Genomic DNA, 58,138 nt, shown 5'->3' on the forward strand with positions numbered 1-58,138 from the left:
TCCAGCACCATTTGTTGAAAAGACTCAAATTCCACTGAACTGCTTTTGTGTCTTTGGATCTGTTCTGGACTCCACTCTGTCAGCTGACCCGTGTGTGTGCATCCTCAGCATAATTTATGACTTTAGTGGCTGTCTCTGTGAAAAAAAGTAACTCTGTCTGGAAGCAAAAACTACATTAGAAGTGCTCTAAATAAGATTCTTCCTGTTGTCAGGAGAGCAAAGCCACTGCCCTAAAGCAGAGGTGAGGCCTCAACAGCTCCCAGGCACAACCTTAACACACAATGGGGAAGGGAATTCATTTCAAGGGCCACAACATGAGACCAGCATAGCCATGAAAACTGCAATAATTTCACAACAGAATGAAATTCATAAAGAATTGCTCAGAAGCGTGTGATAAGTTACATAAATCACTGTTCCTTAAATTCTGACGGTTGACTAGAACAGAAATAGCTTCACGGTACAGTTCAAACAGGAGAAAGGTAGGTAGGGGTGGTTTCCACACCACACAGGGCCTGCAGGAAAGGGACACTCTTCCTCTAAATGGGAGATCCCGGGAGTGATGTGATAAACCATGGTGAGAGTCACAGAACTGTGCAAGCCGGAGTCGCGGCCTTTGCCCCACCACGGAGCCTGTGTCCATGAACGACGAGGCTCAAATGTCAGGCCGGGGCAACCGAGGCAGTTATCAGGGGACAAGAAAACGAGCGCATGGTGGAGGCAAAGGTCTGAAATCGCGCGGCAACTTCGAGTCAAGTGGGACAAACTGACTCAAAATACAGGTTCCAAAAACCACCACAGAGAGCTGCTCCTCGGCTCTGGAAAGGCTAAGTGACTAATGCCCACACTGAGCATCTGCTCCCAGAGACGACCCTGGTGACCTAAGGCCCAGCTCCTCCGAACCCGCGCCGAACCTCAGTGAGGAACTTTGTTGGTATCTTAGAGCACATTGACATGTTCCCTTAAAATCTGGTATTTCATCAACAATGCAGGCGCCAGCTTGGACTCATACACATTTCGATTAAACAAGATAATTTACACCCTGACCGTGCCAGGTAAGAGGTTTACTACAATCTTTAAACAGAGCCAGAGGCTACAGTCTGCTCCTACACAACACCATGTCTCTACAAGTTCGATGGGTTTTTACTTTCCATGTCTTCACTTGCCTAGTGCTAGAAAGCAGATAAAAACAGAAGGAACCCAGAAACACTATTGAATGAGACTCAAATATCTTGCAGTCATCATCGAGATGAGATGTTTATTAAACAGAAATGTTCTCCCCTGTAGAAAGCAGCACACATCAACACGCACCGATAACTGTCGCCAGCATTCCAGATCATCTTCCCTTCCATGGCCACAGTGCAGGGCAATGGACCACGCACACCTGCAGACCCACGGAAAGCGGGGTGACACGGCCGATTCTTGTAGCGAGCAGGCCAGGGTGCACTCAAAGAGCATCTCTTTCCAGAGGTCTGCCATGGAAAGTTACACATTTATTCCACGAGTTAATGGCACTGCACCGAACATTTCTGTAAGAGTCTCTAAGCAAGTATTTCCTTCTGCCTACAATGGCCCGACACAAACTGAAAAAGCTCTTGGAGCTGCCAAAGACTTCAATATCCCCTTAACTATTGTCATGCACATCCATGTGAAGAGACCACTAAACAGGCTTTGTGAGCACAACATGGCTGTTTATTTAACCTGGGTGCAGGCGGGCTGAGTCCAAAGAGTCAGCGAAGGGAGCTAAGTGTGGGGCCGTTTTATAGGATTTGGTTAGGTAAAGGAATATTACAGTCAAATGGGGGTTGTTCTCTGGCAGGCAGGAGTGGGGGTCACAAGGTGCTCAGTGGGGGAGCTTTTTGAGCCAGGATGAGCCTGGAAAAAGAATTTCACACACACAAAAAAAAACCATCGCTTAAGGCAAGGACTGGCCATTTTCACTTATTTCTGGTAGAATGTTATCAGTTAAGTCCAGGCAGGGCATTTGCACTTTTGTGATTCTTCAGTTACTTCAGGCCATCTGGGCGTATATACGTGCAAGTCACAGGGGACGCGATGGCTTGGCTTGGGCTCAGACGCCTGACAACTACAGTCTTTACTTTTAAGGTGTGGGGTAAGATCATATAATCCCCAACTAAGCTCCTGATGCTGTGTGTGGCATCCAGCAACAGCACGTTCCATTCCTGGATTACATTTGACTCAAGAGTCCACAGTGAGAACGATTTCTGGTGAATGAAACACCAGGCAGGAGGGTGATTCCGCTGGGCAGCTCTTCACACACAGGTGATTCCGCTGGGCAGCTCTTCACACACAGCCCAGGAGCTGAGGGGAGAGGAAGAGGCCCACACGCGTCCACCGTGCTCACGCCCCCTTGGAATGCACCCCACTCCTAGAGACCCGGACCCAAGGGAAATCTGACCTGAAAATGGGCAAACCCTCACTTTGCAGAGGGACAGGGACTCGGGGCCACAACTTGACCTCAGAGCAACACAAGTGCAGACAGCACCCCAGGACACCCTCTCCACCCAAATTCAAGGAGGAAAACCAACGCCCCGCCCCCTTGCGGAAACCCCCGGCTGCTGGAGAAGACGCCTGCCGGCGTGTGCAGCCTCTCCCGTCCCACGTTCCGGGCTCAGCACCTGTGCTTCAGCCCTGGCACTGCTCGCCACACCCACAGGTGTGCCAGGAGGGGCAGGTCCTAAGGTCTCCACTGCACCAAAGCCTGCAAGGCAAAGGGGCAGCTCCCTCCAGCAGGAGTCCAGAAGCACACACTGCACCAGCGTCAAGGCATGAGAATTCTCCCCTCGGTCTCCGAGTCTCCAGTCTGTTGCCCGCCACGGTCTTCTGCCAACGGTGAGGCCCAAGCTGGGCGGCACATTTGGTTCTCACCATTTCCCTTGTCAAATCAATACTGCAAACATATCCAATTCATCCTGTCACTAAAAATGAAATAATCCGCCATCTCCATCACAGATGATGCAATCAGGTTTTCATTACTTGGGTTTTTGTTTTGTTTAGTTTTTTGGTTTTTTTCTACTTTGAGATGGTGTTTCTGCTCTGTCGCCCAGGGTGGAGTGCAGTGGTGCGATCTTGGCTCCCTGCAACCTCTGCCTCCCGGGTACAAGTGATTCTCCTGCCTCAGCCTCCCAAGTAGCTGGGATTACAGGTGCCTGCCACCATGCCCGGCTAATTTTCATCTTTTCAGTACAGACGGGGTTTCACCATGTTCACCAGTCTGGTCTCGAACTCCTAACCTCAGGGGATCCACCTGCCTCCTTCTCTCAAAGTGCTGGAATTACAGGCATAAGCCACCACTCCCGACCATTACTGGTGTAATTTCTAAGCCACTCTCTCACACCCACTCCCTTTTTTTTTTTTTTTTTTTTAAGAACCAGCTTTATGCCTATATTTTTTCCAAGAGAACCAGTTACCCCATTTCAAGTACAAATAAGACACGGTGTTTAAAAACCAAAAATGCCCATTTGCACAGAAGTCTCCAAATACCCAGTCGATTTAAGCCTTGAGAATAAGATCAAGCTGTTGGCTGAATACAACTTCCCTTTCCATCTGTCTGCCTGTGAGTTAGACACAAGGATGAAGCCACGAGCTAGGGACATAAAGGCAGGAACCAAGGTAGCGGAGATTCCAAATAAAAGCTGGAAGACCAACACAAATGCACCACACCCTGCACACCCTCCTCTCCTTCCTTTTCAGAATTTCCAGAGGATGAAACAGGGACCTTCTCAGACGTCCCACGATGCAGGCGGCCAGAGGGGAAGGCGGCGGCAGCCTGAATGAGGCGACCGGGAAATCACATTCCACAAACAGAAATTCTCCATGTGCTTTACATCCTCTGTCTCTGAAGAACTATGCCAGGCTAACAGTCGCTAGAAAACCGCATTCAAGTGTCATTTCCCATTTCAAGCAAAGAAAACAGTGGTGGGGCATGAGGGAAAAACATAGCCATGTGTTCTGGGCTATTAAATAAGGTTTTTTCTGTTATAAACGTATAATTTTACATTCTCAGATTTCTGTATAATTGATATGCTTCCTAATTAGCAGACATAGTAATAAAAAGTGAATTCCAAGTGTAAGATCGGAGGAACCGTTCACATGGCTTCAGGTTCTGCTACTGTGTTTCAACTTAAGAAAATGGTTCTGTGTGTTGGTAACAAGGCCTGAGAGTCTGTGTGAGAGTCTGTGTGGCTGTAATCAGGGTTCGTGTTGGCTCCCTAGCAGAGGATGTTACACTGTTACATTATCTTCTACAAAAAATCCTGAAAAAATGAAGGCTGAATAGACATACACACCCACCCAAAATAATCCAAATGTCCACCGATATGAAAAACAGATGAATTACGGCTTCCATCGTGGAATATTCTTCAGCAGTGAAAACAAACTATAGCCACAGGTGCCAACTAGGATAAAGACCACCTTTTAAACACGCTTAAAGTGAACTGACTAGGCAGAATTCCTTGATTACAGGCATCTGCTCCAAAAGGGTACTGTTATTAATCCTGTGATGTAGAATGATAGTTAGCAACCCTGTTTCGGGGCACATCTAGAAAAAAGCAAAATAATGACTACACAATTTTAAATTCTTTGTAAATTATAACTATTACTACGAAAATTCTAAAAATGTGAAAATCTTCCCAACTGTTATTGGACACGCTTCAAAATAAATACCCTGGCATTGCTTGCCACACCCACAGTTGTGCCAAAATAAATGAAAATATAGCCCAAGGTAGTAGAACTGAAACCTGAAGATGTACGAGCCGTCCCTGTCTCGCTATCTATACATCGGGTAGAAATTTAAGAGCAGGTAGTGACACTGCAATGCAAGGCTCAAACCAACTGGGTATTTGGAAACTTCTATGCAAAGTGGCATTTTCGGTTTTTAAACACGGTGTTATTTGTACTTCAAACAGGTAACTGTTTGGTTCCCTTGGAAAAAATATAGCCATAAACCTGGTTTTTTTAAAAAAATACGGGAGTGGGTATGAGAGAGAGTAGCTTAGAAATTTTAAAAGTATCAGCAGGGAGCAGTGGCTCATGCCTGTCATCCCAGCACTTTGAGAGGCAGGCCCAAGGGGCCTTTGAGGACACCGGTCTCCTCTGCTGCCTGCCTGCTGGACTGACCCCCCAGGACATTCACTGGGTTTCCACCCCTGTCTCATTCAACATCCCAAGGGTGGTCTTCATCCTCGTCTGGGGCTCAGCTCTGCCCCAATTTCCTAAATCTCTGCCTTCAGAGCCTGAAAACACCCACGCCCAGGGTCACCCTAAGTCCAAGTTTACCCCAGAGAGTCCCAATTTTATGTTTTCCAGGCATCGCCTTAGTGATAATTTATCCTGTAAATTCCCACTGCCTTCACAACTCACCCCTGCTGTCTCCCAGCAGAACCCACTCAGATGCACATGCCCCAGACCCACACCCAGGTCTGTACATGCTGCCCTGCTCTACCCATGTGGGGACCACCTCTCTTTCTTGAGGAATCAGCTGGCGATCATCTCCTTGTGGAGGGCTGCCCTGACTTTCAACTCTCTCCAGCAAAGGCAGAAGCCATCCTCGGTACTTCCCCAAAACTCAGGCCAAGTATGAAGATGGCGCAGATGCTAGCTGTGCCTGGGATGCCATGGGCAGGGTCCCCAGATGCTCTGCACATGGCCCGGGGCACCGCCTGAACACAACAAGTGCTGAAGAAACAAAACTGACGTGCACTGACCTCTGATAGGGCCTCCTTCACCATCCACATCTGTCTCCCCTCTGGACAGTAAAATCCACAAGACACGGAGGGCTTGTCTCACTCATCTTCAAACTCCCAGGGTCACCCTGGTAGGTAAAGGGGACTCAAATGTCTTCTGAAGGAAGCGACTGGTTAGCTGCCAAGTTAAAGGGCCTCTGAAATTCAGAGCTCTGCATAGCAGTCCAGCACACTTTATTATGAATGACTCCAACCACAGCAGAAGTGGCCGTGGAACCAGTGCTAACCAATTCAGGGTTTGTTCACTGTTTCTCAGTTCATTATCACAACGCATTCTCACAGAGCAGCTGCGCACAGATCCTCAGACATCTACACAGAGTGGGACGATGGCGCCAAGTCACGTCAACGTCCTGTTGCAGACTGGGAGACAGCAGTCAGACACGGACCCAGGTAGAGCACAGACCTCGCGTTAAATCGGCTCCGTGTAAACAGCACTCCCTGCCAGGCCCTTTCCTATCTGCACAGCTTCTACAAATTCAACTCTCGCACCTGACACCTAAGAATACTGCACACCCCCATGTGAATCCCCTACTCACCTCCCAAAATGACCCGGCATGGCCGAGTACAAAAAATTTCAACATAAGGGAACTGGAGGGCATGTGGGGCTTTCTCGAGTCCCTGCTGCCTCCTGATGGGAGGGCCCAATGCTTCACACCCCTAGTGAAGGGCGGGTCTCTTCGGCCCCCAGGCTTTGACCTGGAGCTTAAATCAGCATTAACTAATTTCACCTTCCAGGACCAACTTCAAAGGCCTGCAAAGCCAGAGAAGGGAGAGGAGATGGAACACGCCCTCACCTCAGATCTGCTGCAAGCACACACTTCTCAGATGCGTCCCAAGGTGCACAGCGTGTCCGATGCCTGTTTCACATCCACCGACCTGCAGGTCTTCTATGTGGCATCAGCCTCCTGGGCACTGGGAACAAGAGGTATAATGGCAAGTCCCTTCTGCAGCAAAGCTGAGGCAAAGGGACCCAACACATTGGAACTGACCTTTTTCTGACAGTATCAAAACAGAAGGAAAATACTGTACAGTCAACTCCCCCTCACGCAGGTTTATTTACCTATGACTCAGAGGCCATGACAGAGAACTTCAGGTTCTTACCGATTCCTATTTTCCCCATCCAGGAAGCCTTTGTTTTTAATATCGTACGAACTTGCCATTTTGTAGGCCAAAAACAGCAAATATTGGCAGTTTCCTACAGTTCAACTGAATAAAATATGATCATGGCCTTTTGTGAAACCATGAAGAAAAGGTGGATATCTCAATATGTGTTTGTGTTTCCAGACTGGCTTTGTTCCTGAAGCGGTAACTCTGTTCACTCAGGATATTAGACACTGAAGAATATACATCAATATCCCACCAAGAAAACAAAAGGAATGAAATAATTTTGCATCCACCTTGAAACCTTTTTAGGACAAGGCAGGACACAAACTTCTAAAAAGCTGCAATTGTCCCTCTGTATACACAGGGACATGGATTCCAGAACACGCCCCGAGTTTACCCAAATCTACGTATCCACAGGAACCCACGGCCACCCTATGGAACCACATGTAGGAAACGTCGGCCCTCCACAAAGCCAGGTTTTTTCAGTAAGGGTTTGGTTGGAAAAAAAATTAACATAAGTGATCCTTCGAAGCTCAAAACCCATGTTGTTCAGGGTCAGCTGCATTTATTACTTGTGTCATATCTGAGGCCTGAAAGCCATCTTTCTCGATACCTTAATGTGACGGTTAACAAACTAACTGTTCCGATTAGAAAGAGGAAAAAGCTTATTTTTAAGCTGACAATGAGAGTGGATGCGGCTACGGTGAACGGAGAACAGACCTAAGCCAGCACCAAGGCTGGGGTGACTGCCTGTGCTCAGACCCACCAGGGCCTGTTCTTCCATCTCCCTCTGCTGAAAGGGATAACCTCCTTCTCCCCCACGACTAAAGGGCCTTTTTAAAATATTCACACGAGAAGTGCTATGAAAAGCTGAAAGGTCACAGATAACATTTTTAAAAATAAACATTAACGTAAGCATTTAATTTTCGTATAAGGAGTAAGGAAAGGATCCAGTTTCAGCTTTCTACTTATGGCTAGCCAATTTTCCCAGCACCATTTATTAAATAGGGAATCCTTTCCCCATTTCTTGTTTCTCTCAGGTTTGTCAAAGATCAGATGGCTGTAGATGTGTGGTATTATTTCTGAGGACTCTGTTCTGTTCCATTGGTCTATATCTCTGTTTTGGTACCAGTACCATGCTGTTTTGGTTACTGTAGCCTTGTAGTAGAGTTTGAAGTCAGGTAGCGTGATGCCTCCAGCTTTGTTCTTTTGACTTAGGATTGTCTTGGAGATGCGGGCTCTTTTTTGGTTCCATATGAACTTTAAAGCAGTTTTTTCATACGAAAATTAATTCAAGATGGATTAGAGACTTAAATGTTAGACCTAGTACCATAAAAATCCTAGAGGAAAACCTAGGTAGTACCATTCAGGACATAGGCATGGGCAAAGATTTCATGTCTAAAACACCAAAAGCAACGGCAGCAAAAGCCAAAATTGACAAATGGGATCTCATTAAACTAAAGAGCTTCTGCACAGCAAAAGAAACTACCATCAGAGTGAACAGGCAACCTACAGAATGGGAGAAAATTTTTGCAATCTACTCATCTGACAAAGGGCTAATATCCAGAACCTACAAAGAACTCAAATTTACAAGAAAAAAACAAACAACCCCATCAAAAAGTGGGCAAAGGATATGAACAGACATTTCTCAAAAGAAGACATTCATACAGCCAACAGACACATGAAAAAATGCTCATCATCACTGGCCATCAGAGAAATGCAAATCAAAACCACAATGAGATACCATCTCACACCAGTTAGAATGGCGATCATTAAAAAGTCAGGAAACAACAGGTGCTGGAGAGGATGTGGAGAAATAGGAACACTTTTATACTGTTGGTGGGATTGTAAACCAGTTCAACCATTATGGAAAACAGTATGGCGATTCCTCAAGGATCTAGAACTAGAAGTACCATATGACCCAGCCATCCCATTACTGGGTATATACCCAAAGGATTATAAATTATGCTGCTATAAAGACACATGCACACGTATGTTTATTGCGGCACTATTCACAATAGCAAAGACTTGGAATCAACCCAAATGTCCATCAGTGACAGACTGGATTAAGAAAATGTGGCACATATGCACCATGGAATACTATGCAGCCATCAAAAAGGATGAGTTTGTGTCCTTTGTAGGGACATGGATGCAGCTGGAAACCATCCTTCTTAGCAAACTATCACAAGAAGAGAAAACCAAACACCGCATGTTCTCACTCATAGGTGGGAACAGAACAATGAGATCACTTGGACTCGGGAAGGGGAACATCACACACCGGGGCCTATCATGGGGAGGGGGGAGGGGGGAGGGATTGCATTGGGAGTTATACCCGATGTAAATGACGAGTTGATGGGTGCTGACGAGTTGATGGGTGCAGCACACCAACAAGGCACAAGTATACATATGTAACAAACCTGCACGTTATGCACATGTACCCTAGAACTTAAAGTATAATAATAAATTAAAAAAAAAAAAACAAAAAAAAACGTAAGCATTTAACAAGCCCATTACGATTTAAAAGAAAAAAAAAAACGGTATTAAGTTCCTGGGTGCAGGGGCTCATGGCCGTAATCCCAGCACTTTGGGTGGCCGAGGTGGGCGCATCACCTGAGGTCAAGAGTTTAAGACCAGCCTGGCCAACATGGTGAAACCCCTTCTCTAACGAAAATACGAAAATTAGCCAGGCATGGTGGCGGAAGCCTGTAGCCCCAGTTACTTGGGAGGCTGAGGGAGGAGAATCACTTGAACCCGGGAGGGAGAGTTTGCAATGAGCCAAGATCGTGCCATTGCACGTCAGCCTGGGCGTTGAGTGTGAAACTCCATCCCAAAAAGAAAAAAAAATATAAAGTTTTCCTTCCAATGAACCTATCATTCAGCCACCGAGGTATCCTATAGCTACTTATTCAGCCATGAGATACACCACAGGCGATATAGGCGAACAGGACACAGTTCTTCCCTGAAAGAAGGCTGCACCCTCAACAGAAGGGAGGCACATACTCCGAATGGAATCGGCATAGGAAACAGATGCTGCTGCAGGTTGAACTGGCTGCACAGAGCACCCACTCAGGTGTCTGAGAAACAAGGAGCCGCTGGTGCCATCACCTTCCATACCTGAGCTGGGACAGTGGGGAGCCTCTCATCACCAGGGACAAAGAGCCCCAGAACCACACAACGAGCTTACAAACTCACCAAGGCGATGACTGAGCAATGTGTGTGGAGTGATGCGAACACGCAGATGTCAGGGCCACGCGCGGCATTGGTTTTGTGCATCAACCTGAGCATGCCCGGGGTGCCCAGATGGCTGGTTCTGCATTATTCCTGTGTGAGATGCATGTTTGCCTCTGGACTGAGTGGAGACCCATCCTCGCCGGTGTGGGGGGCACCACCCTATCCCCCCAGGGCCCGAGTAAAACAGCAAGGCGGGGAAAACTGGGTTCACTCCACCTCTCTGGCTGATGGGCCAGTGACATCTGTCTTCTGCAGCCCGTGCTCCTGGGTCTCAGCTCCTCAGACCCTGGTCGGATCTGCAACCTCCGCTTCTCAAGTCTTCAAGCCACACCCTCTCAGGACTATAGCTTGCAGGCTGTGGGTCCTGGGGCTTCTTGGACTCTGTAGCCCCTGCAGCAGGCCTCGCCCTGGAGACACACGCACACCCGGCTGGCTGTCTCTCTGGAAGCCCTGACTAAAAGTCGCCCCTAAAAGTGGTCTTCAGGGTTTCTTTCTAGCCCTAAGATCCCAGCGCCCCTCCTACAATTCTAGGCGGAAAGGTGAACGGAGACCAATGGACAGAGGTGTGTGCGAGGACACGCCAGGCAGCAGCACTGGGCAGGAGGGCACTAACGCTCACTAAGCAAAGAATCAATGCTGCTTGCCACAAAAATGAGAGCAGTAAAGATTTCTTCAAACAGAAATGAGTTTGTTTCATGATTTGCTCTTAATACATAAGAAAGCATAAAAGTAGGCCTATTAACAATTACGTAAGTCTTTACAGGCCCTTGAACTACTTCTGTCCCTTTGTGTTTTTATAGAAAATAAGCCTGAGGTTAAAGAGAATAACGTCACTGGCCACAGCTGGGGCCACGCGAGGACACAGCTTATACCCCTGAGGTCCCTGGGTGCCCCATATCCTTCCCTTGCTATTTATGGAAATATGGGAGAAACCAGGAGGTCTGAGCGTGGACATGGCCGTGCTCCCAGGGGCCGAGGAAAGCACCCATCTGTCCAGTCTTCCCTCCACCCCGCGGTTTCCTCTTACTCAGACTCTTGGGCTGACGTGGCTCATGCACTCAGCAGCGCCATCATTAAACGTTTAGCTTCGCATCACGAGGGCCTCCTCTGGCCTCCTCTGACCACTCCTCAACCTGCAGTCAGCACTAGTCTGCAGGACACGCGTGGACAAAGTTGATGGATCACGGCCCCCAACGAGGAAGGTGCCAGGCAAGGAGTCGGAGAGCCGGGGATGGAGCAGCCCTCACCCAGGGAGGCGAAGGCCAACAGCGGCCACCACCGAGGGCCTCCCTTCCCACCCTGAGGGCAGCTCACCCAGGGAAGCGAAGGCCGACACCGGCCACCACTGATGGCCTCGAGGGCTCTCCCCACCCAGAAGGCAGCTTCGATCACATTTCCCATAGCACCAAGAGACCTCTGTATTGAGCACAAACCTTTCCAACCTTCGAATCAATAAGGAATCACAACACAGACATTCCCTCAATCCAAATGGCCAGCCCACAAAACAGACACGCAATTATACACATTTTTTGTGGGAAAATCAGTCAGTCCCTGGGGCCTCGCGCCAGGGGTGGGGGAACATCATGGGGAGACGCCCCAGCCCCAGCCTGGTTCCTCCCTCTACAGCTCCTTTTCCCTCCTCTTCCCACCACCCCTTCCCACCCCCTCCTAGCCTCAGAGGCTCCTTCCTCAAATTCTTTCCCCTTGATGAAGTCATTCATGCCCAAAATACAAGGCAAAGTCATGGGGGCTCAAGAGAAAATCCATACCGTGGCTCGCGTTTTAGATTCTCTTAAGTTTGAGAATAACCAAGCAAGAATCTTTGGCATGTGAATGTGGTCTGAAGGCATCTGAGCACAATGCCCGGCGCTGGCCCGGAGTGGATCATGGGTGTCTCGGACATCTTCGCAACTCTACACCAATTATTTTGAAACACACCAGCAGAATAGAACCATGTGAATAGCTGCTTCTTAGTTAAAAGTAGGAAGAGACTCCAAAAGCTGCCCTCAAGGAACATCCTTCCCACCAGGAGTTTTCTGCATCGGGCCCTTCAGGCACAGGCAAGGCCCCCGGGCCCAACTCCCTCATCCCTGCGTCACAAAGCAGCAAAGACGGTGGGGAATAAAGCAAATGAAGGAGTCAGTCCCGCCCAAAACGGGCTCCAGAAGCCACAGCCACTCTCCCAGTGTGGGAGCCAAGTTCAGAGACCTGGAAACACCAGCGTTCCCAGGGAGGAGGGCAGAACAACAATGCCATTTCCCTCTAGTTTAGGGAGACACCACCCCACGTCCTCTAGCCTTGATAGAAGAGAGACTTCACATAAATGATTTCAATGACTCCACCACACACAGAAAGTGTGCTAGGGGCTAACACACCCATATAAATGCCTGGCAAAAACACACTAAATGAACACACAGATAAGCAAGGTTCTCCTGTTATCCACCAAATATTCAGAAACAAATCCAGTAAGCAATCTCTTTGCAATCAAAAGACCAATTCAGAGGTGCAGATTAAAAATAAACATACAACTGAACCCTTAATACACCAAGAACCAATTTCCACGGAAGTGTTATCACATCACCACCTCCCAGCTGAAGGAAGCAGCACTGGCCACTGACCAGCTGTTCACTCATGGGTCAGTGAACGAAAGGCAGTGCTGTCCAGGACAACGATGAGATGTTAACCTGAAAAGGGCAAAATTGCAGAGGCTGGAGGGACCTCCCAGGTAACCTGGCCCCCTCAGTGGACAGAGGACCCCCGTGGGGCCACAGAGCCCAGAGCTCCAGTGTGTTCGGGGAAAGCACTCAACTGCAAACCTGATGATGTCCGAATGCCTTCTGCCCTTCTGCGTCTCTGCCCCACTAACAGGGAATCCGTGAATGCTAAGGAAATGTAACTCATTTTACAATATATGTAGATTTTTAGCAAATTAAAGATAAACAGTGACAAACTTTGAGAATTAACCAAAATATAGTTCAGTGAATGCCCAAACTCATAGCTAGTCTCCAAGAGGTGATAAGCTGTGTGTGGTGGTTAACGCCTGTAAATCCCAGCAGTTGGGGAGGCTGAGGCAGGAGAATCACTTGAGCCTAGAAGGTTGGGGTTGCAGAGAGCTGTCATTGTACTACTGCACCCAGCCTGAGAAACAGAGTGAGACTGTCAAAAACAAACAAACAAAAACAAATTAAAGGAGTTCAAATGAACTCGCCCATACCCTTTAAATTTTCATTTGGGTACATGGGGTGATCTAGTTCCTTTTTCCCTTGCAATACATGAATAATCTAATAATTAAATATAATCTAACAATTATATGGGAAAATTTAATTATTTTCCCATTTCATTATTCCCTATCTCAGGGAAAAAGTTAAAAGTATTCCCTATTTCAGGGAAAAAGCTAAAAATCATTTTAAACCTTCCTTCCACAAAACAGTATACTCAGTCATCTCTATCTGCTTTATCATGTGGAATTCAGCTTCACATGCTTACAATGCAGTTTTTGTTAAACAGCGTTTCTGTAGACAGGCAAGAGAAAGAAACACTTGGTCTATGTAGAAGCAGCAGAAGACACGTTTTAACAGAAAAGGGAGAAGATACCACCGTGTGAATCTGGAAATTCTGTCCTCATCTTGTCCACACACACAGAAAACACCCAAGCACGTGCCTAGTGTCCAACAAGAGCACAGAAAGGATAGGGATCCCTCCAGTTGTTTAATGACCAGCCCCACTTGTCACCGCCACATAACAAAATCCGCACGGCAACTTCAGCACGTTTCATTCACGATTCCACGGAAATCAGGCTGAAGAACATACAGATGTTTTGCCCACATTTAAAAATCCAAGTGTGGGACTCATAGAAATAAAACACATTATGGGTTCACTTCACTTTTCCAAATTTTTACTTGGAGAAATCTATAAAGTTCTTGTCAGTTACATCCTTAAGGTTTTCAATAATTTTTCAATGCAAAGATCGGGCAAGACTTGTAAAGAGGTACACACATACGGCCCAGCGCGGTGGCTCACACCTATGATCCCAGCACTTTGGGAGGCCGAAGTGGACAGATCAAGAGATCAGGAAACCGAGACCATCCTGGCTAACACGGTGAAACCCCGTCTCTACTAAAAATACAAACAATTAGCCAGGCGTGGTGGCGGGTGCCTGTAGTCCCAGCTACTTGGGAGGCTGAGGCTGGAGAATTGCATGAACCCGGGAGGCAGAGCTTGCAGTGAGCTGAGATTGCACCACCGCACTCCAGCCTGGGTGACAGAGGGAAACTGTCTCAAAAAAAACAAAGGAGGTACACACATTCATGCCACATTCTTCTCTCAAAGAGACAGGCCCTTTCTTAAGATTCCAGAAGTAAATGTGGTTGTCACCCTGCTTTTGAGAGGATGGGCTGTGTTTTTTTTTTCTTTTTTTTTTTTTTGAGACAGAGTCTCACTCTGTCGCCCAGGCTGGAGTGCAGTGGCCGGATCTCAGCTCACTGCAAGCTCCGCCTCCCGGGCTTACGCCATTCTCCTGCCTCAGCCTCCCGAGTAGCTGGGACTACAGGCGCCCGCCACCTCGCCCGGCTAAACAGACTTTCCTCCATGCACCAAGGATGCACCATGGGGGCAGTGCTGCCCCCGCCTCCCCAGTCTCTGCTCAGGGTGGGGCAAGGGGAGCTCCGTTGTCTCCCGTATACACCGTCAACAGGCCAGGTGCTCAGAAGGAGGCTTCCAGGACTCGCTGTAGGCATTCGTCAGCAGGGCAGGCAGTGCCTCGTGCTGGTGGGCATCCAGCAGTAAGGGAGTCTTGCACTTCACTCCCTGGGCCCAGCCCCTGAAAGAGGGGAAAGAGACACCTGTATCGTAACTCATGTGTATTTATAGACACACAGAGACTCTGCAGTGCAAGGTGCAGAACTAGAAGGAATCATGGAAATAAGAGGGAAGACATTTGGTGACGACTGGCAGAGCCACCTCAAGCCTCAGCACTTCCTGCCGGAGCCCTCACTGACCAGACTCCTCCAGGGTCACTGCCACTGCCTTGCCCAGCTCATGACAGGGCAGACAGTGACAGAGCCTCAGAACAACCTCCCACTCTTTCCTCACCAGCCCAGGGTACGAGCTGTTCATGAGTGTCCCAAAGCCTGAATGCGGGAACACAGAGGTGACTGAGCAGAAAGGGGGACAGCCACAATGGCCGCGGGTGTGCAGACATTGCGGGGCACCCCAGCAGCCCTTTCCGTCTTAAAGAGGACGGCCACTGGTGTGCGGATGCTCCCGCGTGACCCAGCCGTCCTTTCCATCTTATAGGGGAATGGCCACGGGTGTGCAGATATTCCCAGGTGCTCCAGAGACCTTTTCACCTTGAGGAGATTTTCACAGTCTCATATCAGTCTCCAAACTATTCAGTGAGGTTGGAGGAGTATCACTGTGGACCAACACTGATTGGCACCAAGTAAGGGCAATTTTATAACCATGTCTCAACCATGAAACAATCAGGTCTTTGGCCATCTGGTCTAAGCTTTTTCTGTAACAAAGTTGGATAATTAAGTTGAACTTTGGTTTTCCAAAGCTTGTTACAGAAACCACATCTTCCTAGGTGTGGCTCTGTGGTGTCACGAGGGCTCTGGCGTGCTCTGAAATGAATTTGCCACTTCAGCCTACACTCTACTCCCTTGTTTGATTAAAGAAACCCAAAAAGCAGAATTTGTTTTGGCCAATCGCGTGCTGACCCATCATTGCATCATAGAAAGCAAAGTCATATAGATCAATTCATTATTACCACTCCAAAGGTTTAGTAAATCTCCAGATAATCAGGCAAACATTTTAAGAAGCTACATTAAGGTTTACAATACTCAAAATTTAAAACTACATCCATGCTTCAAAAAACCACCATTCCCATTTTAGATGGCCAAATGCATATGAGAAAGAAAGAAACGTGCTGAGCGCATTTTTTGGGTAATCTTATGGAGAAACTGCCACTTTAAAAATGGCTCTAGTCCCTGGCTCCAGATGGGTGTGGTGGGTTGCCTCACTCAATTTCAACTCCACCTGAAGCTGGGACACTAGAAATCCATTCCCACACTCCAGGGCACCAGAATTCCCACTTCTGGAAACAGCCAGGAATGCAGACCTGTAGCAGAGAATTCTTTCCTGCCCACCCTAACTGTCCTCTGTGGAAGGCGACAGTCAAAGACAAGTCCATCCCCCTAGGCGCAAATGCACCACGAAGAACCATTTCAAGGTGGGAAGTGATTGATCAGTGGGAACAGGCAGTTTAGCTAATCACTTATAAGGCAGAGAAGGGGGGTTTGAAGGCCTGTACCTGGTCTTGTCCTCGGTAAATGGTCATCCCACCAGCCAGCCTAAGCCACATGGGAACGGGCTTCTTGAAGTAAAAGTGGGGGCGCAGTTGTGGGGAAGGGGAATGTCTTAACCATCACTGTTTTGAAGGATCACAGGGCTCAGGCAATGTTCAGTATTATCACACACCAAGGTTTTTACAGTCTGAAGAAAACTACAGTCCTAAGGTGTCAGTTCTCAAAGTCCTTAAGTTCCTCCTGCTAAGATTCCCAGAGGGTCTCCACTTCTTGCACCGAACCCCAACTTGCACAGGCACCTGCGTCCTTCTCCTGCAGCAAATGCAGATAAGAAGCTGTGGCTCTGCTGCAGTAATGATGCCATGCAGCCCTAACACCCCAGCAGAGCAATGGCTCTGGCCTGAATGTCCCCAAAACCTCATGCTGAAACCATCTCCGAAGGGATACATTAAGAGGTGTGGCCTTTGGGAGGTCCTGCTCTCAGGACTAGGGTTGGTGTCCTTCTTGGGAGGCCTGGAGGAGCCCTCCTGCTCCTCCACCACGTGAGTTCTGACGAGATGACCGCTGCCACGCAAGACCCGGCGAGATGCTGCCGTCTGTGAGCCACAGGCCCTGGGGCACCAGATGTGCAGGTGCCTTGACCTTGGACTGCCTTGACCTTGGACTTTCCAGCTTCCAGAGCTGTGAGCAATAAATGTCTCTTTACAAATCACCCAATCGACAGCAGCCGGACAGAGACAGTAATGTCACAACATGAGTCACTTTCTCAGTGGGCCAGAGGACTCCCCATGAGCCACCACTGTAAAGCAAGAACTCCCTGGAGGATGGAAAGGGGTTCACAAGGAATTCTACCCAGCACCAGGGTGTCTGTCCTTTCTTGCAGGAAGACAGCTGAGCCATGGCAGGAAACTACAGGGTGGGTGGGGCTGGACAGTAATGTGTCACCTGCTCATCTAAGCCTCAGTCTCCTGCCTCTCATCACGACAGTGGGGGTAACACCCCCCTCACCTGAGCTGTTGGGGGAGGTAAGAGTGCTGGGTGATTAACAATTGTTAGTTCCACAGAAATAAGGCAAAGAATCTGCCCCATGTCTTATAAAACCAAATCAGCCCAGGAATTCCACATCACTACTAATTTGCATGGGAAAATACCAGATTCTCCTAAGTTCTGGCATGTCATTTGTATTAATAAAGTTTGCAGAGTTTTCACATACTAAGTATATAAAACAGGAAAATAAATCATGCAATTTGGAGGCTGAAGCAGGAGACTCACTTGAGCACAGGCGGCGGAGTTTGCAGTGAGCCGAGGCCTCGCCACTGTACTCCAGTCTGGGTGATAGAACGAGACTCCATCTCAAAAAATAAAAATAAAAAAAAGATTTTGCTTCTTCATACTAGTAAAGTGGGCAGACTCTACATGCCAACTCTTATTCAAAGGTCGCCTAACACTGACTCAGGAACTCTGGCCCTGATGTGCTTGGAGTTTTAATCCTAGCAGTGTTAAAGACCACTCCCCCAGGAGCTCTGAACAAGTACTCCAGGTATACGCTGAACAAGACCACACACTCTGACCGAAATCTAACTTCCCAGACCCAAACTACAGAACCACAGAAGACACTGCTTCTGTCCAACTTTTTGTTCTGCCATCGTTTGTGTCCATTATTTCCTACAAACCATCTCATTAGAATTTAGGGCACACAAAAGGCCAATACAACAGGGTTACTTTTCAAAGGTTTGGAGGTGAAGAACAGATACAATGCATTAGCTTCCTATTGCTGCTGCAACAAATTACCACAAATGCAAACCTCCTCTCAGCCCTGGGAGTCAGGAGTCCCAGGGCTGAAGTCAAGGGCTCAGTAGCTTGTATTCCTGCCTGGAGTCTCCCAATTCATAGAAGCCACCATGCAGCTTGGCTCACAGCCCCACACCCCTCCTACCACTGCCCCGGCCTCAGCCCTGCACCCCTCCGGACCCTGCCCCTGCCCCACACTCGCCCTCACCCCCACAGCCCTCTGGCCTCTATCTCGTCCTCAGGTCTCCTCCTCTGAGGCAGACCCTCGTACTGCCTTCTCAAAAGGCACATGTGAAGACACTGGACCCGCCTGGACAACCCAGGGTCCTCCGCCATCTCACTGTCCGTTACACTCACATCTGCAAAGCCTCTTTTGCCATGGAAACTTCATTATACTAACAATCATTTAACAAGTCCATTATAATGATGTGAAAATTGGCATTGTTTTCCTCCTAATGAACAGATCAGTCACCCATGTAACCTATAAATATTTGACTATTAAATATACAATACTGTAGGAGACAGAGATGAGGAAGACGGTTCCTCCCTGAAAGACGACTGGACCCTAGACGGAGGGATAAACATTCTGAACAGAATCAACATAACTCAACATTTGAGTCGGAGAGGTCAAGCAATAAGACGTTCAAAAAAGCAACCAGAAAGTATGTACTGTGCCTGTAGTTCACATCTGCGCCTGGCGTCATGAGCACGAGCATGCGGACACGCACACAGGGCCCAAGTGTAAGATCAAATATAAGGAGCTTTCCACTGTAGTATTTAACTAGATCTTATGACAAAATAGCCTCCTGATTTTTATCCAAAAAGTTCTCTGTAATTAAGGAAATTAATTTTCCCCTAAAAGGCATTTCTCTAGCTATCATTCCATATAAACTAAATGGGCATATTAAAGAAAAAAGACAAATGTTTGACTTCGGGGGTTTGCCTACGACTTGAATAAGCATGATTTTCTTCTGGCCAAGCAGGGAGCAGCTGGACCAGACTGGAGGGAAGGAAGAACAAATTTCCACTCTGACCTCAGTTGGGCACCAGAGTCTTCCCTGTCAGAATGTGGGTGTGGTGCTTCCCACACACCAGCCTCTGAGGAAACTCAGCCCAAGGGTGTGGGAAAAGGCTGTCTACTTCTGAAAAATCTACAAAGTGCAGACACATCAAAAGCTTCAGAAGACTGTAAAGGGCCAAGGAGACCACTACACCCTTGGAGTTTACAGAAAATGGTCAGCATCACACGTGCCTGAGGTCCAGGGTCAGCTCCCGGCTGCCGCGACGCCGTGAACGCAGCCCTGGCTTCCCCTCTGATGCAGAGAGCTGGTCACTCTGCCGGCAGCACTCAGAGCTCAGAACATTCTAGAGGAAAGCAACGTGTCCCTTTTAAAATGGGGAACCGGGGCAGCACGACTGAAGCTCTACGACTGTCTCAACTACTGGGTTTCGGGGTAGCATTAGGAAATCGTGAGAATCCAAATCTCAATTTCATACAGATTCCAGATTCACTGCAGGTTCCAGAATTTCCTGAGACATTCTTCCAATTTATCACTCAGGATTCCCTTGCCAAAGCTAATAAAGTCTACATTCCTTACGGAAAACCCACCATAAGCACCACCACAAATAAGATCAACTGACTGACGCCCGCCCTTCGCACCAAACATAGAAACTGTTACTCACACAAGACTGTGCTGGAGGCAGCTCTCAGCTGAAGCCGAATCCGTGAGACTTCATTATCCCCCATTTTGGATCGAGTGTGAAGACTGTCAGCAAACCAGGGCCCCAGTGTAAAGCAGAGAACAGATCCTCTGATGCCTGCCTGAACATTTCCTTCCCACCTCTGTCTTGGATATTGAACACCCTCAGAGCTACTGAGTCACCCACATTTGCAGGTCATTTATCCAGCCACCAGGATAACACAATTATGCGATAAAAATGCCTTCTCAGGGCTTTGTCATACTCAACAAAGAAGCTCAGAAGGCTAGGTAAGCGCAAGAAAGGGGGAAGCATCCTCCAAACAGACAAAAACCAAGGAAAACCGTGCAGAGACTCGAGAGAGAGAGCAGAAACACAGCCCGCTGTAGCCTTTCAGGTCCTGTTGGCCGCAGCTCTGCGTTAGGTGGCACCATTTCCACAGATGCATCCTGCTGGGCCCACTTGAAAGGTCCCGCTTGCGAGACACTCACCCCCACTTCCAGCTCCTGCAAGACCCGCTGCAGCCCCACTCCATCCTGGGGGCCGACTGTGCAAGTCTTCCCGGCGAGACCCCTCAGAGCCTACTCAGTGTCTGAGACTGGGAAGCACCAAGGATCCAGAAAGGCACAATCCCGTTCTCCTCGTGCTGCTTTCTGGGTTCCACGTTGTCTAACGAGTCCTGCATAAACCCCGGGCTGGGGAGCCAGCCAGGGCCCAGCAGCACCCAGCTCATGCGCTCCACTCACCCCACAGAGGACCACGGAGGCCCCAGCACGCTCTGTCCGCGGGGCAAGACACCAGAAACAGCCACAGTTCAGGGTTCTGCCACCCGCCCCGCTGCCGTCATTACCTCCTGGGATCTGAATTCTCATTGGTTGCAAAGGTGATCCCACAGCTCCGCTGCCTTAATTACCTGCTGGGATCTGAAATTGTATTGGTTGGAAAGGGGATCTCATTGCTCAAGCACTCCCTGCTGCCTCCTTGCAAACAACATAAAAAATCCAAAACCCCTCGTAAAGAACGTTTACTATAACCTCAAAACAAGACACATCCCGAGACCAAGGAAGATACACACGCACATCTGACACCCGGTGGACGTCAGTGACCGACGCCACGGCTTCCGTGTGGCGTGTGAAGCAGGAGGCCTGTCACGGTGACTCAGGCTGGGGTCTGAATGGGGGTCTTCCAAGCAACTAGGCAACCAGGACGCACACCCCAAAACCCAAGTCCCCGCACTCATGTACCTGGCAGAAATGCTGCGTGGCCATCGACACCAGTTGTGAACCAAGACCGATCTGTGTCCTGTGGCCCTCACAACGTCCGTACATGCCTGGGCCCAGCAGAGGCCCGCACGGCACCCTGCTCGCCTCCAGTGGGGCTCTCTCCTGCCAAAGGGGATGGCCCTGAAGTCCGTTGAGATTTCCAAAGCTCTACAAAGTCGTGCTTCCTCCTGCTTGTTCAGAAGGCCTAAAGCCGTGAAGACACCAGTGAGAATTGACCTAGCCTCTTAAGGCGGCTCAAATACCTAAACACAGGAACGCTGGACCTCTCTGCCCTCGAGAGCAGCCGATAACACACTGGGCTAAGCAGAAGGTACAGATGTCACATCCAGAAGCCAGTGGCGCTCAAGTTTGCATTCCAGGAGCCGCCCATGTGAGTCCCTCCAAGGCTTCCAAGTCCCACTTGATTGTTTTCATCGTATCTCTATAACATCAGAGACATTATATCTCACGGTATCTATGAGATCGTCTCCACTTTTATGAGCACATATGCTCCCTGACTTACCATGGGATGAAACTGTTCCAATAAACCCAGCGTAAGCTGAAAATATCCTAAATAGAAAGTGCATTTGACACCATAGTTTCAACTTACAACGGGTTCATCCAGAGGTAGCCCATCTTGGGCCAAACAATGCACTGAGTGTGACTAGTTCACACCATCACAAGGTTGAAAAAAAAAATCAGATATGTAACAATTGGGAGCCAGGGACCATCTGTATTGGGTCTCCTGTCTTCAGAGACAACAGAAACCTCTTCTTAGACAAGAATCACAATTTATAATCCTCAAAATGGTAAACTTAGTTTAACAATCTAGACGTTCAAACAAAGCCAAAGTAGGCCCACAAGGCCGTTTGTGCCCTTCACTAAGACGCACGACTCTGTAATAACCCTCACCACAGCCCCTCAGGGTGGGTCCCAGAGGCAGTTGAGGCTTGTGGCTACGGACACTAACGAAACCAAAATCAGAGTACGCAGGTGCAGTCAAGTCATATGACTTCTCCACTAGCATATGCACAAATGTTCATCAGCAAATCTCATCTTCGCTTTACCTCCCTCCCATGACCTAAAAAGGAGTCCACCACACACACCCATACACACACACACCACTTCAAAAATATAATTAGTACTTGCATTCAATTCTGAGCATTCGGAATAGACCTAATGGGTGATTAAATCTCTCCTCCAACCCATTGCTTAGTCTTCTTAGAGGATGAAGGATTTTGCATAACACAAGTCAACATATAAAACATCTGCTATAGAAACAGACTTTCAAGTGGTCCTCATTAGAGTGATTCGACTAATATACAAAGGACCCAACACACAGCACAGTGTATATTAGAAGAATGATTAATTTGTTCCCCTAAAAATCCTAATATCTACACAGAAAAAATACCCAATACACATTTTATCATTCTTTACCAGTATAGTCATACAAAGGAGTATCACAAAAGCAAAAGAACAGATTTGGTTTGACTCACAGTTCTAAGTTTAATATAAAATTGCTAAAACCACCAAGACAAACATGACTATGAAATATTTAACGATCTTCACCTAAATTCAAGTCACCATTCAACCACCAATACCTCTGCTCTCCTTACGGGAACTTTCCAAAAGTAAATTCTGGAATTAACAGGACAAAATTTTCTGGTGATAGAAATTAGGAAGAAATTGGTTGAAGGCCGTTCCTTGGCTGTCAAACTTTTTCTCAATAATATTTTGTAAAATAAAAGCGTCAAACAGATCTTTACATTAACTTACAATCTATCAAGCAATACTGGAGCAAGCTTTAAATATTAGCCACATTCTGTCAGGGCTGACTAACATTAAATCAGTATCAGTCTCATGTCTTGTAGGATCCACAGCTCATCTTCTTAAAACCACTTAAGATTTCATAATTAACTCAATTAAACAATGTAAGTCATCTCCTTGATCTTTGACATGAAGGGGTCATTTTCCCCCAAAATAGTACCTCTTTCCTTGACATGATTTAATCTGTGGTTAGAGTATTTAACAGGATTTCTTCCCTTCTTAGAAAATAAAATATACACCTTTCCAATATGAAAAACTCTAACTGATAATGCCATAGCTTACCCAGGTCAAAAGCATTTTTTTTTAAGTTAAAAAAAGAACCTAACTGCATCTTTGGACCTTATGTGAGGTAGTGTCCAGGGTCACTGGGACCCCTACTTGGCCAGTGTAGCTGGGTACCAATTAAAGACAGAAACCCAAGCATTCACTCAAAGACCCTTCCCAGCTGTTCATCCTAGTGGAAGAAGCCATGAGTACAAACGAATGCTGCATTCTACGGAGGGCTTTGGGGATAGGCTGCTTGAGAACATCAAAGTGGCTCACGTCCCCCGAGTATAAAGCCAGTGACTGCTCTCAGCTTCCATCCACAGTAGCCAAGGTCTGGAATCACCTGAGTGCCCGTCAACAGGGGATGAAGGGAACGTGGCCCGAACACACACAGGAGCAATACTCCACCACACAGCGGAGAGCCCTGTCATCCGCGGCAGCATGGATGGAGTTGGAGGACATTACGTTAAGCAAACGAGTCAAGCAAGGAAACGGAGCATGTTCTCACTCATAAGCAGGAGCTGAGAGCAGATCTCATGGAGGCCAAAAGTAGGTGGTCGACAGGGCCCAGCAGAGCCCACTCATAAGCAGGATGGGCAGAGGCTGGTAATGTGCACAAACACACAGCCTAATGGGAACACGAGACCTACTATTGATAAATCAGCAGGGGGATGGCAGTGGGTCATCTACTGTGTATTTCAAAACAGCTAGGAGAGAATAACTTAACATAACCAGCACAAGGAAAAGAAACTATTTAAAGTGAAAGACATCCCAAGTACACAGATTTCATCAATATAGGGGTGAATCAAGGTATCACATGCACTCTGAAAATATGTACATATATTATGTATCAACAGAAACAAAAACCAATGACAGAACCATTTGCGAAGCACGTGCAGGAGAAGAATGGGAAGCCTGACATGGTGTGGCTGTGTGTCCCCACCCAAATCTCATGCTGAACTCTAACCCTATGTTGGAGGTGAGCCCTGGTGGGAGGTGATTGACTCATGGGGGTGGTTTCTAATGGTTTAGCACAATCCCCCAAGTGCTGTCCTCATGATCGTTCTCCTGAGATCTGGTTGTTTGGAGGTGCATGGCACCTTCCCCTTCACTCTCTCTCCCCTTCCAGCCATGTGAAGACATGCCGGCCTCCCCTTCACCTTCCACTCTGATTGTAAGTTTCCCCAGATGTAGAAGCCTGTACAACCCACAGAACTGTATGCCGATTAAACATTTTTTTTCCTTATTACCCAGCCTCAGATAGTTCTTTATAGCAGTGGAACAACGGTACAGTCCTCAGGACCAGCAATGTTTTCCTTCTACCCAGCGGCCAACAAGGTCCTACACCGTAGCTGGTTTTCCAAAGCTTTGCCAGAATGCTGAAGCTGTTTTGGGGATACTAACTTTCCCCATCTCTGGCAAACCAGATGGGGCATCCTATTTGCCTCTTACCACCTTTCTCAGAGAAACCCCACCTCTGAAACAGCCTCCACCAGGGGCCTCCTTCAGCAGCAACAAAGCTGAGTGTTCCTTGCACTTCCCTTCTTCTGAACAAGTAAACATCTTAAGCTTGTTTTTCCATCTTCCCAGCTCATTGAAAAAATATCTTATGCTTTCTATTTTCCTAACACACACACATGGAAGAGAAGTGCCGTGAGGGCAGGGGCTCTTGTTTTCCCGGATCTGAGCCTGGCCCTCAAACACTAGCCGAATACTAACACGATATCCAGAGGCAGAAATGCAAATATCCATATGACTTCAAATACCCTAAGGACCTAACAGGCCGAGTGGCCCATGTAACTATGGTGTGCTGGGCCATTCAACTGGTGTCCAAATCCCTGTCCAAGTGAGCTCTTTAATTTCGAGACTTTTCAGACAGCTGTTTTGTTGTTGTTGTTCTGTTTTGTTTTTATTAAAGGGATATGTTACAATTATAATCAAGAATATCCCAGGCCGAGTGTGGTGGCTCGTGCCTGTAATCCCAGCACTTTGGGAGGCCAAGGTGAGCGAATCACCTGAGGTCAAGAGTTCAAGACCAGCCTGGCCAACATGTTGAAACCCCGTCTCTACTAATACAAAAATGAACCAGCCATGGTGGCAGGCACTTATAATCCCAGCTACTCAGGAGGCTGAGGCAGGAGAATGGCGTGAACCAAGAGGTGAGGCTGCAGTGAGCCAAGATCGTGCCACTGCATTCCAGCCTGGGCAACACAGCAAGACTGTCTCAAAAAAATAAAAATAAACCAATACTCCCAGTTAGTTCTTCACCAATGTCAGATACATCAGTTTCAAGAAAAATATGAAAGCATGTTTTTATATTTCAGTGTTGAATTTAACCATATCTTTTAAGAAGATATGAAGATAGAACTTCCTCAAGGATTGGGGGAGAGAAAAGCAGTTGAGAAAATCTTAAAACCTCAGGAGAAAAACAAGTATGGGTTAAGACCTCAAGGCAAAACTTTTTCTTTGCACTTTGATTTCAAAAGAACAGAGATGCCCAAATTATGAACTCTCCCATCTGCAATTTATATTCGTCTGTGTCCTTTGAAAGGCTGGAGATGGGATCCCAGGTTCCACAGTGCCTGGCCGTGGCTCACATCAGGCGGCATCTTTCACAGCCGTTTACTCCCCTGACTGTGCCTAGAGAGCTCTGTGGCCCAATTTACAAAAAAAAAAAAAAAAGTCCTAATTTACTCACGTTCATCACTTTGAGCAGAGTCTCAAGAATGAGACAAATATTGAGACTCCACAGAAGAAAGTACTCTCTTCCAAAAAGTCAAGTGTCAGGTTCCCATGAGCCAGGCAGCTTGCTTACAGAAAGCACTGGCTGACTTGCTGGTTGAATGTTAAATGCATTTAAAATGTTAAGTGATCAAACGCCCCTCCTAGTGGGTGTGCGCGTTGAGCTGGCTGCAGTAGTGATGCAGACCACGTTCTTTCCCTTGGTTTTGCTTCAAGCAGAGCACGCCACACCCAGGAAGAGGCCGAAGGATGGCATCGAGGTCTAGGACAGATTTAAGGAGAGCTGCAGGTTGACTGCCTCCTCTGCAAATAGTCTCTCATTTCAGAGAAAATCACTGAACAGAGTTCATAACACGTGAATTTTTAAAATTCATAATTCTAATTTCATCCCATTAGAACTTTTGAACCTCCACCTCCCACCTAGAGAACGTCAGCTCAAGCCGATCACAGCGCAGTGCGATTTTCTATAAGTAATGTGCACGCCTGCATCTGAGCTGAGATGTGAATGTCTGGAATGTGCCTGCCAGGCCCAGGAGGAACTGCAGCAAGTGTGGGGACACAAGCCGCTAAGGAATCTGATTTGGAGGGAACTGGAGGCAACTAAAACTAGGTCCACTGGTTTTTCTTGGTAAGGTTTAACCAGACAAACTGTTATCACTGTTGCTAATTTATGGTAATTGGGATGGGGACTTAACAGTAAGTAATTAGAGCAATTACAGAATTCGCTACTCAATTACAATGGCACAGATTCCTGAGAATGGAAGAATTGTTGCCCAGGAATAGAGTTCAAGAGGTCCTCCCCACGCTCCGAGGAACATGGCATTTCCACGCACCCCTGCTTTGGTCCCTGGCCACCACCATCCTGATCTCGGCCATCTGATGGCATCAGTCCCCAAAGCTGGAAACACCTGACACCTCTTGTCACCCTCCCATCTGCCCTGCCTTCCTCCAGTCCGGGATATTCCGGGATGCCCACATACAGGACCAGGAAACCAGGGTTATCCCAAACCAGTGCCTGCATTCAAAGTCCTCCACGGCAGCACAATCACCAATGGCCAATACTCCCAGAACCTTCCACCTCAAAACGGGAGCACATCTGGATTCAAGCTGACAATGCTGCATTCTCTTTGCCATGTACACATGGAGGCATGTCAGGTTCCACCTAAAGGTATCAGGTTCCACGCTGGTCAGGAGCCCAAACCTAGTCACTCTGCATGATCTCAATTCACCATCCACAGAGAAGCCTGCAGTTTTCCTCTGGTGCACGGTGTGGATGGTGGATGGTGGATGCATTTCCCCTGAAGACTCGGAAACAGAAGCCTGGCCAAGGAGGCCAGTCACCCCATCCCCTGCAAGGCCCGGACGTGACCCTCTGCTGTCTGCACACAGTACCCAAGTCTAGCAGTGCTGGCTCTGTGGTGGGATCCATCTGGGCCTGCAGAGGACCCGGGGTACAGGAACCGTGCAGCCTGGCTGCAGCCGGAGGCCTAAGGGATCCCCACGAGGCTCTCCAGCCTAGGTGCCCTCACCACAGGCAGAGCCATGCAAGAGAGTTGCCTGCTGAACTGGAAACGCCCCAATCTGCTCAGCCAACACAGAAAGACAACAGCCACCTACAGCTGCTGAGCCCCGAAACGTGGCCACTGGGCCTGAAGGGTTGAATCTGGAATTTAATCTGTGAAGTTCTTTTCAAATGTGTTTAGCTATGTAATCAAATCTTTATTCTAATTGAATTTAAAGGAGCCTCTGGCTATGGGCTCCCTTCTCGGGCTTCACAGCTCCAGGGAGTAAGAATGGGAGAGAGAGAGAGGCCCAGAGCCTCTCTGCATTCTCCACGTTAATTCAACAAGTCATCATAAGGAAAGGCACTCCAGCAGGAGAGGTGTACACGGGAAGAACTGGGTTGGCCCTGACAAGCATGACCCCCATGGCATCACAGCTGCCTCAGGCAACAGGCAAAAGACAATGATGCCCACCTGGACAGGCCACCGGATGTGATGATGCACCCCCAACCCTAGTCCCACAGCAGCCAGAGACCACCCGCTGCTCATCCCGGCTGAAACAGGCAGAGCTACCCGAGCTATCAAAAGCAGGAAGAATTAAGGAAGCGATTCCCACGACACACGTGACACTCCTTGGAGACAGACACAGGCTTCGCTGTGAAAGTGCAGAGGACAGTGGAGTCCCTAGGCAGGCTGCTTCTTCCAACGATCGGGAAGAAACCAGATCCATTTCCTTGTAGGAGAATCATTTGTACCGTGATTAGACAGAAGACAGAAGGTGGCTGATGTTATCAAATCATCAAGCACCTCACGGCTGCTTCTCCAAGGAAGGCCTGGAAACTTGCAGCCACCCGCGTAGGGGCCGCAGTGTTTACAATGGAGATACGGGTGACCGAGGTCTGGCTTCCTCAGGGAAGCTACATTTGAACTTTCACCACTGAGGAATCGGTCATTTACAGTCACTCACCCTCAATGCAGAAGATGGCTCAACACACTGCACCAGACTTCAACACTCAGGGTTGGGGTTAGGGTCAGGGTCAAATTTACAAGTTTTACAAGATGTATTTACTTGGGATGCCAGAAGAGATGCAGCTTCACACCCCCGACCTCCATGGTTTGCTTAGCCCCTTCACCAGTGGATCTCACCAACAGATGACACATCCACGCCTCATCCATGGCAGCACAGAAAACCACTTGGAAGACAGCCACTCCCACCAAGCTTCCTGACTTTGGTGTTTAAACTCTGCATCATTTAAAATCTGCATTTCATACGTGAGATTACACTCCTCCGAACAACGACATTGCCACTGTCATTTCACCCAAAAGGGCTTTAGGAAGTGACACGCGGTCCAGACGCCAGAGGTCGACGGCCGCCTTACTCTAGCCTAATTCCTTTGTGCCTGTATGGAGGCTTCACAGCTACAGCCCATTAATGACTGTATGAGAAGCTCAGGGCATAGACGAACTCAGTGCTGAATTTTTTCCATTTATCACCCTTTGTTTTGTCCAGAAGACAGCTGAGAAAGGCGGGGGCAGATCATCTCCTCGAGTGTAATGACTCTAGCCACTTCTCTTCACCCCAGGTCACCACTCAGTCAACACCCTTTTGAGAAACCAAAGCAATTCTGTTCCCTTCACTCTGGGTTCCAAGCACTAAATTCCTCCGTTTTATCAATTAGATTATCAAGCAGCCGTTTGTAATCTGGACTGCAATCTGATACGAAATTTAAAGCTAATTTAAGTTGCGGTAATAGCTCCTATTCACATTATAGATAAGGTATGAATGAAAACTTTAATCTGTTCATAGGACCAACTTTGTAAACAAACCAATTATTCAAGCAATGATTGTCTTCAGTTAGATGCAAATTACTTTGCTCATAAAAGATTTTCCAGTAGGAATTTTTAAATCCATGGTCTGTCTTTTCTGAGCCTGTCTCTGCACCTTCCCCTGAGTGCACAGCAGGACTTCTCAGGGCATCCCATCAGCAGACCCACTGAAGAGAATAAGCCCGCAGCCCCCAGCCCAGGAATCAAGTCCGAGCCCCAGCAGCCCCTCGTCCAGCCGGGGCTTCCTCACCAGCACAGCACCCAGAGGTCTTCCAGGTTTAATGCCACGTGTGCGTGGAAAGTAGAGTGCTGGAAGGAACACAATAGACATTCAACAATGCAAATTCCCCCCTGGAACAGCCCAGCAATCCTCTACCTTCCCCAAAGTACCCATGCTAGGCAGGCGTAGAGTCCAATGGGGGTGTCTAGGAATCGGCATTTAACACTATTCTGATGAATAAAAGTTTGAGAGGTCGGTCAGCGAGAGGCTGTCGTGGCCTCCACTCATTTGCAGGCTCTGAAGAGACACAGATTCAGGTAACAGGCCAGACAGGACAGGAAAAGGATGGGGAGGTGGAGGGCAAATTCCATGGACCACCATCCGCCCCGCCATCCCCACTGAGACTCCGTGATTTAAAGAGAGGCAAAGCCAGGGAGAAAAGATGCCCGCACCACACGAGCGACTGAGATTTCACCTAAAGCACGCAGCATGTGGCTGAGGGCCAAGGTTGGGCAAGCCAGGAGCACAGAACGGGGTTCACTGGCCCAGAGGTGTCTCCCACACCCACACCCCGTGCAGACCTCCCAAGCACTGCCTGTGTCTCCTGCCTGGTTTAGTTCCTCCCCGCCTTCTACTGTGTTGGTTTCTCAGCCGCCACCCACCACCACACAACCCTCTCTACAAGCTTGGTGGACTGAAAAGAGCGGGGGCGGGTAAGATCTGGGCTCTGGGGCCAACGTCCTGCCTGAGACATTACTTCCAACCCACCTAGCTGTGATGTGAGCCCCCGAGATTTCTCAAATGTGAGATGGGAAGGTAACTGAACCCACTCACCAGGACGGCTGTGCAGACTGAGATTACATATAGCCACACCTCGGCATCCACCACACGTGGGACCCCAGTCGTGTTGCCCCTGATGGGAATCCCTCTATCTATGCCCCTTCTGCTACCAGAGCCAACTCCCAGCAGTAGCTGTGGAGGGTGCATCCTCTATTCCCACTCCACTCCCCTCCCATCGCTCCACGCAGTGACCTGCCACGCAGCGGCCACCAGCAAATCCGGCCCCACTGGATAACCGACCACCAGCCCCCCCTCACTTTGGGGCGTCTTCCACTTGCAGTTCCGAAGCAGGCCGAGAAACCGCCCTCAAGGGCAGTCACCTGTTCCTTATTGCATGTAATGACCTGCCACGCAGGACCACCAGCAAACCCAGCTCCACCATCCAGGCTCCTGTGGATTAACCGAACCCCCACCCCCCACCTTGGAGCGTCTTCCACTTGCGGTTCTGAAGGGGGCCGAGAAACCGCTCTCAAGGGCACTCACCTGTTTCTTATTGCACGTAATGACCTGCCAAGCAGGGCCACCAGCAAACCCAGCTTCACCGTCCAGGTTCTGGTGGGTAACTGCCCCCGTCCCCCGCTTCCTCCTGGGGTGTCTGGGAGGCTCAGAAACCGCCCTCCACGGGCACTCATCTGTTCCTTATTGCACTAATACCTCATTTACAGAAATCCACTTTGACTTTCCAGCACTGCAGTTGTGACAATTTAGCAATCCTGCTTGCAAGCTACAAGAGCTTGAGGTCACGTCCACCTCACCAGTATCCCAGAGACCCAGCACTATCCCACTGTGTTTAAAATTCCAAAATACTCCTTCAAAATGCTACTGGCATTTGCTTTGCACATAAAATGCTAACAACCTTCAAGTGAAACAAATATCTTCAACAGTTTGATACAACGACATGTGAGTTACACATCTGCCAAGTTGTAAAGCCTCATGCATTTATAACATTTTATGTACGGTCAAATGGTTCATTAATATAAATTATGAGAATCTCTAAGAAACAGGTTTTTTCTGGCATTAGATGACCAAAGGAAAACTGGGTTCTGGCTGGCTTGCGGGCCTGTAGAGACAGACAGATCTGCTGACACAACCAAGCTCCTTCCCACTGATGTGGCCTCATCCCAGGCCCCTCACCCGGATGCCTGCAGGCCCCTGGAGGAGCAAGCTGACCTGTCCACATTTCTCAAATGCACAGCTGTTGCTCACACTGCAGATAGAGTTCAAGGCACGAGCAGGCCGCCACGCTAAAAATACCACGCAGCGTCCACGCCAGGTGACGGTGGTTTTCACTCCATCCCAAAGCCCCAGGTATGAGTTTACAGCCATGATTACCACATGGATTTTTGGACCCTCAAGACATACTTTGTTTCCTTTTATGCAACAAAGTTAAAAGACTATCACTCAGATATAGGCTCTGAAACTGTGGAATAATTATTTGGGAACAGAGCCTCTGCCAGATCAGGATTAGCACTTGGGACAACACCCCGTGACCTCGGTCCAAACCCATCCAGACCAGAAGCCTCCCGCACTGTAATTTCTGTGGAGTTCTGTAAACGAGGTATTACTGCAATAAGGAATAGATGAGTGCCCTTGGAGGGCAGTTTCTGAGCCTCCCAACCACACGGCCACGTTCAGGCTGAAGCCGCACCACCTCCAGAAACACTGTCCCTCGCCGAGGTGTGCCTGGCTTCTCCCTTTTTCCAAAACTTAACAAAACCTGAAAAGGACAGGTCTGTGTAGAAAAACACAAACTACTTGCGATTCCTCTTCCCAGTTCAGGCTGTAGGAAGCTCGTCTCGGCCCTCACCATGTTCTGACTGTGGCTTGGTTCCCATAAGAAATAAAGTCAGAATTCTAGTCCCTGTCTCCTGGGCAGTGTGGCAGGCATACATACCTTCAGTTATATGAGGAAAGGCGTGGCGAGCCCCCTTCCTTCAGTAAAACTGCAGAGTTCCCAGAACCCCGATGCCATCCCCCTCACACCACTGTGAACACCTGGACAGAGCACATTTCAATGCGTGCACCTTTGTGGGCTAGTTTTCTATTTCTCCACTAAATCACCCCAAATTTAGCGCCCTAAACACTGACTTATTTTCTCACATTTCTGGAAGCTGGAGTCCAAAACAGGTCCCACCATCTAACGTCGAAGTGGCGGCAGGGCTGGCTCTGGGGAAGCGACCGTCTCCTTGCCTCCCGCAGCCTCTAGAGGCTTCCGCATCCCCTGGTCCATATGGCATCCACTGTTTTCAGGACCCACAGCGGCCCTGACGGCCCCTCAACTGGAAGACGCAGAAACGTCAGGAGACCGGGATCTAGTGCTAGGGCCAAGCCTCCCCACCCTCCCAGCTCCTCACACACTCCCGTGTGAGCTAATATAGATTCCACTTTAACTAGTGTCACCTGTGTAAGGGGTAAGTGCCCAGCTGTGAACTGGTTAACCTCGCCCACACAAACCCCGAGAATAAACTCACAGGCCATGGACCACTCCACAAGCAATAAGTGACCACCTGCTCAGGGACCTCCATGCCCCAGCAGAGCCCTCCGGTACCTCCTTGTGAGCTCAGACTGGCGGCAGGGGTCTGCAGCGCCACAGGGCCCTGGATAAAAAAGACAGCTCCCATGTCGGGAGGCACCCGCCCGTGGTTGGGTTCCCAGTACTTTAATTGCCCAGGTGGACAAGCCGCGCCGCATGCAACCCCATCACCAGAATAACGGCTGCACGTGGCGAGTGCACGGGTGGCCACCACTCAGCCCAGCTGGCCGCGCTAAGCACATCACCACCGTGACGCCCAATCAGACTCAACTGCTGGAACAGTCCCGGCATTGGCCCCCAACAACATTCTGGATCACAATTCAGAGTAGTGATTGCGATCAGGGCCACACGTGGCTGAATGTTTTTACAGGAGGACGCCACAGCTGGACTGACGCCACAGCTGGATCTGGCTGGACTGAGAGCATTTCCCACTGGACATTCTTACAACACCATTTTATTTGCGCTTTATTAAACTTCTATGGCTTTTTTCTGCTTATCTACTTTATGGGAGTGTTTCTTGTTCTTATGACTGCGGTGATACTTCAAGCTACAACTATCAATGTGTAAATTAGTTTGGAAGTCGCCTTATCATTAAACATTTCACAAGCAAGCAGTCAGAGGCACCTAACCCGGAGGCCTCTTTTCTTCTCTGAGCCAAAGCTACCTTGGACTCAAAGAAAACGGCACATGGAGAGGGCTGGATCTCCAGCACCCATTCCTAGGGAGCCTCCTGGGGAGCAGATATGGAGGGAGAAGCCCTGGGTTATGGCACTGTCGTACTAAAGAAAAGTCTATTTGGGTAATGTAAGCACCAGACTTAAGAGATTAAGCAAACCATGAAAAGAAACCACTAACCACAGCTTCTCCAAAACAGAACTAAACTCCCTTTAGTTTGAATTGGAAAAGCAGAAGTGATGATCAGGATACAAAAAAAAAAAAAAAAAAATGACACAGTATCTGAACACAGGAGAATACTCAAGGGCCACTGTCTCTTCCTGTGTCAGTGGGAGCCTCGCATCTAAGCTGGATTTAGAAGGTTGCTACTTTGGACTGAAAGGTATCCCCAACCCCAGTTTGTAAGCAAGTGGAGCAGAATGCTTCAATTATTTCAAGGTTTAGCGGTAAAGCTCTGCAACTCTCACAACCATTTTAATTGGTGTGAATTTTAAAGTGACTCAATCTGGTGGCTGGAGTATCTAACGGCTTAACCACGGGGTCACGTTGGAAAATTTTTCCAATTGCTTTTGTTTTTCCTACTGAAGATGCATTTGAACGTTCTTGTAGTTTGCAGTTGGCTGGTTCTGATGTTTGGTCCTGAGGAGGCCCAAGTATCCGTAGAGGAAGAATCTGAAACCTCAAGCCACTCGAGTGCTGTCTGGGCAGATGGAGACCCCAACCCGAGGGACACTGACGGACTCAGCATGGGCTCAGGGCCACCCGACGCAATGGGCCACGTATTTGCCGGTTACAAAACAACATAAGCACACACCCCCAGGTGTGCACACACGCTCTGTACACATCTGTCCCTGTCAACACCAGCACACACCCCCAGGTGTGCACACACGCTCTGTACACGCTCACGTCTGTCCATGCCAACAACAGCACACACCCCGAGGTGTGCACACACGCTCTGTACACATCTGTCCCTGCCAATGCCAGCACACATCCCCAAGGTGTGCACACACATTCCATACGCGCTCACATCTGTCCCTGCCAACGCCGGCATACACCGCCAAGGTGTGCACACACGCTCTGTACACACTCACATCCCTCCCTGCCAATATGAGCACACATTCCCAGGGGTGCACACAGGCTCTGCACATACTCATGTCTGTCCCTGCAGCCTGAGTCAAACAGTCACAGAGAGGCAGAGGAGGAGGAAGAAGGATGCGATGGGCACTAAGGTCCTGGGCCAGTTCCCCTCCCTACCTCGGGAGAGACCCCTCATGTGATCCTGCCATCACTCACCCTTCCGCCTCCATCCTCCATCCTCCCACAGGGATCAGGAGGATGCCCACTGCACAGAGCTGTGATGAGCATGAACAGAAGATGGCAGGAGCTCACGCCAAGGTGCTGAGCACGGGGTCTACGGAGTGCTTCTTTCTGCTGTGGCTGACATCATCAAAGAAGAGACTGACACAGCTTCTGCAGAGAATGTCACTTGCTGAGAAACTGAAACGTGTGACCTAGGAGCCTGTGAAGGTCTAAGAACAAACCAACAAACCAAACGGTTTTGTTTGTTTTTCAAACACCATAGCCTGTTTTTTCTTTTTTTTCATGCTCTACCTTGGGTATCATTTAGTTAAATCTCAAAGTAAGTCCAATAAATACACAAAATCACAGGACTGAGCATGGAGCATTGTTTCACTTCATGTCCTCCAGCCTTTAGGACACACTAAGGAAAGACATGATTCCAGGATTCCCATTAGAAAGGCTGCCCTGAGGCACCTGCTGGGGCAGCCAAATTGCAGCTGTTGATGCTGCCCCCAAGCTGCTTGGATGAAGCAGAAGATTCCGGAGGTCTCCTCTCTTCTGCCCCTCGCCCAGGAGAGAAGGTGGGGGGAGAAAGGTGAGAGAAGATAGGAAGAAGGAGGGGGGAAGGAGGGAGAGAGGAGGGGAGAGGGAGGGAGAGAGGAGGGGGGAGGGAGGGATAGCGAGAGGGAAGGAGGAGGGGTATGTTCCATCCACCAAGGCAGCTACACTGCAGAGAGAATGGAGGGTGTGTTGCCTCTCAGGACAGCAAGTTCAAGCTCTTTATAATTGTTAGCGTAAACAGTGACCAGCTGAGGACAGGGCTGTCATTGGAGTTGACGTTTTATTTTCATAGTTGATATTGGGGACCTGGACCTAAAGCAGCGTGCCTTGCCCTTTTGCCAGATGGGCCTATGCTTCTCTATACTTGAGTCTATTTGACTAAATACCCGATATTGACTAGGAATTATGACGTGTAGGATACCCCTTACCACAGTAACGTCAAACTCATATTCTAAATGCAATTTATTCAGGGACTGGCTTCTAACTCTGGGTGGGAATGTTAAGCTCAGTCCAGTTCAATTCAGTAAGCATTTATCAAGAAACTCCTAGACCAAGAGCTCTGTTAGACACTGGGTATGGGGTGATGGGGATACGAAGATATGGAATTAGAACTCGAGAAGCTCAAATGCTTCCATTGAATTCCCTAATGCAAGTACTAAGCTTCAACCTGATGGCTGTAATGTCTAAATTCACTTTTTCTTTATTCCAGTTCTACATAACAAAGCATAAATAATCACAGAGGAATGATTCTGTGTTGGACTATTCAGTGGACAGAGAAGAGCATTCTGACCAGTGTGAGACACTGTCTCCGTTCCCAGGGAGCCCGTGAGGTGGCTGCACAGAGCACACGCGTGAAGATTCAGGAACACGAGCATCAGGTGATGGGAGGGGCACGGAGGCAGCACCAGAAAGATGCCTGCCGAGAGGCCGCTGCAGCCAGGCTGGCCGGGAAGGTCACGGGAGTGGGCGCAGGCATCTCCCTCCAGCCGCACTTGGTTTTCATGAGGACGCGTGCACGGAAGGGGATGACACCGAAATGCTGTGGCGCTGAGGGGAGGAGGGGAGGGACACAGGGCCGACGGCTGGCCCCCACCCCTTCCGTCCCTGCCCCTATGAACGCTGCCAAAATCAGCCCCAACGGGGAGAAATGAGGTGGGTGAAAGAGGTGGACAGACTTGGCTTCCATGGAATTCACAGATTCCAGTCATTAAAAATCCCTTCTGAGTTTTCATCTGGAAAACTTTGCCAATGTACTTAGGGACAAGAGGCAGAGGATGGGCTCAAACCGCCGCCCTTCTCCTTCTCTCTTCATCCACGACCCTCCCTGGGGCCCTGAGTGCGAGAACCCAGAGCTGCACAGCCCAAGGGCGCAGCCCCTGACCAGAGGAGGGAGCCGCACGGCAGTGCCTCCAGCACGCGGATGGCAGGATCTGTGCTATGTCAGTCCCAGGGCCCCAAGCAGAGAAGGCCTGGGGCTCCCAGCTGACGTTTTGCTGTCTCCTTTCTCACCAAAGTCGAGAAGGACTGAGTGGGACTACTAACGCTGCACCTGACGGCTCCTCGGTGGCTGCCGATGTGGTCCTCAGGCTGCGGGTGAGACCCTCTAGGGAAGCCCAGACAGTGGCGAGAATCACAGCCACGAGTGCTCCAGTTGCCCCAAAACTCAAGCATAGCCTGAGGAAGGCAGCGCCCGCTCAGATCCCCGTGCAGCCTTGTGTGGCACACTGGTGAGGCACACAGCACCAGAACATGGCACTTTAAGTGGCTTTGTGGGGTGTAGGAACACAAAGTGTGGTCTGGAGTGGCTCAGAAGTTACTCCCACCAGCCTGCGGGACCCGGACGGCCCCTTTGGACGTGACTGTAGTCTCTCCAGGGCGGGCTCCAAAGTCCCAAGGATGAGGTGAGGGTCGGTCTTGCTCTGAGGAAGGCCCCTGACAAGTATCCTGAACATGCAGGTACACAGCTGGCTGACTCATCTGAAGGGACCTGCTGAGCTACGAGCCAGGGACAGCTAGAAAGAACTCGACTAACACACAAACCCTGCCCAGGCGCCCACCTGGGGCACCCACGAGAAAACTACGGAAGCTGTGAAGATGGAGGTGTGCACGGGGCTGGGAGAATCCTGGGAGGAGCCGCACTGGGGACCAGGAGGGATGGAGGGCTGGGCCCCACAAACAATCGAGGGAGGCGCTCGGTGCCCTGTAGACCCCTCTGCACCCACAGCTGCAGGCCTGGCTGGCAACACGACCTTGTCTGCAGGGGCCCAGGAGCACGTGTGTTTGGCAGGAGCTGCCCTCCTGGAGCCGCACTACGGGTACCGTCATTTTAGAGGCAGGTACCTGATATCAACGATGACAATCAACCATGCCAACCTGAATTACAGCCATGTCCTCAGCGGGTCACTCTTTATGCTGACAATCACAAAGAGCTTGAACTCGCTGTCCCAAGAGGCAACAAGCCCTTCATTATCACAGCAGCAAGCCTCTGTGCAGCCCTCCACCCACGCCGTTTCCTGTCGTGGCAACATGAAGTCCCATGACAGTGACTCAGAGCCAGCCCAGTAGTTTCAGTGCAGGAAAAATCACAAACACTCAAACACATCCTAAACGTGGGCAGTTGGTAGGAGCCAATTCCTAAATTCAGCCTGTTCGGAGGCTTTCTGGGCTAGCACAGCTCTGATCACAGGCTTGAGCTTTCTGCTCCCAGTAAAGGGCGGCGAGGAAGCCAGGCTCTGCCATTCTGCAGGCTCCCCTACGTGGAGCCTGCCCTGTGGCCTCGGTGGCCTGTGCCAGACAGCTTGACCGTCACCCTCAGTGAACACTCGGCACAGCGCAGCAGGCTTGGGGAAGAACAGAAAGTGACCTCTAAGCCCGCAGAAGATGCTAAGCCACGCATGACCTCACGTGTACTGTGTGTCAATCGCCACCGAAGCAGGAACAAGCTCTTAATAGTTCCAGTAAATGCAAAGGCCGCCCTGGAAAACTGCGTGAACCTTTCTGACTACTCACAGGTAGGTAGCTACTGCCTGAGACACAAAGGTAAAGAATTAACCTGAAACTGCATATTATAAAACTTATTTTTAAATTATGGCGCTTAATTGAAAAGACTCCCAAAGAATACTGCATTAGAAAGTGACAGAGTGAAACCGTGAGGCTGACCACAGGAGTCCCTGGAAATTTCACCAAATGTTCTGTCAAAACTGGGAAACAGAAGAACTGCACCTAATGAAACATTCGATTAATCACTCGAGTCCTCCCCACATACGAAGCTATGTAAAAAGTGTTCCCAGAAGGTAAAGTGAGCAGGAGGGCTGTGAACACACAAAGAGAGAGCCACTTCGTCCACGGACCACAACAAAAGAAACGCTAATGAGTGCTGACGACACGCTGGAGTCCAGGGCTCTGGGTGCAGCTGGGACGGGGACACTCAGGGTCCCACTGTCCAGATGGGAAACCAGGGTGGAAACACCAGGGAGCCTGTCCCAGGGTGCAGAGCTAGTGAACAGTGGTTCATACTGCGACAATCCCAGCTGCCAGGCTCTGGGGCTCCTCGGGACAGAATCCTGTTGACTTCACTCTGGGGTGCGAGAGGCAGCAGCATCCCCTAAAGGCACCTGGAGAAGTGGTGTTACCCTCCATCCCCTGTCCCCGGCGTTACCCTCCATGCCCCTGTCCCCGGCGTTACCCTCTGTCCCCCTGTCCCTGGTGTTACCCTACGTCCTCTGTCCCCAGTGTTGCTCACCATCCTTCTCACCTCCAGGCCCCTCTCACTGTCCTCCCTCATTTTCCTGTTCAGCCAGAGCACATCACATGTCTCTTCCCTTTTCAAGAGGCTCAGCTGCACCCAGAGGCATTCCAGCCTATTCGGGATGGGGCACACACCCTGGGGAAATGCCAGCACAGGGCCGAAAGGGCCTGAGACCCTCTCACTGTCGCCCAGGAAGGATGGAACAGCCCACGGTCACACTGATTGTCAGGCAGGATGAAAACTTCTGTGTCCGAAATGTTCTTTTCACTGGAACGGTTCGGACCATTCGTGAACGAATCAGTTAAATACCAGCAAGTGCCACTCCCACTTATTCTCTGGCTACAGTTTTCCACCCACCAGCAACCACACTCCTAGGAATTATCCATAACGCAGAATCAGCGCCTTGTGCCTTTAGGAAAACCTCTTTCTCTCCAGCTTTGTCCTCCTTCCACAAAAGGTGCCTCTGACTGCCTCACTCGCCGTACCAGGATTTCACTCAGCTACGGAGGAAAATCTGCTTGGGGGTCAGAGGTGGGTGGTCCCTGCATGGGCAGCAGGTCGGTGACATCCTCCGAGGAGCCTGGCCCAGGCCTGCCTCACATGCCAGGACTCTGCCTTCTGGCCCTCGGGCCCCCGAAGCTGCTTTCCCTCCAGGTGTCCTGCCCCGGGCAAGAAGGCCGGACAAGGGCCCAGGGCTGCTGTGGGTCGGGAAAGCCTCCTGAAACCTCCCACTCCAGGACCCCCCATCAGTATCCCAGCATCTGGACCTGTGTCACCAGCCGCTCCGCCGTGCAAGAGAATTGGATTTTCAGCTGGGTGTGCTGCTTCCCTAAACAAAGCAGGGTGTTGTTACTCAGGAAAAAGGAGAAAATTGGCATCTTCTTGGCAACCCCGCGACATCCAGCCACCGGTTCTCACCACCCCAGAGATGTCCATCCAGGGCAGATAGTGTCTTCAACCAAGCGCCACTGACCCAGAAGTACAGTAATTAGTACACTTTCACCAGAATCACCCACTCCTTCACCTTTACACCCAAGAAAAACATGTTTGCCAGGCAAATTAGATGTCCAGGAGGTGTAAGGAAACCCCAAGCCTGCTTTAAGCCTCAGACTTTTGAGACCGTTGAGGGCTGTGCGCACAAGAGCAAGGCTGCACCCGAAAGCTCTGCTCCTGCCGGACATCATGGACAGACCACATGGCTTAGCCACATGGACCCTTCCAGGACTTCACGAGAGGGACCTCTGTGGTACATGCAATGATGTGCACTTCGTTCAGCCTCGAACAGACCACGCCCTCGTTACAGGGTCGGTGGTCCATCTCCTGCCATCAGCCCCCCACCTCACCGAGGGTCTGTGTCTGCATCTGAAATAACTTTGCTGTTTTACCTGGGTACCAAAATGCGGCATCGCGATGTTTAAAGGTCTTTAAATATCAACACTCCGGGTGCAGTCCTTGTCACTTTAATGCGGTCACTCGATGCAGGCCTCACTCACAACTCTGAGGTAGCTCATACCTTCCCTACCTAACCAAGGAAGAAACGAAGGCATGGAAGGTGCAGCTCCTAAGGAGCAGATTAGGATTCAAACCAGTGATCTTCGTCACATGCTGACCTACCTCTCAGGGTGAGATAAGGTTGAAAGTTAACCAGGTAGAACAGCGTTCCATAAATCAGCTGAAAATGGTCCCTGTGGATGGGCCTGTGGTTACTCCCTGAAGAACAAGACCATTAGCCCAAAAATCCACCTGTGTCACACTCAAATGTTTACATATACAATTATTTTTAAAATAACCCAATCAAGCATGTTCACAGTCATTTAGAGCCATAAAGATTCTCTGCTTCGCTGACAATCAACCCAAGACCTCTGTCGGCAAAGGCCACGGTGCCAGGTCCAGAGAAGGTGGGACAGAGACACAAGCAGGAACCTCTCCATCCCTGGGAGCCTCGCTCTGATGAGTCCGTGAGGACACGGTACAGACCGCGTGGCACAGGCAGACGGCAGGCCAGGAGAAGGGGCTGCATTGCCGGGAGGCAGTGCTTTGAGCTCTAATGGGTGGAACACTGATAACCAGTGAAGGTGGAGAGAGGGCACCCATCTGAGAGCATGTAGAGGCAGCAAAGCACAGCCAGCCTCGGGGAACCAGAAGCCACAGGGACATCAGGTTGGGTGCTGCTGTCTGCCGGCCACCGGCTGGGGGACTGTACTAGGCCTGGAGGGACATCCCTGACACTCCCCACCAGATGCCAGGGGCACCCACAGCCCCAGGTGAGAACCACGGATCCCATGGCGAATGAGGCCAGCCTGTGAAAAGTGGGGCTGGGACAGCTCTGTACAGCTTAATAGGAAAGTTGGGTTCTATTTTGTGGGGTTTTGGTCACGCCGATGGCTAGTCACGGCAGTCCGTCAGGAAGTGATTTGAGGAGAGACTAGAGAAGGGGCTGCCAAGACCAGCGGAGCATTCACTGCCTGGGTCCAAGGAAAAGGAAATAAAGGCTGGCGATGTGACAGTGGGGGGGAGCACAGAGCGAAGGAACTGGTGGAGACACAGGGCTGGCCCCGCACAGGGCTTTGAGCAGCTACCCGGGGGTCGTCCTATCAATTCTCCTCATGGCCCCAAGAGGCTGCTGTGAGGATCCATCTCCTGAGGACAGAACTGCTCCAGAGCCACACAGCGAGGATCCACAGAACCAAGATCCGGGCCAGCTCCAAAGAGGGTGAACTTGACCCCTCAGCCATGGTCCTAAGACAGGGATCGGAGCCCCCTGGACACACAGACACAGGAACTGCAGGAAGGGGAAACGGATGCCCCGGACCAGTGGCAGGACCCAGGGTTTCAGCCCTCCAGGGCCACTGGGACCAGCCACTGCACAGGTGGACACACGGTGCTTTAACCCGCGCTGGGGGAAGGAGCCCTCACTCTCAGGGTGGAGACCGCAGCTCAATCGGGCCGGCCTCCCTGCTGGGCACAGCCTGAGCCACACAGGATGCTGAGGTGCCTCAACGTTGGGGTCCTCAGAGCCACTCAGCTGAGATCGTGGTGCTTTCTGTAACCACCCTCGTTTCTTTATGGCATAGATCTGGACTCCATCCTTTGCAATGTGTGGGGTTCTAGGAAGAGGCTGGCCAGCCGGGGAAGTGTCCTGGGCTCTGTCCCAGTGATGACGAACTTGGCTCTCCACAAGGGCGGCCTGTTCACCACAGTGAACCCCGGGGACCACGCCCGCACCCACCTTGCTGAGGATAATTCACTTCTCGTCCGTGAAAGAATAAAGCTAGAGTAACTCAATTTCACACTCACTTCCAACTTTAACAACTTGTGTTAGGAAATCAAAGACAAGGACTCTGACCACGTCACAAACCCAGCAAGCAAAATCCGAGACTAACGGAATGATGCCACCTTCGCAGTTCCGAGCTTTACTAGTTGTTTTTCTTTTCTGGTCTGTTTTTCTCTTTTGGTTTAAATAATTAAAGACTCTCGTTGACAAGAAAAAAAATTCTCTATGAAACTAAAAAAAGTGGTTCTAATTAAACATTTAAACATTCTTCCATATGCTTTATAAACAGTTGAAATTACAGCTCTACTTACTGTTAAGTACTTTAACCAAATGAAAGGTTAATTATACAGACTGGCAATTATAAAAAATAAGGCTACATATTCATGGTATCATGAATAATTAATAAGAACCGTTTGATTTCATTCAGACCAGGGATTCTGTGCTAATAGGCTCTCAGCTGTCTTGAAATAATGGTGAAATTTTAAAATTACTTTTGTACTTAAACATGTCCCCAAAGTGAAGCACAGCGGCTAACATCCATCATGGTGCCCTGCAGAGCGACCCACCCTACTATGGCCGACACCCTGATTCCCGAGGGCTGCATCCCGGGGCTGTACTAGTGCAGAGAATGTTCAGGAAACAGACCAGGTGGAAGGAGGGGGTCTTGTCCTCAAGGAACCTCATGAGTCTTGCTACGGGGACAAACAGCGAGACAGTGAAACCGGCAGCCACGGAATCCCGACAGCGATGCTCAGGCCTCGCCATGCATACCCCCTGGCTGGCACCTCCCTGAGACCCGTCTGGCACAGGCAGTGTCAGGTTCCGGCCCTTGGAGCGCAGGGATGGCAGCGCAGGGCCATCAAAGCGGGTGGCATGCCGACAGCGGCCTCTCCGCAAGAGCTCCTGGCTCTCGGGGAGCTGAGGGCTCCTCAATGGGAATTTCTGGCTGAGCTCCAGGGGAAAGCGGGTGGGAGGCCCGTCTCCTCTGCCCCCATCTCCTCTGCCCCAACCCTGGAAGAGGGTCAGATATCAATGCTAACTCTTGTGCTGACTCAATTAATTCAAACAATTCAGAAAACAAACTTGCTTTAAGTATTAATTTCCTAAAAAGAACTAACATGAGTTCAAATGATTCACATAATTAAAATGATTTTAATTGTTAATTTAATTAAAACATCTCCATTTTCACAGCATCATGTACCTTGGTACTTTCTCCTTATTGCATTTCCCATCTTCCAGGGCAGGTTTCCTTCCACCCAGGGCAGCAGCGACTCTGGTGTCTCGGGTATTCCCAGGCTTCCGTCAGCCCCTGGGGGGCTTACAGTTCTGCAGCGGTCTCCATCCTCATTAATCTGCATAAGAACATCCGTCCGCAGGGATGTCCTGTGGCCCCGTGGCCACATCTGACGCGCAGCTAAACGCTGGGCGTGTCGCCTGGTGACAGCAGATGACACAACTGTGGGCAAGGTAGCACCTCTGGGCGCCGACACTCTCGATGAGTTTTTTACAAGACCATTCTTTAATGGGTGAACCCTGACAGGAAACACTAAACATTGTTTTTAACTATTTTTATATCGAGACAAATCTTTGTCAAACGTTCACTCAATGCTAAATGTCACTTCTCCAGCCAACCCCTTTAAGAATACCTAAAACTTAAGACTGGAATGACGCTTTCAAACACATACTCTACTCATGTATTCCCGGGAGCAGAGAGCAGCTTAATGTTTTCACGATACACAGGCATGAAGTTTGGCGAAGGCATTTTAATATTTTTACCTGAATATTTTAATTAAATCAAAAGATCATTTTCACTCTAATACTCTACTTAGAATGTAATTTTCCATTAAATAAACAGTCAATGTTCAGTAACCCACGTGCTGATAAACTTTTGAAAACTTTAGAAAGTATTAAGTATAATCAAAGATTACTTTTAATTTTCGAGCTGGTAAGAGCCTGTGTCAGGGAACAGAGTTGAGATTGAAGAGATAAAAGCACGATGATTTTCTTAAAGAAAAGCGAAATTCGTAAAAGAGACCAGGTGATTATATAAAGAAACACAGAATCCGTTTTCAGAAATGGCAAACATTGACCACAGAACACCAGCGTTGCCCGTGATGAGAGAAACAGTTAAAAGGAAGAATTCACGGTGGCCCAGCATAGATCAGGTGTGGGAGGACAGAGAGGTGATGAAATGATCCTCCTTCTAACTTCCCAGAAAGGCACAAATGGCCAGCACTGTAACTGAGGACCAAGCAGGCACCAGTGTGAACTCAGACTCCATGGCCAGCACTGTAACTGGAGACCACATGGGCAACGGTGTGAAGTCAGACCCCACGGCCCACACCGTAACTGGAGACCACACGGACACCAGTGTGAACTCAGACCCGACGGCACCTGCCTGGGCTACTCCAGCCACCACCAGAACCTGTTCTGCAGCTGAACTGGAAGCTGATTCTGGAAGGAACTGAGGAGCATGAGGACGAGATCCTTCTACCTCAAAAGGGATCAATTTTTTAATGATTTATCCTCTGGTAAAGGGCAGAGGCTGGAGATCGAGTTGACAACAATTATGCCTACTAGATGAACACTTTGTAAAAATCCCTGAATGGTGGGATTCAAAGAGCTTCTGCATGAGTGAAGAGCCATCCACATGCTGAAAGAATGGTACATGCCAACTGCTTGGAGACAGACCTCCTAAAACTAAGACCCATCCAAAACTTGCTGTATGTAACTCTTTAGCTGGCTGTTCATTTGTAATATTTAAAATGTCCTTTGTAATAAATCAGCTAAGCAAACTGTTTTCCTGGGTTCTGTGAGCTGCTAAACCCTAGCAAATCTAACATAAAAAGGAGTTCTTGTCGGGCATGGTGGCTCATGCCTGTAATCCCAGCACTTTGGGAGGCCAAGGCGGGAGGATCACCTGAGGTCAGAAGTTCAAAACCAGCCTGGCCAACATGGTGAAACCCCCTCTCTACTAAAAATATAAAAGTTAGCTGGGCGTGGTGGCAGGCACCTGTAATCCAGCTATTTGGGAAGCTGAGGTACAAGAATCGCTTGAAACTGGGAGGTGGAGGGTGCAGCGAGCCGAGATCACACCACTGCACTCCAGTCTGGGTGACAGAGCAAGAGTCTGCCTTGCGGGGGGTGGCGGGGAAGGAGTTCTTAGGAACCTCCAATTTTTAGCAAAGTCAGACAGAGGTTCTTCACTTTTTAAAAGATTCTTTTTCTTTTTGCTCTTCTGATTGAATAATTTCAAATAACCGGTCTTTGAGTTCACTGGTTATTCCTTCTGCTTGATCAAGTCAGCTCTTGAAACCCTGTATTGATCTAGTTCAGTTACTGTGTTCTTCAGCCCCAGAATCTACATTTCTTTTATTATGGTTTCTCTTTGTTGATATACTCATGTTGTTCATGTATTCTTTTCCAGATTTTACTTGTCTATCAGTGTTGTCTCACAGCTCATTGAGCTCCTTTAAGGCAATTTATCTTTAATTCTTGTCAGGAAATTCAGAAACCTCCATTTCTTTTTCTTTTCTTTCTTTCTTTTTTTTTTTTTTTTTAGCGGAGTTTCACTCTTGTTGTCCAGGCTGTAGTGCAATAGCACAATACCAGCTCTCTGCAACCTCCATCTCCTGGGTTCAAGCAATTCTCCTGCTTCAGCCTCCTGAGTAGCTGGGATTACAGGTGCCCATCACCATGCCCAGCTAATTTTTTTTTCTTGTATTTTTAGTGGAGCTGGGGTTTCACCATGTTGGCAAAGCTGATTTTGAACTCCTGGCCTCAAGTGATCTGCCTACCTCGTCCTCCCAAAGTGCTTTGATTACAAGTGTGAGCCACTGCACCTAGCCAAAAACCTGTATTTCTTTATGGTCAATTATTGTAGATTTATTTTGTTCCTTCAGTAGGGTCACATCTCCTTGATTTTTCAAGGTTGTTCAATATCTCCCAGTCTCACAGAGCTGTGCCAGTTGCCATAAGACACCCTGTATTTCTCCTTAGAGCTGTGCAATGATAGCCTGGGATGCTAAATGCATACTTCATTACTCTCCTTTCCTCCACTAGTCTCACATATTCCTCTGGGGGAGAAGTCTAAGGGGTCTGTGCCTTCTACCAGTCTCACAGAACCATGGGGGTCACCATAAACCTCCATACAAGCCTCCTCAAAATTCTCTACCTTGGCTTAGGAGTATGGGAGTCACACTGCAGACAATGGAGGCATAAGAAAGACATCAAAGACCCCTGTGAGCTTCTAAATCTCTACAGGCATCAGTAAAGATGGGTGCTAGACTGTGAGGCATGCCCATCCTCATGGGCAATCTCAGGATTCTCTAAGTCCTCCAAGGAGCCCAGCAATGGCTTATGTGGGCCTGGGCCACCCTTGCCAGCAGGGAGTAGTACTAAGGATGAGATCCACCAATGGCCACTGCTGAGTTATGCCAAATGAGATGTCCAGACCTCACAGTGCCTAGGAGGACAGATGGCAGAAGCTCAGCCAGGCCACGGAGATTAAAACAGTGCTAGGGGCTTAATGTATGTTTTTAGTGGGTCTGCTACATGTCGAGTTTGGATCTGGAGTCCAGCCTATAATCCTAGCAAAAATTAAACACCAAATATGATATTCAAAAAAGTGTATGTGGCTAAAAACATATGTTGGAAATACACATGACTAGAAACGTCTGGATTCAAAGAGAAATTGCTAATTCCATAAATATGATAGAGGAATTTAATAACAAGATCACACTTACATAAATAATAAATATCAACTCTATATTTATCTGAGTTGTAAAGACTTTTTTTCCCCATCTCAGTACACTAGTGGGTATATGTCACCAGTAAAATCAAAGGAGTATTCCAATTACATTCATGATATTAGTAAGTCTGATAAATAAAAGTAGCCAGAACCATAGAATTGGGGCTACAGCTGTGATCTTCAAGGAAAGTAAAACTTTAAAAACACTCATAAACCAAGATAAAGAAAAATAAAACAGTAGTTACTTGACTTTCCAAATTGTTACAAATGCAGTACATAATAATAAAAGTTAAAAAGTTAAAAGAATTTAATAAATAATAAAATAATGTAATGAATGAACAGATTTGACAGAAATCAATAATTTTAAAGTTTTGAGAGCAAGATCATGAAACCAAAAAGACTCATGGTGGAAAGAAAAAAACACAGGTAAATAAAAGAGACTGTATTTATTTAAAAGTAGTAATTCAAAATCTAAGAAATCAGAACAATTGTATTCTAACATGAATACATGATACATTGATTAATTTCCATGAAAATAGAGTTAAAACTTTCCCTCAGTAATCAGCAGAAAAAATCTGATTAGCTAATTTTAATGTTTAAGTTATACATCAGAGTTCATGTCAAATCACTTCTACCTCCTTTGTAACGTAAATGCTTTTGAAGGAGAAAAATAAGCCTGTCCTCATTAGTTTATTATGCTAATCAAAATGAACATAAATGCAACAATAACTAGAATTTTAACCAACAATTTTCATTAATTATATTTGCAAAAATCATTAATACACTTTTAGCCATTTGGCTATTTATTTTGGTCACGTGGCCATCACTGGTATGGTTAAATAATACCAGAGCATTGTAAAGTGGAGTTAATTAAAATAATAAAAGGATAATTCCATACTAGAAAACGTATTACTTTCACATATTAATTTTAAAGATTAAAAACAATCACATCAACTGATGTTTGAAAAAACACTTTCAAATAATTTAAATCTTTAAAAATAATTTAAAATCTTTAAAAATCATATCGAATTGTGAGGACTAATTATTCTTAATCAATAAAATCTAAACTATATATTGAAGAGTTAACAAAAGAACCATTTCCACTTAAGGTAAGGCTGGAATAAGGAGGCTGGCTGGGGCTGATGCCATTCACCACTGCACATGATGCCTGAGGTGGGACCAAAACAAGACGGAAAAGGAGAGGGACTACAAAAATGGAGTCAAAGACATGAAACTGTAGTTATTCTCAGATGATGTGACTGTAAACTTGAAAAAGTAGAATCCATTCTAATTATCAATACTAATAAGAACATTTAAAAAGTGGGCAAAACTATTCTGAATAAGCTGAAATCAGTATTTCCTGTTTAGTAACATTAATCTTTAAACAAAGCAAACACACAAAATCAGTCTCTATTTACAATAGCAAAATATTATGAGGAACATTTGAAATAAATTTGTAGGCCCATGTAAAGAAATTTTAAAACTTAATGAGGACATTGAAATGACATGAATATAGCCTGAAAATAATATTATTAGATTGGAGGACACAGTGACATAAAACCCCGGTGACTGCAGACTCAGGGCAACCTAGACTTAAAAGTCACATGTAGTCTTTCACATGTAAAAAATGAGAATTAGTCTAAAAGCCAATTTTGTCTAAATTTTGATTTTTGGTGAGGATATAGTCAAAATAGTTGTGAAAAGAAAAAAATAAAGATGTCAAATTTCATGTAAATCTATGTTAGTTGGAAATTTAAAATAAGTCATGTAAATATTCATAATATTAAACAATATCATAAGTGGACTCAATAAAACATAATATTTTATCATATAAAATAGGTCCTGCCTTCCTGAGGAAAACATAAAGTCAAACGGCATGAAGGAAGGATTTTGGTTTCGCTACAGAAACATAATAAGACCCCTAAGTGTGTATTTGTGTGTGTGTACATACAATTAAACTACAAAATATAAAATATCATCTAAAATACATCAAAAATGAGTCACGCAGAAAAATTCATTTTACACATACATCTATAAAATAATAAAATGTATTCAGCCTCACAATTACTTTGTGAACTGGAAATAATAATGAATTGTCATTTTATCCAAATCTACAAAAGCATACATACAGTATCAAGTTCTGGTTAAAGCAGTAGATGAACTTTATGTGGTAGTTAAGAGTATCTACAGTTTGTGGGCTGCATCTTGCTATATTACAATATAAAATGTACCATTTATTTACTCTGCGATCAAACCCCCAAGTTACCCAAGTGGAGGAACCCTCAGACATTTGCAGATAAGTCAGTGTGCTAGTAAGCAGCATTCTTTACAAATCTATGAACATCAAGGTCTCCTTGGAACAGACGTGCTGTGAACAATTTCTAAAATACCCTCCTGTTAGACACTTACGTTGATTCCATTCTTAAAGCAATTACTGAATAAACAAACTCCATCGTGTGGATCAAATGCTACTTTAATTTGTCATAGCTATCATTTTCTAAAGTCTTCCTTCTAATCCAAATCATTAATATTTTGAGGCTAGATCAATACTGATTCATTGTTTTAAGCTTCAAATGCATTATACAATTGGGCAGAACAAATTTCCTCTCATTAATCTTCTTTTCCAGGATTTGTCAGGTATTCCCAGCATTAATTCACTACTAATATGCACAGTGTTTCTAATCATGGTCAACAAGATCTGACAGTGCATCATCCCTAAACGATCCATACTTGCCTCACTGACATTATGTGGCCCACTTCCACACCATGTCTGGGTGTGAAGGCCTTCCCATATGATCCCCCGAATGGAACTTCACAAGTTAGAAATCACTGGGTCACAGTGTGATACTGTGAAGATGGGATGAAGTTAAGGGAAGGCTATGAGTGAGTTAGGAAATGTGTTAGGCAGGGTCAGATATTACGAAATCCTAAAAACAACATTTAAGGAGGGAGATGACAAAACAATCAGTGAATAATATGACTTTTTCCAGTGAAAATGTCATATCTAATTGTTCTCCATTTTTCTTCTCTGAGCTTCTTTCTAAGGCAAGATGTGTCTTGAGAAGTCCCTGCTGAATGTTAGGAACATGCATTTCAGGACTTCCCATCGACATACCCTCTTTCTTTACCACAACCACATATATGGGGGCATAACTCAACATGTGAAAAAGACAATCTTCTGCTTTTCACTGAACCTCCAGGAATTCGGGACAATAAACTTCTACCTGGAGACCAACAGGTGAGTTTTTCTGCCCCTTCCTTCATAACACCCTTCTTCCCTAGTAAAGTCCACACACATCCTTACATGGCAGCTGTGGGTATATGAACTGGTCTGATCCCTTTTAGTCACAGAGCCTGAAGTATCTGCTAGTACCTGCTGAACACAGTGTCATGGGTGTGAATGGGCAATGCTTTTTCTTTCTCTGGTTCCTGCTGAAGTCTCTGCTAGTACCTGCTGAGCACAGGGTCATGGGTGAGAATGGGCAATGCTTTTTCTTTCTCCGGTTCCTGAGCTTCCCAAGCTCTCTCTCACTTCTGGATCCTGAATACCCAAATCTTATTGCCCCTTCTCCTCCAAGCTTCCTTCCCGGAACCAACAGCTCCTCCTCATTAGAAAGACACCTTTGTTCTGTGCTTACTTTAAAAAGTCTAGCTCTTTCCCTATCCACTGCCTTATGTCACTATGTGTATGTCTTGGGGCAGGTGGAAAGGTGAACAGAAGCCAGTAGACAGTAACCGGCACCAGCTTAACAGGAATGACATGATCTGGATGCGACAGTGGCAGTTTTCCCTTAACATCCCTGCCCCCTAAAGATTTGAGATCAAATTTCCCACTCTTAAGTAATAGCAATTTGTCTTTCACGGTTTTAATCATATTGACTAAAAACATTTGTCTTTTCCAGAACATCACATTAAGTCATCCAAAAATATAAAAATTAAAAAGATGTAATTATTGGCAATAAAAAACATAAAAGGTGAGCTTTCGAAATATCTTTGAGCAATTTATTCATTATGAACACATGGAATCTGTTGGAACAAAGTTCTAGGACAATTCAGCCCATCCTTCAATAATTTCAGAAAACAGCACAAAGAAAACTTGATATTTATACTTAGTTGGAAATTGTATCCTACAGTCATTAAATACAGAGATCATATAAAGGAATAGAGGAAGATGTTGAAAACTAAACTAACTCAAATCATCCATATTCTTACAAAGTGCACACTGAATTAATGTAAAAGTATTTACCAAACAAAAAGTATTTTCAATACATAATTAAGACTGAAAAGTGGCCGGGCGCGGTGGCTCAAGCCTGTAATCCCAGCACTTTGGGAGGCCGAGGCGGGCGGATCACGAGGTCAGGAGATCGAGACCATCCTGGCTGACACGGTGAAACCCCCGTCTCTACTAAAAAATACAAAAAAACTAGCCGGGCGAGGTGGTGGGCGCCTGTAGTCCCAGCTACTGGGGAGGCTGAGGCAGGAGAATTGCGTGAACCCGGGAGGCGGAGCCTGCAGTGAGCTGAGATCCGGCCACTGCACTCCAGCCTGGGCGGCAGAGCGAGACTCCGTCTCAAAAAAAAAAAAAAAAAAAAAAAAAAAAAAAAAAAAAAAAAAAAAAAAAGACTGAAAAGTATTGAGGCCTCATAAACTGAACCTGATACAAGAAATTTAAAAGGGAAACTAATTTGGAAATCAGAAAATCATCTAAGGAATTTGAGAATTAGGCTTCTGTTGCCCCCTCTGCTACTGACAGTCAGGGCCTCCTCATTGTATTCTGTCCTCCACATCTCTGCTGATTGCCGTTTTGTCTATTTCCATTTACCCCACTACTACTTGCTCAGGTCACTCTCCTTCATTCTCAGTGTTTGTTCAAACTCCTCACACCCATCCACTTCCCATCTAAATTTCCCTCCCCTTTTGTCCCTCACTGGCCCTACCTCCCTCTTCTCTTGTTTTCTCCTCACGATCCTGCCCCACCTCGACATCCACAGCGATACAGTGAAGAAGCCCCTGCCAAGGAAGAGCCCACTTCTCAGTGGGGCACCGGGAAGGTCACCGCTAGTGGGAGGTGACTGTCAGAAGGACGCGGGCTGTCACAGGATTGGGCAGGTCCCTTACCCCAGGCCCGGACTCAGCTTCCTGTCTGAAGCGGTCACCCCGAAGCGGGGGGTTTGCGGAGACGTAGGGCCTGGCGGAGGAAAGGATGGGGAGGCATCTCAGGGAGGACTGGCGTCTGCCAAATCCCAGGGCTGCCCTGAGCTGCCAAGAGGGGCAAGGGTGGGGACGACGGGAGACAAGCCATGTGCCGAATGGGGACCTGACGCGGCGCGCGATAGGATGGGCGGACAGTGAAGAGAACTAGGGTAGAAGGGCTGGACGGGGCGACCTCAGTGATGGAACCGGACACAGACGCAGATCTGGCAACTGAGCGACAGGCTTCGGAGCATTTCAGGGCGTCGCGGGGCTCCCCGCCGACAGTGGGGCTGTTGCCGAGCCTGTGACGTCCGTGGAGACCCACAGACCCCGGGTATGGAGGATGGCGCAGGAAGGGGACTGCGTGGCTGGGTTTGGCCACAAAAAGCGGAGGGCACTCACCCGAGCGGACCTTGGCTCCGGAGAATCCGTTTCCGGGTCAACAAAAAACGCCGCGCGAAGGGCGGGGCCAGTACGTGCCGGGCGGGGAGGGGTGAGGCAGACAAAAAGGCGGGACCGGGCCGGGGCGGGGTCTCGGGCCGGGGCAGGGCGCGTTCTGAGCTCCCGCACGCGCTGCTTGCTTTTCCGACCCTGCCAGTGTTTCCCCTGGGCTGAAAGCGTGTGTCTGCGTCCGGTTCTGTTTGAGTGCGTTCAGTGCACCGTGGGGGCGCGCTGCTTCCAACTTCCTGTTAGGTAAGAGGCGCGTGAGCCTCTTGTGCCGGGGGCGGTGCTGCTGCCTAGTCGGCGCCCGGCGGGGACGCGAGTCCGTACGTGCCGGCGGGAGCGAGAGGCGGGTGGGCACCCTCGCGATCCCGCACTCCGCCTCTGGGTAGCAGCCTCCCCGGCCCCACACGTTGTGACGCGCGCTCGGGCTCCGCGTTAGCGTGGAGTCAGAGGCGTAGCAGTCGTCGGGCCCAGGGCCGGAGGGGCCTGGACCGGGCAGGGTCTTGCCCTGGACACCGCGCTGGCCGCTGCTCCGCACGGGTTCATTGCGTTCCTATTTTCAACCTGTCCTGCACCGCATCTGAGATGATTTATAAATTCGGTACCTTTGGGACAGGCGTGGATGATCTCCCATAATTTGCTTCCGTTATTAATTTCTAAATGTATTGTAATACCACTATCTAAAAGTATTTTTTATTTGAAATATATTTTTATATATATACATGCATATATTTATTTCTGAATCTTGTTTCCAGTACGTATAATGAGGCTTGTAAAGTGGATACTGTTCAGGAGATAGGTGGATTTTGCTTTTAAGTAGTAAAGACTTGGTGACTATTACTGGGGCTATTTGATAAAGATGTCTTTTTTTTTTTTAATGAACATTAAAAGCAGTAAGATTGGATTTCTGGATTTCATTATCTTGATTTATATCTTAATTTGTGAAAAATGTAAGTTAACTCATTTTTATTTCCTTTGCAGAATCTGAAGTTTGTGCTACCGATGATTATTTCCAAAAAAGGCACACTTCTGGTTTTCCCAGAACTAATGTTATCTTTTCCATCTTTTGAGTTTACTTGATATTAATGTTTGACCTCAAACACTCATGTTACATTTTGGAAGAAAACTTTCTCTTAGCCAATGGAACATAAACCACCCTGGAGTTCATATAAAGGAGGCGTTAAATGCCTCTGACAGTGTCATGTGTTAAAACTCATGACCAAACCCAAGGTCACATAGTTTTATGTGTTTTATTCTAGAATTTGTATAGTTTTGTCACCGGAAAAGGGATCTTGTCCCAGACCCCAAGAATGGGTTTTTGGATCTCACATTGGAAAGAATTTATGGCGAATCACAGAGTATAGTGAAGTTAAGGTAGTTTATTAGCGACTACTCAGCTACATAGCAGGGCGTCCTCAGAAAGCAAGAGGAGGAATGCACCTGTTTTAAAAAAATTATTTTTTGAGGCGGAGTTTCACTCCTGTCACAATGGCATGATCTCGGCTCACTGCAGCCTCTGCTTCCTTGGTTCAAGGTTTCTCCTGCCTCAGCCTACCAAGTAGCTGGGATTACAGGCGCGTGCCAACACATCCGGCTAATTTTTTGTATTTTTGGTAGAAACTGGGTTTCACATGTTGGTCAGGCTGGTCTGGAACTCCTGGTCTCAAGTGATCTTCCCGCTTCAGCCTCCCAAAGTGCTGGGATAACAGGCATGTGCCACCGCGCCCGGGCTTAATGTTTGTTTATATAGGTTATTATAAATAGTGTTGTCTTTTATAAAGGCTTGTGATCAGTTTGTGACAGGCTATTAGTATTGTTACTTGTCTATGTTACTGTGGATTTTAACAAGAATTTATGAGTGTATTATTACCTTTAAAGTAAAACTTATTTTTAAAGTAAGAATGCTTTTTTGTTCTTAAAGTCCTGGTACATTTTTATAAGTTTTATGTCTTTATTTATTAACTTGTTCCCGCAACCATAAATATTTTATAACCAAAAGTACTCAACCCCCTAAATATATAATCCAACAAATTTAACGTGTGTGTGTGTGAGGCAGGGTCTCTCTCTGTCGCCTAGGCTGGAGTGGAGTGGTGTGATCATGGTGGGCTAACTGCAGCCTCAAACTCCTGAGCTCAAGCAATCCTCCCGCCTCAGCCTCCCGGGTAGCCGGGACTACAGGTACGTGCCACCATGCCAGCTAATTTGTGTGTTTTTTGTAGACATAGGGTTCTCACAATTTGCCCAAGCTAGTCTTGAACTCCTGATCTCAAGTGATCTGCCCGCCTTGGCCTTCCAGAGTGCTGGGATTACAGATATGAGCCACTGCGCCCTGCCCAGATTTAACTTTTTTAAAACCTTTTTTTAAAATAAAGTCACTGTGGTTAAGAGGCCTCTGACAGTTTCGCGTTTTAAGTCTGAGGACTATGTTGAGTAAATTTTTGCATAAGTTGTAAAATGTGCATTCATGTTGATTTTATTTCCTATGGTTTCCAATTAATTGTGCCTTCTGCATTTTTAGAAATTCACGGGCTAGTGGGCTCTGTGTCAGTTTGCATTTCTAGAACGATAGCGCCAAACACTCCATGCTGTCTTTAAGTGGTGCAGCGGGATGGGTAGCAGCGGGCACGGGGCTGCCGACAGCGCAGTGAGCTCTAGGGCGCTGCAGTGCCCCTGGCCGCCAGCAGAGTGCGCGCGAGCCCGGCTTTTCTGAGCCCTGAGGCGGCCGCGTGCTACCTCCTCGCCTGAGTCCTGCGAGAGCGGGAGTCGCGTTCTCCTCAGCACATACTGGGATACGCCCCTCACTTTGGGACACCTCGAGCTCGCGTCCGTGGTGAATAAAATCCTTCCTTTTTCAGGCTTGTCAGCTGAGGGGCAGAGACCCTTCCTGTGGAAAATTAGAAACCAAAAGCCCCTGTGAATCCAGCACACTTGAGGTTCGTTCTCTGCACCCAAGGCGAGGCGGCCACGGAGCCAAGCCACGGTCTCGGAACAGAAATGTAGCCTCAGGAAAGCAACTGGAACACCCACCACAGTGATAATAACCCCCGTAGTACTAATAACACTCCATCTGTGATGCTGGTGTTAGCACCCGTTGTATACAGAGATCACACCGTCAGGGTAACGTGACAGCTGCTGTCCAGATCCGACCCTAGGAATGCGGATGTGTCCCTCAGAGTGCACGTAACGCCCAGAATGCGGGGATGAAATCGTGTGCCTAACGCCACACCTGTCACACTTATATAACCCCCGGAACACGCATCTGTCCCTCCGAGCACACACGTAACCACTGGAATGCCCGTGACACCGTCAGACTAATGCCACACCCGTCACACTCATATAACCCCAGGAACATGCATGTATCCCTGAGAGCTTACGTCCTGTCCAGGATGCGGCCATGGCCTTTGCAGCCCACAGGAGAGCGTCTGCAGCTCCCAGGATGGGACCCTCTGGCTCTTGCTGGGGCGCTGGGTTGACAACCTCTGCCGGACTGGGTTTGGGCTAGATTTGGCCTGTCATGAAACTTCATGTTGTTGTCTGTGCCTTACTGACGTGGTATTGACACAGTTGATTTAAGAAGCAGTTTACTTCCCAATAATGTCATACTTCTGGGAAACTTGCAACAGCAGTTAGTATGCCTTCTCTTTTCTCTCCAATTCCCCAGTCGTTATTGCTGTGCCAGATTTGCAGCTTCACAAAGAATACCTCCCTGTGTTTCACCAAAAGCAGGAACAGTCCTCCAGATGATCCCCACATAACCCCCAAATTAGGAAATATACGGTCTCTATGTGAAAGTCCAGTCCGCAGACCTATTTCACTTCATTGCCTGCCCCAGCTGGGAGAAAAATGTGTTTTCATGTGGGCCCAATTTCTTTTTCGGGAACTGTTCATGAGACTCAGTTTTCTGGGTTTTTTTTTAAGACAGAGACTCACTCTGTCATCCAGGCTGGCATGCAGTGGTGCCATCTTGGCTCATTGCAACCTCCGCCTCCCTTGTTCCAAGAGATTCTCCTGCCTCAGCTTCTGGAGTAGCTGTAATTACAGGCATCTACCACCACGCCCGGCTAATTTTTTGTATTTTTAGTAAAGATGTGATTTCACCATGTTGGCCAGGCTGGTCTTTAACTCCTGACCTCAGGTGATCCACTCGCCTCAGCATCCCAGAGTGCTGGGATTACAGGTGTGAACCACCGCATCTGGGCGACTCTCAGTTTTCACAGCCTTGACAGATGTAAAGAGCAGAGATGACTCTAAGCTGGGTCTGCCCAGCGTTTCGTCCTAAACAGGTGCAGATCCTGCATTCCTGGTAGGAACACCCTGGCCTGATGCCACGTTCTCCTCACTGTGGCCCACATGGAGGAGCAACTAACCACTGGCGATCTCACTTGGTAATGGCAAATATTCATTTACAATCACAAATTTCATCCTGTCAAGCTCTGGATTTAAGTTTGTCAATGATTTCCTCTGGCCTTAGAACCATGGCCTCCAGACCCTGAGTTCTCCTGCCTACTGTCCTCTCCCATCCAGTCTGCTACAGCTGCCTGCAGTCCCTCTCATGGGGACATGGGCTTCCAGGTGTCTTGGAGATTTTGTGTGGGTTCCCCCAACCCATTCACCCACTGCCCACCCTAGTTTTTTAAGGCTTTGTTGAGATAAGTCCTTCAAGTCACAGCAGTTACGATATCTAAAAGTAGAAAAGTTAATAATGTGAATTTCTAAAGAGAAAGCATTATTTATTAGATCATCTGTGAGATGACCCTCTTTTTTTTTTTTTTTTTTTTGGAGATGGAGTCCCCCTGTGTTACCCAGGCTGGAGTGCAGTGGCATGATCTTGGCTCACCACAACCTCCACCTCCTGGGTTCAAGCGATTCTCATGCCTCAGTCTCCTTAGTAGCTGGGACTACACGCACCTGCCACCACAGCTGGCTAATTTTTGCATTTGTAGTGGAGACAGGGTTTCACCATGTTGGCAAGGCTGGTCTTGAACTCCTGACCTCCAGTGATCTGCCTGCCTTGGCCTCCTAAAGTGCTGGGATTACAGGCATGAGCCACCATGCTCAGCCACCCTCAATTTATAAATTAAGGAAATACTAGTTCCCTGGAACCAAAATTCATGTTTGAAATAATTAGGAAAGAAAAATAAAATCTCGGTGCTGAAGGAAAGGCAAATCGCACAGTTGATTGTCGAAATTGCAGAAGAAGACTGGGCGCAGTGGCTCACTCCTGTAATCCCAGCACTTTGGGAGACTGAGGTGGGCGGATCACCTGAGGTCAGGAGTTCGAGA

General features: G+C 48.0%; 2 long non-coding RNA genes across 2 annotated transcripts; both read right to left on the bottom strand.

Annotated features, from left to right (window-relative positions):
- Window positions 1–1,693: 1,693 nt before the first annotated feature.
- On the bottom strand, window positions 1,694–34,785 carry LOC139361545 (uncharacterized). Its single transcript, XR_011619105.1, has 4 exons — window positions 32,479–34,785; window positions 6,557–6,674; window positions 2,637–2,908; window positions 1,694–2,319 (listed from the first exon to the last, which is right to left on the bottom strand). It is a non-coding gene; the product is annotated as an uncharacterized lncRNA (long non-coding RNA).
- Window positions 34,786–43,600: 8,815 nt separating this feature from the next.
- On the bottom strand, window positions 43,601–52,877 carry LOC139361543 (uncharacterized). The gene is made up of 3 exons (XR_011619103.1): window positions 52,814–52,877; window positions 52,156–52,406; window positions 43,601–43,902 (listed from the first exon to the last, which is right to left on the bottom strand). It is a non-coding gene; the product is annotated as an uncharacterized lncRNA (long non-coding RNA).
- Between the last annotated feature and the right edge of the window lie 5,261 nt (window positions 52,878–58,138).

Source organism: Macaca nemestrina, unplaced genomic scaffold, assembly GCF_043159975.1.
Source record: "Macaca nemestrina isolate mMacNem1 unplaced genomic scaffold, mMacNem.hap1 Scaffold_59, whole genome shotgun sequence".
NCBI lineage: Eukaryota > Metazoa > Chordata > Mammalia > Primates > Cercopithecidae > Macaca > Macaca nemestrina.